The sequence below is a fragment of the Panthera tigris genome, chromosome F3 (genome assembly GCF_018350195.1).
Source record: "Panthera tigris isolate Pti1 chromosome F3, P.tigris_Pti1_mat1.1, whole genome shotgun sequence".
NCBI classification, from domain to species: domain Eukaryota; kingdom Metazoa; phylum Chordata; class Mammalia; order Carnivora; family Felidae; genus Panthera; species Panthera tigris.
Window position 1 is genome coordinate 27,926,856 of NC_056678.1, and position 54,767 is coordinate 27,981,622.

General features: G+C 52.1%; 1 protein-coding gene across 1 annotated transcript; it reads right to left on the reverse strand.

Annotated features, from left to right (window-relative positions):
* Positions 1-528: 528 nt before the first annotated feature.
* On the reverse strand, positions 529-42,247 carry LHX4 (LIM homeobox 4). Its single transcript, XM_007096191.3, has 6 exons — positions 42,172-42,247; positions 25,983-26,154; positions 8,281-8,483; positions 3,618-3,772; positions 3,102-3,273; positions 529-923 (listed from the first exon to the last, which is right to left on the reverse strand). The coding sequence occupies exons 1-6, from the start codon at positions 42,245-42,247 to the stop codon at positions 529-531; spliced, it is 1,173 nt and encodes a 390-aa protein (XP_007096253.1).
* Between the last annotated feature and the right edge of the window lie 12,520 nt (positions 42,248-54,767).

A 54,767-nucleotide genomic window follows, 5' to 3' on the forward strand; every position in this document is an offset into this window, starting at 1 on the left:
AAGTTTTCACTGACCTTTAATAAGTGACTTTTTATTTTCAAAATTAGAGTTCAATAGGGTGGTCCAGAAATCACTTTTATTATACTCAAGGGCCGTGATGCCTCTGCCTCAGGAATCTCAGTTCTGGTGAGAGCAGTGGTTCGGGAAACATCTCACGAGACACACCAGTCGGAGCAGAGTTCCCAAAGGCCAAGGTGGCCTGACAGTCACCGCGTGCTCCCAAGCACTGAGCAGCCAAAGCCTGTAAGCAGGGCAGGGGGCAGGGGAGGAAGCCACCAAGCAGCACCCTAGCGCTCTAGGCTGTGCGCCCCTGTGCCGTGTTCTGAGAGGAGGCAGTGTTCCCACCACTTCCCCAGGATAACAGTGCCCTAGCGTGGTCTCTCGACCGCCTAGGGATCAGCGGAGGACTTCCATTGAAAATAATGGAAATTCACATTGGTGCACTTTTGATCCTTAAAAGGCAAGTCTCTTTCGATCCTTGAAGATATTCTCTCAAGCCAGGACGGGTAGGGTGGGGAGGAGAGATGTTTAAAAAGGAGGATGATCCATTTCATCGAGCCAAGAGGCTGGGCTAGTTGGAAAGTCGGGGTAGCCTACACTGCTTCCTGTGGAGATGTCAGAGGTGGGTCCCCCAGCCATGGCTCTCAGCGTCTGGCTTACTCCCTGCCCTGCGTGCGCAATGACGCCCAAATTACTGTCCACCGTGTAATCCAGCCCATTGAGCAAAGGAGCGTGGGATGGCAGGGACGATATGGAGGATGGAGACTGGGGGATTCCATAGGGGCTCCCATCCCTCAAGTCCTGATAGGATTGTCCTGTCCCGTCCATGGAGAAGCTCCCATTCATTAACTGTCCGCCTGTAACGTCCCCCACGTTGCCATAAATCCTATTGGTGTGGCCAAGTTCTGAGAGAATTTGATCCTCTGTGGACAAAAGAACGGAGATTTATTGTCAGCCGCCAGGACTCCAGTGGTCCCTGTTCTTCACAACCTAGGAATACACATGACCAAGAAAGAAGCCCAAGGACGGCAGCTGCCTCGCTGCCGTGCATGAGTCAGACACCAACGTGTCACCCACAGACTGACCCGCATCAGGGGCGAAAATAAGAAACACCTGCAGAGACTAAATGCAGATCCCAGAAGACCGGACAAATGTTTGGGGAGTTTGTTGGTCCCATGTGGCTCATGTACTAAGATGGCTACAGTAAAGAATAGGAATGCCTGAGGTTTGTGGGTCATATGTTATCAACCTTACCAATGGAAACTACATGCTGACAGGATTTAATATGAAAGCTTTCAAGCTGAGAAAAGGGCTTGGTTTGGTTGGTTGGGAAAGAAGCAGGCCCATGTGGTAAGGATAGCTGAGGACCACTCTTAGGCATGTATACGAAAACCCATCTCTGTTCCACCTGGAAAAGAGGTTCAACAGCAAAGGACTTGGTTTCTCTCTCTATCGAATAAGCTCTTCACTGGGGACAAAGTGTTGACGTGAGGAAGGCAAATGGTCCTTCTTGTTTTTTGCTGAATTTCATTAAGGGTTTCTAATGGAATCTGTGCTACCTAGAAGAATTCACCTCTCCAACAGAGGTGAGCACTTTTAGTCTTAAGAAATGAAGAGTTCTATAATTACCCAGAGAGACCCCTGACGTGTCAACCTGGGGACCCAGCTGCACCCAACAGAAAAGAGCTACAAAGCAAGACTTAACAATCCTGCCTGCTCCAGACATTGATTTTGCAGCTCAGATGAGATTAAATGGCTTTCCTAACCCCACCAACAGGACTGGAGGGTGAGCATAGGCCCTTGAGCCCTTCCCAGGGCCCCGCAGGGCAGGCCTCTAGAGTGAGCCACAGTCCTCTCGGGGCATCGTGCCCTGGTGGACAGCTTGTTCTGTCCTCTGCCCCCCAGCCTCCTCTTCTGTTCCCACCCCGGGCCTGTGCACCAATTCCCATCAAGCCTCCCCAGACTGGACTTCAACACGCATTCCTTCTGAAGGCCTGCCCTAGGCCTGCCCCCTGCTCCAACCTGAAAAGGCGAAGGGGCGAGGAGAACTCATGCCCTTTAAAAGGAAGCAGAGAGACGAAGGCTCAGCTCCACTGGAAAACAGCCATTACTTGGCCTTTTGCCCATACCTGTCATCCGATACGGCAGGGCCCTCTGTGGGGGCCACAGGCTCGCTGTGGGGACAGTCATGTCTCCGACTATAAAACTGTGCTGAGCTTCCCCCAGACATATGCACGGTCAGCTGTGTTCACTGAACCCCACAACACCACTGTGAGGTGGGCAAGGATGCAGTTCATCCCCATTTACAGAGGGGGAAACTGAGGCTCAAGAAAAGTGAATCGGCTTGAGAGAGCCACAATTAGCAACCAGACTTCCGACCCCCAGCTCCCTACTCTTTCTATCCACCCACGACAGAAGACCTTCCACAGCTGAGGGCTCAGTACATGAGAACAGTTACGGCTTTTTGCAAACAACCTCTGGATCCGAAACATGCAGGAATTTGCAATTTTGCTGATGCACAAATCTGAATGTAGCGCATGCTGCGAAGCTTATGTGCAGGGGACAGGATGAAGTGAGCAGTGGGGGAAGGGATTTCAGAAGCGAGGCCTGCCCCCTTCTCACAGGCACTCACAGTATTGACTTCCCAGGGCGTGGGGCCTATAGAGCATGTCCTCCCCAACCACCACCAGGAAAGGAGAGAGGGGTCACTCTGGGGGATCCCAGGAGGGAGGCCCGTGCCCCTGCAGAGGAGGGAAATGCAGGGCTGAGACACAGCGGTCTGTGTACGGCTTCCCCCGGGCTGGTGAGAGGGAGCCCCAGTCAGCAGGAAAGGAGGGGAGGCCTTGGGGCCCACGGGCCTAGGGAACCCGGCTTCCACATTTCAGCAGCAGAGCTCTCTTGTTCCCTACTCCTTGTCCCACTGACGCGGCCTCCACCATCCCCACCACCGCCCCCCTCCTTTGCTGCGAGTCGCAGGGAAGAGCCTATGTGCTGGAGGCAGCCGTCAAGGCCTCAAGAAAGATCCCTCCTGAGCGTCAAGAATTACTGTTTCCCAGGGGCCTCTCCTAAGGCCTCGGCCTCGCCCCTCCAGCCCTGCTCACCTCGGAAGCTCAGCTCACTGTCACTAACCCCACAGTCCTCGGCAGAACTCTCCTTCTCCTGCTTGCTGCCTCCCCGGCTCCTCTTGACGCTCTTATAGAACTGCCCCCAGCGATGCCGCCCCGCGTCCTTCTTCAGTCGCTTCTCCTTAGCCCTTCTGTTCTGAAACCAAACCTGCCGCACAAGCAGAAGGGACACACTCGGGGGGTGTCCGCCACAAACCCAGAGCCCCCAGGGTCCCCAAGACAGGCAGCTGGAGCCAGGCCCTGAAGCCTCCGTGGAGTTCAGGGCCAGGAGGGTGATGTGTCCACAACTCCCTCTGCCTGGGCCTCAGGACTCTGTCCCTGTTTCCACAAGCTTCCCAGGGTCACGGCCCGAAGCCCAGCTCCCCGGGGCGTGCCCTGAGCCTCGCCCTTGTAGCGTGTAGAGGGCACAGGACACCGGGGCCCTGTCCCAGGCCCAGCAGGACTGCGCAGGCCTGGGGCCCCGAGAAAGCAGAGGAGGCCAGGGCGTCTCACCTGTACGACCCTCATGTCCAGGCCGGTCTCCGAGGACAGCTGCTCCCTCACATGCCGGGCAGGCTTGGGGGAGTTCTTGTAGGCGTTCTTTAACGTCTCCAGCTGCTTGGCTGTGATGGTGGTCCGGGGCCGCTTCGCTCCGGCCTCAGAGTCATCTGCGGTGAAGACCACTCCTTACAGGGCTCTGCCTGCCCGAAGCGGCTGGGGCTCGTCCCCCTTCCTCCTCTCCTCACGCAGCCCTGCCCGCCGTGGGCAGAGCCGCGGGCAGGATCGGTGAACGACAGAGTGGCACGGTCCCCACCCCCACGGAGCCCTCTCCTCACCACGGGCCCTCCCGACTCACAGGAACATGAGGACAACAGTCCCTCCCTCAGCTCCCCACCCTTCTCAGTCCCCAGCCAGCCCAGCACCCCCCTCCCCCGGGGTTCCCACCAGACCCAAGGTACACAATTCCATGCGCTTCCCTGTCCTGGCAAACACTCTGGTTGGACGTCCCTGTGGATCGGTAGCTGGGCTGTGAAGGCAAATGAGCCAGGGTGGGTGAAGTGTGTTCTGGGCCGCCCCAGACGCCCCTGCCCCTCCTGCCCGCAGGCCCCTTCTCGGTGGCCTCCCTGGGCTCAGCGGGGGTGACCCCTAAGCGGTGTTCATCAATTACGGGTCAGAACGCGTGAGCGGGTTGTAATGTCAACTGAGAACCTTTCGAGGAAGTAGGACGGATGGGATGAGACGGGACAGATGAGGGTAAGCATCGCTTCCGGGACTTGCTTAGTGCTCACTGTTTGAATAGGTGTGGTGAACTGAAAGGTAAAATGAGTTCCTTACTCTGGGTCACAGCCAAAATTTTTAGAAAACCACCGGTCTAAAGAGTGTTCAGGACAACATACTGGCGGATCAGCCTTCAGTGGATTCTGAGCAGAATACTGTTAGAGGCTAGTTTGTTCAGTCAGACACAGAGGCACCCAGGTGCAGTCAGCAGCACACAGCCAAGTGCAGACGGCTCGTCTCCTCTCCCGGCACTAGACTTACACCCATCCTCTCTGCATGGCATCCCCGAGTCAGCAAAGAGTAGGTCAGCCACCATGTCCCTGGCTCTCTGGGTTTTCTGTGCTTCCTCCCCTGTGTGTCCTATAAAATGTCTCTACTACATTCCCACCCTGTTTCTCTCTTCCTTCTTTCCCATTCAAGAAAACCCTCTCTTAGGAACAACAATAAGCCAATGTTTGCTAAGCACTTACTATGTGCCTGGTGTGATCTGAGAACTCTGTGTGCATACAGTGCTCACGACAGTTCTGAAAAGGTTTTCTTGCAGCCCAAAGACTTGGGCTCAACCTTGTTGAGTGAGTGATGTGGGCGAGTTACCTCCGCACTCTGAAGCCTGGGGCAATGCCATCTGCCCTAAGTTGGGCAGCATGTTGTACAGCCCGAGTCCACACTGCAGTCATGCACACAGCAGAGGGAGGACAAAGTCCCTTGTCCTCTCTTCTCCTTGGGCTGTTTTCTCCTCTAGCAGAGCTATTATCGTCCGCAACCCCCTGCCACCCCATCCCTCCCTTGGAGCCCTGGATCCAAAGAGAAAGGCTTTTAGAGCCATCGTGGGAGAAACTGAGGAAAGCCTCCAAAACTCTCTATATTTCAAACTCTGTTACAAGGAGTCAATCCCTTCTGCCCATATTTACAGAGATAACAGCATGCCAGCGTTTGATGCCAGTATGAAATAGTGCACTTTAAAAATACCTGTATAGGCTTTAGATATAAAATTTGAAATCATAAAACCATCAGAAAATTTTAATTCATCAAGAATTGCCTAATTTTTAAATAAGCTGGCCTCGTGATTTAGAAATTGTTGTCACCATGGCTAGATGGCAGTGCCACTGGGATACACCCGTCATCCTGGACTGGTGGCGCACTGGGATATACCCGTCATCCTGGGCTGGTGGCCCCTCTGTTCAGAACTGCTGTCTACGTCCATAGGACTTCCTTCTTGCGATTATGGGAACTATTATGCTGTTATTTTAACATTCACTGTTATTATAATTTAAAATCTTTTTTATATCCTATAACAATGTCATCCAAGTATTCATTAAGTAGTGGTGGCAGTGCTCATGCTGAAAAATGTACCCAAAAATCAATAACTTTGGTACGGAAGTTAAATGTGATAAAACGCTATGAGGAAGGCCAAGCGAGACCATGATATCCTAGGCTGTTAATTTAGGAGAGAGCATTCTGCAAGGTATTAGAGATAGTGCTGAGAAAATAAAAAGTAGCATTAAGGCAAAGATACACTTCACCGGTTATGGATTTATGTGCTTCCAGAATACATCCCCCCCTCCTACTTTTTACATTAATTCCTATGGGAAAATTAGTCTTAAAATATGTTAGTTTTGAATTATGCAGGGTCTCCTAGCACTTGTCCCCGGCATAAAATGCAACCTCATTATATTGAAAATGCAAATATCCAGGGAGATGTAACAAATGAACAAAATCATTCACACTAAGATACAAATAGCTGATATTAGGTCCTTTGTGTAGCACAAGGAAGGGAACTGTAAGCCTGAAAGAGGGTTTAGATTAGCAAGGAGGAATTAAAACATAAAAAAAAAAAAAAAAAAAAAAAGCCAAATGTCCCAAAGCAGATAAAGGTCCCCTGATGCACTAAGGATCACTCAGATTTCACAGGATGGGCTGGGCCCTGCCCACCAACAGCCAGAGGCAGGAGGAACACGTCAGGAATGCTGTGTAACCTTCCGCTACTTGAAAACCTACAGCAGATCTCACCTCCCTGCTTGTTTGTCTTCCTCGCTGGTCTCACCCTCCTTCAGCACCCTGTTCCACAATCCTCATCGTATTTAACCCTCAGGAAACAGCTCCATGTGGCAGGTGCTGTTCCCCGTCTCCTACTGACCCTACTGAGCTGAGAAGCCAAGGCTCAACCACGGCTGGCCAGGGACCCCCACGTTAGTGACTGAGCAGCAATGCCCACCAGCCTCTGATGCCAAATCCAGAGTCCCACAGAGGTCTGCTATGGCACAAATGATCCTTGATGAAAAGTGTGCACCCGACTGTCATTCTTGCCTCCCCAGCTAAGTCTCCCCCTCCTCTGGAACCATCCCCAGCAGCGGTGGATGCCAGGCCATGGATGCTCAGGGTCTGAACAAGGCCTCTGATGAGGAGAAGCAGCCGCCCGCCTGGAGGCAGCTCATGCAATTCTTAGTATCTCTGGGGAAGGGCATCAGAGGTCCAAAGGCAGCTGGGATCTCTGAGTCCATCTGCCTTGATGGTTTATCCCCGACAAGATGCCCTAATCTTCTATGACATCAGAATCGATTCCAAAGCTCTGGGAGAAGAGAGAGGACGCCCCCGACTCCGGCACCCCTGCGGTGCCTTCCTGCCCGCCTCCCACCAAAGCCGGCTGCCTCACCAAAAGGGCCTCTGTACCTCCACCTCACCTCCTCCTCACCACCACAAAACCCTCACTTGAAACCGTGGTTACTGGGCAGAAAAATCAGTTTCTCCATGTATGGATCAGATCTATATAACACACATGTGCCAGGAAAGATCTAGAAGGAGATGCATGAAATTTGTTGTTGCTTTGCTTTTTGTTTTTTGGGTTTTTGTTTTCATCAAGCCCAGAGCTGTCCAGAGCTGCTTTCTGCAGTCACACCCTGAGTTGATAAAGATTCTAGTCAAAGGCAAATGACCTTGATGTTTTGTGAATTTTGTGCATCTGAGATCCCCCAGGCTGCGTTTGGCCAAATGCCAGATATGGAGCCAGGGCGAAGGGCACACCACCTGGGGGCCCAGCTGTGAGTGAGGAGCCTGAGGTGGGGCTACAGGAGACGAGGCGTCAGGCTTGGCCTTTCTGAGGGTTCAGAGCTGTCTAGGCCCCAGAGCAGCCGCTGCCTCGGCTGACCATGTGAGGGCACGTTTTCCAGGTGTGGCGGCCACGTGCTGGGTGGGGCCTGACATCAGCCTCAGCCTTGCAGGGGTCTCTGCCGAAGACCCTGGACGATGGCCCTGAGGGGGCTGGGGGAAGGGGAGGTGGACGGGAAGTTATATGGCAGATTGGAGCCTCCCAAGGCGCAGACTCGCCGAGCGCTTGATCCTGCATCAGGGACTTTGGGAGACGCAAGGAAGGGGAAGACCCTGCCCTCGACAAGCCTGAGGTCTGACAGGGGAAACAAGACAGTTGACTGAAATAGAAGCTGACTTGGGCCAACACTAGTGCTCTCACTCAGTGAGGCCTTGGAGGCGTGGGAGTGCCGAGGAACACGTGAACCCCAATACCCAAGGCAGATGAGCAACCCCAGTGTCTGCTGGAGACAGCTCCCCCTCCCAGGCCCACCCCAGGCAAGGAGCCACCGACACGAAAAGCACGAGGCCCCTGGCTGTTCTTAAGCCCACCAAGCAGTGGAGGGGACAGCAAGCTCTCGTTGACCGGAACCTGATCGGTGAAGCCAGCGGGTGCGAAAGGGTGGGGGATGTGGAGAATGAACCGTCCTGCAGAGATCTGGGGATGCTTCTCCGAGGAGGCAGGGCGCCAGCGAGCAGGGCTCCAAGGGAGCAGGGCTCCTCCAAGGGATAGGACGCCAGGACCGGGGAGGAGCGGGCAGCGGGCGGCCCCGGGGCAGAGGTCGGGACCGGGCAGGGGTGGGGGGAAGCTCACCGTTCTGCTTGGCCGTCTCGTAGTCCTCCTTGCACACCAGCCGCCCGTCCTCCATGAGGTAGAACTCGTCCCCCGTGGCCAGCTGCCGGTTGCAGATGATGCAGGCGAAGCAGTGCAGGTGGTAGACGAAGTCCTGCGCCTTGCGCACCACCTGGGTCGGGGGGATGCCCTGCTGGCAGGCCGTGCATTTTGTGCCGAAGCGCCTGTCAAGGCAGCAGGAAGGGACTGGAGCTCAGTGTGTGTGTGGGGGGGGGGATGTCTGGCTGCCCCCCACTTCCTATCATATCAGCCCCTCTCCTGCCCACCGCTCTGCGGTGTCCATGGGCGTCAAAGCCTGGGCCACCTGGTGCTTACCATCCGGTCCCCTCTGTCTCTGGCTAGCCTCATTGCTCTGTACCCCGGGCTCTTTCCCCACAAAATGAAGAGGCCGAATCAGAGCCAGTCTCCCGTGCCTCTTCCGGGCTGACAAGCCAGGGGCTCCCGCATGCCCGGTTAATAGCCCTCTGGGTCCCCTCTGAGCAGGCTGTTTCACCCTCCACATCCTGGTCTTTGTATGGTGAGGCCTAGAGGACCAGCGCCACGGGGCCACTGTGTGTGTTCACGGGCTGGTGTGCAAAAAGCATCAGCTAGCACCTCTTTATGCTCCCGCAAGAGGAGCCAGGAGACAGCACGTGCCAGCGTCCGTGCTGGAGTTCTGGAGAAACTTGACTTTGGCAGCAGGAGCAGGGATCTCCCGAAGGCTTCTCTCTCCTGCCTCTCCCCTCTGTCTGGCACACACGCCAAAGCTCTCCACGCCAACCGCCATCCCCTACCCATGTACAGCCCCTGAAATGCGCCGGTCTGAGGTGGTCCCAGGAATCTGCATGTTCACACCCCTATGCCATTCAGGACAAGGAGTCTACAGACCTCTGTTTGCACAATGCTGCTGTGGCCCTCTCCCTGGTCTACACCTTTCTGGACCAGCACTGAGGCGAGAGGAAGGCGCCTACCGCCACCCTGGGCCAAGGGCGGGAGGGCGGGAGAAGCAGACACATTGAAAATATAGTCCAGTGGGGTCATTTAAGCCTCCTTCCCACGCTGCGCACAGACATGGAGCCTCGCCGGTGATTATGGAGGCCAGAGGGGAATCTGGGGCCAGTGCAGACATGGGTGATGAAGGGGGTGCTCCACTACAGGTGAGTCTTCCCTCCTTCAGGAGGGAGGCGGGAGGGGTTGGAGAGGCAGGGGCAGAGTTTAAAACAGCAATCAACCTAATTATTCATGACATTTCACACAGCAGAACTTTATCTTCTTCAGGATGAAAGACTTCGCCTAATGGATCTGGGGAAGGTTTGATTTTAATGGTCCTTTTAACTAATGCTTATAGGCAGCCTGATTTCCCCTGAAAGGACAGTACATATTTCATCCACATTAATACCAAATAAATTAATTATGGTCATGGCTATCATGATGAATCCCAGATTAATGCAGAATGATGGGTCTCTTATGCAGTAATGATACCTGCTGGGGGGCTGCAGGGGCCTGGAGCAGGCGTGGCCAGCTGCGGCTTCAGAAGCTCCCCTCCCGGGAACAGTGTCACAGAGAGAGAAGTGGGGGGTCTCTAAGTCTAGAAGTGTGGTCCAGGGGACTGCTTTTCTGAGATGAGGTCTGAGAAGGGTGTTGGGGTGTGAGGGGCTGGGGCATCTGGCTTGGAAAGACCCCAGACCCCTGAACTCCTGGAAAGTCTCTTGGTGTGGCGAGGAGGAGGAGGAGGTGGAGGGGGGGCTGCGGGTGGCACAGGAGCAGACCTCCAGAGCAGATGTTCTTAGCCCGAGGCTCAGGACGGGCTCTGCAAACCACCCCGGAGTCATTTGTGCATCATGAGGGGTTTCATCAGATTCTCAAAGGGGCACAGGATCCAGGAAAGGAGAGTTAACATTTGTTGAATGAATAAATCAGCAAATAGAGATCCATGCTTTTAGACGATGTACACGGAGATGCTAAATCTGAGGATGGAGAACAAAGTATACTGTCGCGTCTAGAAAGTTCTACACCTCCCGGAACACCTGTGAAACCAGCCTTCTTCAACAACTGCTGTCTAACCAGGTCATTTGTGTTAAAGGGCAGGTAGGCAGGCACCCGGTTGTATCCTGTGTGAGTATGTGCTTGTGTGCGTGTGAGTGTGCGTGTGTGTGTTGGAGGGACAAAGAGAAAGGAAGCCTGTGTGTATATGTGTTACTAGAGTGTGTTTTCAAAATGCCTGCAGTTTGTGTATCTTGTCCCGGCCAATTCACACTCCCTGGAAGCCCTGCCACATAAAACACTAAGAGTCCAGTGTCCAAATCCTTTGCTGCAGATGCTGAAGCCACAGCAGCTCCAGAGAGTTCTCCAGAAACCAAGTCTGATCTTGTTGAGGCGAGGAGCGGTAAGGGGAGGCTCCAGAACACAGTGAAGACCCCCAGTGGCAGTGCCCTGGGAGAGGACCACGTCTCTCTCACCACTAAGAAGCAGACCGCGGCTTTCAGTAACCAGAGCCCCAGAGACATGAAAGATAACGGGGGTATAAATTTAATCTACATACCGACAGTGATTCATGCATAAGGGTGGCAAGTGCACAAGAAAAATGAAAAATAAATGGACTTTCCCACCAGCTTTTTTTAGCAATTGAAGCAATTTTCCTGATTGTGGGATTTATACCGATGGTAAGTGGAAGTTGCTCCTTATTACCTTCCTCCCCTGGAGCACAGCTAGAAGGATCCTCGATGAGGGGACTATGGGCACCCCCTTAACCTGCAGGGCTCCCAGAGCACCAAGGGGCACCCCCGCCACCTGCTGGTCAGAGCCCGTGGCCCCAGAAAAAGGTGCTGCCTTATTGGAGAGGGAGGGTAGTGAGGACACTGTCCCCGAGCTCCCAGAGCTTAGACCAGCCGGGGTCACAGAGGAGACAGCCGTGCCTGGATAAGCTGGATGACTCCTTCCGTGACAGGCAATAACGAGACGGCCATAGTTTAAATCCCCTGGTCCAAAAGAAGGTAAAACTGTGAGCTTGGCTGCTGAGAGAGGCAATGTCTAACCAACCTGACCACATTTGAAGGACACTGGAGTGGGGGTGGAGCTGGATGCCAGCCAAGGAAGAGGCTTCCTTTTTTTTTTTTTTAAATGTTTTACTTATTTTTGAGAGAGAGAGAGAGAGAGAGAGACAGTGCGAGCCAGGGAGGGGCAGAGAGAGAGGGAGACACAGAATCCAAAGCAGGCTCCAGGCTCTGAGCTGTCAGCACAGAGCCTGATGTGGGGCTCGAACCCGTGAACCATGAGATCATGACCTGAGCTGAAGTCAGACGCTTAAGTGACTGAGCCACCCAGGTGCTCCAAGAAAAGGCTTCTGAGAGATTTCCCAGGCAGTACCCCCTTCCTCCTGTCCCCAAGCACCTCCTATGTGCAGGGCCCTGCCTTCTTGCTGCAACCTGCCGTGCCCTGCTCACCAGAAGGACCATCTCTCTGGCCAGGCCTCCAGGGACACCCGGTCTCCCCAGGGAAAGCAGCTAGAGGTGATCCAAATGACAAAGAAAATGCGAGGAAGGACTTACTAATGGCCCAAGTTCCTTTCCTACTCAGACCAACATCACTGGAAATTCTCTTATCCCTGTCCAGCTTGTAGTAGACAGGCAACAAAGACCCACTGAACGAGCAAAGGAATAAACACATGAACTCCTTAAAAAGTGTGTTTGGGGGCAACTGGGTGGCTCAGTAGGTTAAACGACTGACTCTTGGTTTCACCTCAGGCCACGATCTCAAGGTTCGTGAGTTCGAGCCCTGCATCAGGTTCCATGCTGGCAGTGTGGAGTCTGCTTGGGATTCTCTCTCTCTCTGCCCCTCCCCTGCTCGTATTCTCTCTCTCTCTCAAATAAATTAACTTAAACAAAAAAAGTAAAACAAAACAACAAAAACAAAAAAACAAAAGTGTGTCTGAACCATCGGGGAAGGACACAGAACACAAGAACTCCTGTCAAAAGCTTTTCCGAGAAAGGACTCAAACCCGGGTTGCAGTGAGGCCGCAGTGGACGAAAATACAACTTTGCATCCCGCTTTGTGCCATCACCATGCACATTCGACAGATGTCACCTGCGTGTCCAACGTAGAGGCAGGTATTACGATACCTGCTAACAGATGAGAAACTGAGGCTCAGATGGTGAAGTGCCGGCCGCGGCTCACAAAGGCAACGAGAGAGAGAACCGGGGCTTGAACTCGGGCTTCTGAGAGCTCTGCTGGCACATGGCAGGCATCACAGCAAACCTCCACTGGGAAGCCAGCCGTGCTGTCCCTACCCCAGAAGGGAACTTGGGGAGAGGAGTTCTGAGCTGCTCTGAGCCCCAGAGTATGCGGCCCCCAGACCTGCAATGCAGGGGCTGCTCTGGGACCCTTCACCCCGGGGGTGACCCCCAACACAGCGACTGACCTTGCCTGCACCTTCCACACTTCTGCCCCCGCTGAGGGTGGGCCTCAGGGGCCTAGGCCACTGGCTAAGGAAATGCACCAGATGTCAGCCAACAGGGGCCAAGCCCGTGTCCTCAGTCTCACCCTTGGGTCCAGTGCTCAGCCTGAACTCCCATCTGCCCATTCACCTGTCCACCCCTGCTGCTGTCGACAAGCCTGGGGTGGGGGGGCGGTGGACTATCCTGAGGGTGTCTGGATCCTGCAGAAAGTGGGCAACAGGCAGGCCCTGCACACCTTCTAGAAACTGGTGCATGTAAATCCTATACCACGAATGTTCTGGCACATCCTGATTTTAAGTTCTGTCCTATGATCCCAGGTTCCCTACGCTGGACACTGAAATGCTACTAACAAAAGCAGTTCCCAAGTACTAAGCCCCTACCGTGCACCCCTGTGTGTGCACACCTGTGCTTAATCCACAGACCGCTCCCTGCTACCTCCTCATGGCGGTCATCCCAGCACCTCCCCCTCACCTCCTCCCCCCTCCAGCCCCCCCCCCCCCCCGCCATGAATTTGGTCCTGTCCTTCCTGCCATAATGCTTGGTGACTTCGATATCCACGCAACAGTCCTTCCTGCCCCTGCTCCCTCAATTCTCTGACCTCTTCCTCTGAAGGTCATGGCCACTACCCTTCCTCAGCCACTCATCCCCTAGTCCACTCAGACCTTCTGTGGGCAGGAACCGCAGTGCCTCCAGCGGTGCTTTCCAGCCCTCACGCCGTCTTCTGGACCTTCTAGTTCCCTCCCCGAGGCACCAAGCCCCACAGCTCTGCTGACACAGGGTCCAGCTAGTGCTCCCGCTGTGCTGTGCACGGGTCCTCGCTCCCCTCCTGGCCCGGCTTCCTCCTCACCCAGCAAGGCCTCTGCTTACTAACCCCTCCCTTGCACACAGCCTCACCTCACCACCCCGCTCGCCACCCTCTGCCTTCTCCACCAGACAGGGAGTAGACACAGCACCTCACCGACTGCTCGGTTCAAATCTGTGACCCGTATCTCAACAGGGCCCGGGAGCCACAGGGAGATGTACTCCCTAGTGCATTCACTCTCCTGTGCTCCCAAACACCTCCTTTCTCCAGCTCCCCGCCCCCAACCCCTCAGCCAGGGGCTTCCCATTTCCCAGGGAAAAGGGGGACTCAGCTGTCCTGTCCGGCCACCCATTTGTCCTGCCTTCCCTCTGCTTCCTACCCCAGAACCACCTGTGCCCCTGTTCAAAGCCAGCTGCCCACTTAGGCACGGAGTCCCTTTCTTCCTGCCTAATATGATCATTCCTCCAGCAACTGTTCCTTTTGCCCCCACGTGATTAATTTCCCCTCTCAACTAGATCCTACCCAGCAGGCTATTATTTCTGCCACTTCAAAAACCCTCTCTTGACCCCGCATCTCCCTCCATCTACCACCCAACTTCTCTACTCCCTGTAGAGCAAAATTCCCCAAAAGAAGGGTCTACATGCAAGGTCTCTAATGTCCCTGTTCCCACTCTTCTGTCTTTTTTTTAGCTTATTTATCTATCTTGAGAGAGACAGACAGCGTAAGCAGGGGAGCGGGGAGAGTCCCAGACAGGCTCCAGCAGTGGAGACCCACTGGGGGCTCAAACCCATGAATCGCCAGACCATGACCTGAGCTGAAACCCAGAGCCAGAAGCTTAACCAACTAAACCACCCAGGCACCACCTCCCCTGCCCCACCACTCTTTTCTTGAATCCACTCTGATGGTTAGTTAATTTTACGTGTCAACTTGACTGGGCCATGGGGTGCCCAGATATTTGGTCAAACATTATTCTGAGTGTGTCTGTGAGGGTGTTTTGGGATGAGATTAACATATGAATCAGTAGGTTGAGTAAAGCAGATTGCCCTCCCCATTGTGGCTGGGCCTCATCCAATCAGCTGAAGGCTTGAATAGAACAGAAAGGCTGACTATCCCAAGAGAGAGAGGAAATTCCTCCTGCCTGACTTCCTTGAGAGGTCACATTGGCTTTTTCCTGCCTTTAAACTTGAACTAAAAAATCAGCTCTTCTTAGACCTCAACGCTGCTGGTTTCTGGACCAGAATTTACACACTATCAGCCCTCCTGGGCCTCCAGCTTGCTGACTGCAGCTCTCAGGGCTTCTCTGACTCCAAAATCACATGAGCCAATCCTTATAATAAATCTTTTTATATTACACACACACACACACACACACACACACACACAGCCTGCTGGTTCCATTCTCTGGAGAACCCTGACTGATACACACTCCAGTCAGGTGTCACCCACCAATCAACCCAAACTGCACTTGCCAAGGTCACCCATGACCCCAGCGTTGCTGGCCCAGTGATCAGGTCTTGTCTCCCCTGACTTTTCGATGGCATTGGCTCTCTCCCTCCTCCTTAGAACATTGTGCTCACTTGGCTACAGGACCAGCTCTCCTGGCTCTGTCCCTTCTCCCCCCCCAGCAGCCTCTCCTCCATCTACCCCACTCGCTGGGGACTTCACTTCCACCTCTCATCCAGACCTCTCGCCTAGCTCAGACTGGTATATCCCACTGTCTCCTCAGCCTCTCTGCTTGGATGTCTGAAACCAAACTCCTGATCCTCCCCAGAATCTGCACCGCCCCCGCCCCACCTGCGTCAGAGAATGGTGATTTCATTCTTCCAGTGACTAAGGCTGAAAGCCTTGCACACGTCCACCCGATATGTCAGCAAACCCTGTCGGTTCTACCCAAAATTCGGTCAAGAATTGGACCACTTCTGACCATCTGTACCTCTGCCTGCCCAGTTCAGGGCCCCATCACGCCTTGCCCACCACTAACGGCTCTCCTGGCTTCAGCCCTTCCCCCCACAATGGCCACAGTGATCCCATCTCACTCCCCTGCTCCACACCTTCCGGTGGCTCCCCCCTGGCTCAGGGTAAAAGCTGAAGCCCCTTTACTGGCCTCCGAGACCTTCCAAGACTACCTAGCCTCCTCTCCTACCACTCTGCCTGCTCACTCGCCCGGCCACACTGGCTCCACGGGCTTCCTCAGCTTGGGGTGCTCTTTCCCCAGTTACCTACATGGCTCACGTCTGCATTTCCTGCAGGTTACCCCGCAAACGTCACCTTCTCCAGGGGCATTCCTTGACCACCCCCATGCTCCATCCAGCACTTCCTTCCATATCTCCCCTGGATGCACCTCACCGTTCTTGTTTGTCTATCCGATCTCTCCATGCCCAGCAGGCACCGTATCTGATTTGTTCACCGCCAAGTCCAGTACCTCCAGCAGTACCGGACCAGGACACGTGTTCTGTGAATAGCTGGTGAATAAACAAGGAATGCCTATGCCTGTGGTACGCATTAATACTCGTCCCCCATTTGCGCATGAGGAAATAAGTTCAGAGAGGGTCGATGACGTGCGAGAGACCACACAGCCGGAAACAGTGGAGCTGGGATTTGAACCCGATGCTCTTCGTTACTCGGCCATCAGGAGGCAGCTGGGGGCTGTGAGCCCAGGCCCACGCCAGCGACTGCGTGTGGGGGCTGACGCAGCACAGTGCACTGTCCTGAGGAAACAAAATACTGCATAACTTAATTTTATGCTTTAATTGCTTGGTGGTGATTTACTGCGGGCTGTATATTTTTTTCCCGGCTGACACTTCCCTACATGTATTTCTTTTATCTATCACCACACTTGACAGGTAAGTTGCTGATATTTACTGTTACTGTATGTACCAATATTTCCAACATATATCACCACCACAGCCATGTCACAGGCGCATAAAGTTCTGCCCCAGAACGGCCAGCCTTCTCCAGACATAGACAGGGGCCATATTTGGAGAAGGCCTGACACCAGGTAATATCAGAGGCTTCAGGAGTAGAAACACAGCCCCCCACAACACACGCTCCCAGACCCATTGGAACTGCCCCCACAGCGCTCTGCCTTTTGCTGGGGAGGGTTCTTTATTTATTTTTTAGGTTTATTTATTTTGAGAGAGACAGTGGGGGAGGGCAGAGAGAGATGGAGAGAGAAAAAATCCCAAGCAGGTCCCATGCTGTCAGTGTGAAGTCAGATGCGGGGCTTGAACTCACAAACCTCGAGATCATGACCTGAGCCAAGGCTGGACACTTAACTGACAGAGACACCCAGGTGCTGTTGTTTTTTTTTTTTTTTTAAATATAATGCTTTTCTTCTTGATAAACATTCAATGTTATCCTGAGGTGGATGCTACTAGAAAAGCTTTAGAACCAGTGACCCAGTCCAACCCCCTCATTTATTTATTTTTTTTTTTAAATTTTTTTTTTCAACGTTTTTTATTTATTTTTGGGACAGAGAGAGACAGAGCATGAACGGGGGAGGGTCAGAGATAGAGGGAGACACAGAATCAGAAACAGGCTCCAGGCTCCGAGCCATCAGCCCAGAGCCTGACGCGGGGCTCGAACTCACGGACCGCGAGATCGTGACCTGGCTGAAGTCGGTCGCTCAACCGACTGCGCCACCCAGGCGCCCCCCAACCCCCTCATTTAACGCAGAACAAAACTGGGGCCCAGAGAGGGGTAGTAACTTGTCCAAGATCACACAGCTCAGTTAGTGGCAGAGAAGGGGCTAGGGAGCCCAACTCCCCCTTTCCCTCAGTCATGCTCCACCCTCCGCCCGTTCCCAGCTGGGGATAGATTTGCTTCCCAAGAGGTAATGGGACATCGGATCCGGATCCGACCCTCTTCTGCAAGGGTCCAGCCCACCTCCCTTAGTTTCGGCAAACACGCATCGAGCACATAGTACGCAGGCAATTTCATGTGAGCTACCTCATTTAAACTGCACAATGGCCCTCCCAGGTAGGTATTTCCATTCCCGGATGGGGACAGGCTGGGAGCTGTCTCCGGCTCAACTACACTCCCCCTCCTTCCCACTCCTACCTCCTGGCACCTACTCTGCTCACTCCAGGCTAATTCCTCTCTGCCCAGGTGTTCACTCAGCTGTCACCAAGTTGTCCTGTGCAGAGGAACCACCTGGGATGTCTGCTTACAACCGGAAGAGCCACCCCGACTCCTGACCCCGGGCCCAGCGTCCGCAGTTAGCAAGGCCCCCGAGCAGACCACTCAGAGAAGCCCCGTGTCACAGATGTCTCAGCACCCCTGTGGCATCTGCAGGTTGCTTGTTGATTCTTGAGTCCCCCAAGACCTAAGGACCCATTCTCAGTGGTGGTATGGCAGGGACATTCAGGGACGGAGGTCCCATCTGACTCCTCACGCCAGACTGACCTGCTGCGCTGACACGTCGCTCGGGCCACAGAGCCCAACTCTCATTCGCCTGTGGCTTGTCCTCAAGTGGGGCTCCCAGGGCCACAGAGTCAGAGCCACAAGCCAGACACTGGCTCTCGTGGGACCCTCCTGCGTGACCTGGGCCAGAGAACCAGCAGGAAATGAGGTGGAGCCGGATCACAGCGGCCAAGTGCTGGGCAGGGCATTTGGAGAGGCCTGGCAGGAAGAAGCTTCCAGCTGCACAGAGGGGAGCTGACAGGGGCTGAGAGGGGGCAGAGGCAGTGGGAATAGAAAGAGTTGGGAGCCCGTGACCGAATGCCTGGGGTGGAGATGAAGGAGAGGGCAGGTGGTTGAACCTTCAGCGAGGAGGAGACAGGGCCACCCCCCCCCCCCACTGGCTGGTGTGTTTTCCTGGGATGAAGAGGTGCCTCCACACGTCCCACCCCCGAGGAACCCAGACCCCTCTCTGCTTGGGGACCCGTTTCCACAGCTCAGATGCCATCTCACTCCCAGGTTGATTTGCAACCACTTGGCTCCAAACAGATTCCCCAAGGCCGAAAAGTCTCTGGGCTGCAGGCCCCACAGATGTCAGGAGGCCTTCGCCCCAGGCTGGGCAGGCGCAGCTGAACCGGGGCCTCTGGGGCGGGGAGACAATCCGCGGACTCATCACCGCCTGATATACGGCCTCGGGTCCCAGGGGGAGCTGCTCCGCTAAGTAATTGCTTCTGCCTTGATTACAGGCCTTCGCAAATGACTGTGGGCCTGGTCCCACCAGTGTGTTTGAATCTTACAAATGTCCACATGCACAGACACTATCTGGACCATCTGATCGTTACCTTAAAAGGTTTAATTTGCTTAGCGAGGGAATTAGACTATAAACTATTCAGAAATTATGGAAAGTCACACGTCAAAGAGACCCTCCCCCTGTGGGTTCCTTAAGCACATTTTGCTAGAATGTGTGTGTGTGTGTGTGTGTGTGTGTGTGTGAATGCATGCACATGTCCATGCGCGTGGAGGGCGGAGGCTAGCAGGTGTGTAGTTATCAGAAATAACACTGGCTCACAAGGACCTGGACCCAGACTGGACCAGCAATCAACCCCAGAACTGCAGTGGCCTCTTCCTGGGGCTACAAAGTAAAAGCTGGCTGGAGATGGCCACACAAGCACAGGCTGGTCTCCCCCGGCCCGAGCCGGGAACCCCACTCTGGGAAGAAAAGGCTGAAGGCTGCAGCCACACCCACAGAGCTCTGGACCACACAGGGAGGGATGGCGTCCCCTGGGGAGGGCTTGTGGTGGCTCTCACCTGCCCCCACACCACCAGGCAGACCGTTGTTCCAATCACCTGACCTGCCACTGGACACAGGCAGGTGGACACAAGTCCCACCCCGGAACCCCTGTCTTGTCTGCAGCCTTTTGTAGCCTCTGCCCCTACGAACCTCCTTCTTCCTTTCTCCTCCTTCCATATACATTCACCATCATGACTTCAATAAGAATACCCCCTAATAATGACGACTACAAAGCACTTCCTAAATCTTACTTCATCCTCAGGGTAATCCAGAAAAGTGGAGATGTGTGTTCCCATCCCTCTTTTGAGACGGGATGGTGAGGCTCAGAGATCAAATGCCCCCAGGTCACATAGAGTCCGCATTCAAACCCAAAGCGGGCCACTCTGTGAAGTCCACCTCGCAGAGAGGCTGAGCGGGACTTTGCCCATATTACCTGATTTCCTGCGGGCATCTGCCCTGCCTAGGGGCGGGGGCCCTGGTCACCAGAGTGATTGGGCCAAGGTCACTAGTGAAGACCAGGCTGGAGCCAGCAAAACCACCCTGCGTCCCGGCCAAACGCAGGGCATGCTGGAGCTGAAACAGGCTGTTCTGAACTGCAGGGATAAATCAGCATCTCCCGGGCTCCCAAGGACGCTGCTTACCTGCCCTTGGCCCGCAGCCTGCCTGGAGATTGGCTGGGGGAGGGGGCACTGTGAGGAACCAAAGCGCCTGGCCAAGCAGGGCAGTGGCCCACACAGCTCCCCACTGACAAGTCGTGAAGCGGCCTTCTATCCCACTGGGTCCCCACAAGTGACCATCTCTGCCCGCCAGGCAGGTGAAGGCCTCGGGGACAGAGAGACACCCCCAGAGACACAAGAAGTTTAGACAGGAACCCCCTGGAGTGGCAGTCACTCTCAGAATGCCTCCAACTCTTCCCCCAGGCTCCCTGCTGCGGGTATGAGCACAAAGCCCTGGTGGTCAGGGACACAAGCCTGGAATGTTCTCGAAAGTTGTGCTGCTCTCTCTTTGATTCCGTAGCCCTGTTTGTTTTCACACTGTGGTAATTGCTGGTTTGTTTCCCAAATCTTCACGTAAATCCCCACGGCATCTTCAGCCTGTGGTTTATTCCCAGCACAATGCAGTGTGCCCTCTGAGCTCTGCCAGGTTACCCTCATCTCCGCAGGACGTTAAATGTCACCTCAACAGGAAGGTCTCAAAGCTGAGGGCTGGGGGCGGGGAGGAGGGAGACCAGGAGAAGCCAGCCCAGGCCTAGCCCCGAGGGAGGGCTCTGACAGCCTGGCCCTCCAGGGCTGCAGGTCAAGTGGCCACACGTCGGGGCCAGAAACCCAGAGACACTGGTAAAGCAGCCAGCATCCTGCTAGACATGGTTTCCGTGCTATTTCCTTCCCATTTCACGACTCTGCGCTCCACAATGAGCGCCTTCTAACAGTAAGGCAGTGAGGTTCAGAAAGGCCCGGTCACTTGTTTACTGACAAACAGCTAGCACGAGACAGGACAGGAATCCAACCGAGCACCGTCTGGGTTCACTAAACCCCTCTGTTCATAAAATAACTCCTTTTTGTGAAATGCTCCTGTGTGCCAGGTCTTCTAAAGCATGCACCATTAACATTCCCATTTTTTCCTGAAGAGGACAGTGGAGTTCAGAGATGTTAAGGAACCTGCCCAAGGGCACCCAGTTCCTGGAGCAGAGAACCTGTGCTATTCACTGCACTTCAGAGTAAGAGAGCTGCCAAGCCCCTCCCAGGACCCAGTCAGTGATGAGGAGGGGACCCAGAAGCTCTACTCCCAGACTCCTGCCCTCCCCAGGCCCTAGTCTCTTTGCAAGGAGATGGGGACCCGGGATGTACGGGACACGCAGTCCAGAGAGGACTTGCTTAGCAAATACAACAGAAAGAGCCGTTGGCTCCTCAGCTTGTGATTCATTTGTAATAGCCTCAGAACCACTGCGTTTAGTCAACTCCGTGCCTCTCCTCTCGGTCTCAGACTTTTATTTCCTGTGGAGAAAGGCAGCCAAGGACCCAGGAGGCAAAAACAACAAGCAACAGCAAAGATCAGCCAATGTTACCGAGCAAGACAGAATTCAACAGCTCCAAGAGAAAAATGCAACAACCACAGAGTACAACCTTCCAACAATACTTCTTTCTTGGTCTGTGCACACATCAACATCGCCCTCTGCTGTCAGCCACCAGTATTATCACATCTCGTGGGCTGAAGGCTGATGGAAGGCTGACCTCACCCCACTTCTGAGGTATCACATGCCTGCGGCAGGGTACTCTTCACATGACAGTCTCCATTCGAAAACCTTCACGCAGGATAAAGGATACCCCTTGGAGTTACGCGAAGCAGTGGCCCTTCCCCTTGTTATGGGCAAAGAGATTTAAAATATTGATCCTGAAAATTAGAACCACAATGCTGATCAGTGAGGTCAGCGCCCCTCTGAGCAGGGCTATGGGGCAGGTATCTGAAAAGGACAGTGATTTTTCTTTCCTTTTTCTTTTTCTTCGAGGAGCATAGAGCAGAGAGTCTCCCTGGCTCCCACCAGGCCTCTTCCAAATCCCGCAGCTGAGAGCATCCTGAGGTCTGACAAGTGAATTCAAGCTCATGGCGCGGACCTTCCCTCTCACCAGGCTGCCGGAAGTGACTCTGGCGGCCTCCTGCGGGACAGGAAGGGGCTTGGGGCTCCGGGAACTGCTCTGCCCCTCCCGCCCTGCCTCGTATTCTCTCTCTGCTCACAGGTACCCTGTGCGCCATCTGAAAGCAGGTGCCTGGTGATGTTTAATGAACCATAATGAGGAGGGGACCACGGGCTCTGCAGCCAGGTTACAGCCTGAGCCCCAAGTGGGCAGTGGATCCCAAGACTCCGGCAGTGGGGTGGGAGAGGGGTGAAGCCAGTCTGACCCTGGAGGACTGACTCCCTCAGTGTCCTCGCCCCGCACTGTGACCTGCTATACCAAATTGCACCTGCGGCTGTGTCTTCCTGCACCGAACAGCCACAGTCCCCGAGAGCCGTGTGGGGCCTGACTGCCCGTGAATCCAAGTGTCTTCCCTGGGCGGCTTCAGAGTGGCCCAATCTTCAATCTCCATTATCAGCGGGGAGAATCACCTCAGCTTTTAACTTCTCTCCACACAGGGGGCCTGGGTGGCTCAGTTGGTTAAGCATCTGACTCTTGATTTCAGCCCAGGTCATGATCTCACAGTTGGTAGGATTGAGCCCTGTGTGGGGCTCTGCGCTGACAGCATGGAGCCTGCTTGGGATTCTGTCTCTCTCCCTCTCTCTCTCTACATCTCCCCCACTCACGTGTGCTCTCTTTCTCAAAATAAATAAATAAAACTTAAAAAAAAATTTTAATGTTTATTTATTTTTGAGAAAGAGAGAGACATCGTGTCAGCAGGGGAGGGGCAGAGCGAGAGGGAGACACAGAATCCAAAGCAGGCTCCAGACTCCAAGCTGTCAGCACAGAGCCCGACGCGGGGCCTGAACTCACCAACTGCGAGATCACGACCTGAGCCGAAGTTGGATGCTTAACCGACTGAGCCACCCAGGCACCCCAAATAAATAAAACTTAAAAACAAAAATAAATTTCTCTCCACGCAGCACTTCATCTCAGAATTAATGACCTGGATTCAGCACTGAATCTGTGGCCTGTTCCCCTACTTCACAAGAGGATCCAGCCCTGAGGGTGGGTCATTTTATGAAGCAGGGCAGTCCTATGGAGCCAGGAAAGTAACTACGACTGAATCATGGGCCTGTGCATTTCCCAGGCAGCCTGGGCCTCCAGGATTCACAGGACGTCATGTGAGGGACAGAAGAAACTGGTCACCAAGCATGCCGTAAATTCACTATGTGATCAAACCCAGTGATGGTCCGTAGACAAGGCCAGGTGCATATGCCGGGGACAGAAAAATAATACCTAATAAGTCTTTCCTCATGCCAACAAGAAAGATCAAACAGGCGCGGGAGGAGTGAGCAAAAACAAGGCAACTCAGGGTGCCCATCCGCTGAAGAGCTGGACTCACGGCCATGGAAGAATGGGGGAGACCTTCAGAGGATAGACATCATCCCTGGAGGATACAATAGCCAGGGTCAAGGCCTGCCTGGGAAAGGGGGCACCCTGCTGGGGGGCATTGGGAACCCAAGAAAGCAGTGAGGTAGGACTAGAAGAGAGGCAGGGTGAAAGGCTCTGATAGCACAATGCATCTGGAATGTTCTGTAGGCAGAGGGGGCCTTGCTGAAGGAGCTGGGGGCCGGGGTCAGTGGTGAGGTTGGATACCGGTGTGGTGGGGGGACATGTGGCCTCAAGGAAGTGGGAGGTGAGTTATGAGGTTACTGCTGAACAGTGCCCTGGAAGGATCCAAATGAGGGTCATGGCATGGGGAGGCCACAGAGGCAAGAGGTCAGTGCCCTGGCCTGAGCAAGTAACTGTCATTGTTATTTCTGGTCTTGGGCTTATGACTCATAGGCCTATGCTACTCCTCCCCTAGCCTGCACCCCAGGTCCCTTCTGAAGGGACCATCTTTCCTTATCACTACTTCTCCCAAGCCCGAACCTACACCTGAGCTGCGACCTCTTCCCTTTCCCAAACACTCAGAGCCAGCCAGTCAAGGTCAAGTTCCATACCCCAGACAGGCCCTCAAAGGAGCTTCTCTGGTGACAGAGTCCTGTGATGTGATCCTAATGGGTTTGCCTGCACCCCAGCCAGTGGTCTAGCTCGGGGACATCTCAGCACCTACCCTGTCCCCAGCTGGGCAAGAAGGCCATGCCCCTGGGGCGCCTGGGTGGCTCAGTCAGTTAAGCGTTGGACTTCGGCTCAGGTCATGAACTCGCAGTTTGTGAGTTCGAGCTCCGCGTCAGGCTCTGTGCTGACAGCTTGGAGCCTGCTTCGGATTCTGTGTCTCCCTCTCTCTCTGCCCCTCCTCCCCTCACACTGTCATTCTCTCTCAAAGTTAAATAAACATTTAAAAAAAAAAAAGGCCATGCCCGGGGAGCTCACTGAGGCTTCCCAAAGGTACATGGACAACCAGGAAGATGGTGCACAGAACTTGGAAGCAGGGACAGCTGACCCGACCCCAAGGCCAGGCCCCGCCTACTGTGTCCTCTTGCCTCTCCTTGCTCACACATTCACCTTCACAGGTGCACACAGGCACACAACGTTCACGCACACGAACACACACGTGATGAGATTCACTCCGTGCGGGGCCTGCAAGAGCCGTGGGGCTTGGCCGGGATGTCACTGAGAAATGAATAATGAATGACTCTGGTTGCCCGCGGGGAAGGATGTAGGAGGAGGGAGCAGAACTGTGTAAATGCCAGAATGAAGGAAGCAAGGCAAGGTTCAGAGGTGAGAGAGCAAAAGGAAGACTGGGAGGACAGAGAGCACGGAAAAGACCTAGAGGGAGAACCAGAGGCCCGGCCCTGAGTCGGAGCCATCAGGAATCTGTTGGATGTGCCTGCGCGCCTACTGCCCCTGCCCTCAGGCAGCATATAGGCACTGACATGAACACACAGGCACGTGTGAGTGCACATGCTCACACGCACACCAAGGGAGAGAGCGGTGCATTTTTGACCCAAGTGTGATGGCGACAATGAGTGTTGCCTTCTGAGCACAAGCCTTGGAGGAAGCCCCAGTAGAAACCAAGATCACCTTTAATGTGCTTTTCAACTCGTATTGGGCTAATGAAATTTGAGAATCCTCAGAAATTCAAATCACCTGTTCTCTGAAGTTCAACCTTGGCAGGATTTGGGAGAAACATGTCCTGGATCCAGGAGTGGCATTTGTCCTCATGTCCCCTCCCTTTGTGCAGAATACATGACCTCTGAAGGAGGCATGCCGCCCCTCTGAGGCTTGCTCATTTGTGCCAAGTGTTTCCAGGCTTTGATGAGCCTCCCCAGAAGCCCCGCCCCCCTCAGCGCACCCCCGTGGGCCACCCACCCTGGGCTCCGCGTCACCGATGGACACCTCCCTTCTCTTGTTGCTGGTCTTGCTGTCACCAGCTGGTCCAGGTGAGCTGAGGCACCAGCCTGAGTGCCCCGGGCAACGGGTTCCGGGAGAGAAGCCCCAGACGAAATGCCACAGAAGATAAATTCTAGAAGGTCTCCTCTCCATGACCAGCAGGATTTTTTCTGATGGATCCAACCCCAGAAGGAATTGAGGACAGTCTTAAAAGCTAACACTCAGGTGTCAGGTACTGTCCTACGGACTTTACACATATTGATCCATTCAAAGCTAATAACAGTGAGGTAGGAACTATGATCAGCAGCCACATTTTATAGATAAGTAACCAGAGGCAGAGAGAAGTTAGGTAAGTTGCCCAAGAGCACACAGCTAATAAGGGATTCAAACCCAGTCAAGGGTCTGGGCTCTTAACCGTCACATCAAACTGCCTCTTCATCATGTTTTCATTGAAAGCGATGACACTAACAGAGCCTGGCTTGACCCCGACCAGGAGCAACTCTTCCAAGCCTCTGGGGCCCCCAAGCAGCCACGAAGACTCCTCTAGATTCGAGGTGCAAAACTCAAAGCAGCCACCCTGAAAGTGGCAGGAATGATAGAGCCACGTGGCCCAAGAAACCAACACCAAGAAGGAGCATTCCCTTCAGGATTCGCCGGAATCCTTTGTCGGCCCCCCTTGCAGAAGTTTGGCTCCAGCCCTCTGCCAGCTCTCTCCCCCACCCCCAGCGGGGAGAGGCAGATACAGACCAGGGCATGGGAGGGAGGCTGCACCCTGGGTTCTGGCTTACTTGAAGAAGTCTTCCTTGCAGTAGACGCTCCCGGCCCTGGAGAAGCACCTGTCCGCCAGCTGCATCTGGCAGTCTGCACACTTGAGGCAAGAGCTGTGCCAGTGTCTGTCCAGGACCTTCAGGATGAACTTGTCCAGGATATGCTGGTTGCAGCCGGCACACTGAGGGATCTCTGTGGGGAGAGGAGAGAAAGGCAGAGTGAGCCTTCCACACAGCACGGCTAACCCGACCACCCTGTGTGGATGCCTTCCTGTTCTTCACGATTCATGTCCCACTGGAGGGAAAGGACAGAACCCAAACCCTTAGGGCTGCCACATATAATTGTGCAGGCTGTGCACTGCACAAAGGTCATTGGTCAACGAGGCACATGGGAACTGAAATCCAATGCACCCAGTGTTTCTTATTAGGAGGGGAGATCCTCCCGGGGCCAGAATAATGTTTCTTTTGCAGCTATGTATCCCAGCCGCCTAGCACAGTGCCTGGTACACACGAGTAGCTCCACAGATATGTATCACTACATAAATATTGGATCAAATCCTCTCTAAGAAGCTCACCTCGAAACAGTTCACCTGCTTCTCCCGTGCACTCCAAAATATCAACAAACCAAATCTCTCCGGAATCCTACATTCTTGATTCATATCATCTTTGTCGGTGTGATATAATTTAAAAGTATTAATGTAAGGGAACTGGCCTCAAAGCACAGGGGACAAAGTTTGAACACATCTATGTAGAAAGAAAGCTCTCTCAAGTTCTAAATCATTTGTGTCTCAAACCTGTAGACAGGCTATGGGGACACTCACTAAATGACATCACCGTGTCGACACACAAATGTCAGTGTTGGGCACGGTAACCCCCCAAGCCCAGTCTGTTCCCCTTTCTGGCCTCAGCAGCTACCAACATTTGCCTGAAAGTCAGACCCACTAGATGCCTTGCCCTTTGACTCCATTCTCACACCAAAATGCCCCACGGAAACTACAGGAACCACAATGAGACAGAGATGCATGGGTCTGGACATTTGCTACCTGTCCCAGGGCGTATGGCATTTTTTTCTATCTCTGAAGTTTTCCTCTTTGACAAAGAAAATGTTCAACCAACCAGCTACCAAGTTACTTACCAAACAGTTCTGATGTCCCCAGCAAGGTACTAAGCACACAGGACAGCAACAGGAATCTCCAGCAAATAAGGGGGGATGGGTAGGACACAGGGTGGGACCATGGATTCTGGAGCCAGCCTGCCTGAGTTTGAACCCTGGCTCTGCTTTTTTAACCTTCCACAAATTACTTGGCCTCTCTCTCTGCCCGGTTCTCTCATCTGTAACAAGGAGGGCCTGGGGGTGATGATGACAGCAGTCCCTGGGAGGATTGTTATGAAGAGTAAGTGAATCAATACTGTAGGACAGGGCCAGTATCCAGTAGGTGCTCAATAAAGGTTTGCTGTTACTAGGAGATAATTGCAGTAAGTGTGTGTTGTGTGTGGTGCTGCTGTGGCTGAAGGGAAGGAAAGTTAGGGACCCACGTTCATGCGCTTGATCTCATTGATCGAGAATCGCTGCACAGATGTCCCCACGCCCCTGTGGAGGCTCAGATTGTGTCCGCAAGACAGGTAGTGCTCCTCCCACTACAACGACACCCCTGCCTCTCTCCGGGACCATCAGGACTGGCCTCCCTGGAGCAGCAGGAAGAAGTCCAGGAGCAGGGGGCCTTAGCAGTGGAGACGTCTGGATAAGCAGAGAGGAGACTGAGGAGCGAGGGGTGCACGACCAGGGGCTCCGGCCGTGTGACAAGGCCAGCCTGCGAGGGGTGGGGGAGGGGGGACGACTCGTGCAAAGGCGCTCACGCAGCGCGCGGGCGCGGTTTCTCCTGCTCCCGCGTCGGCATTCGGAGCCGCCACAGCCGCCAAGCCAGGGGCTGGCGGAAGGCGGTGTGTGTGGAGGAGCACTGCTCTGGCACCATTTTGCACGCGAGGGGAGAGAAGACCGAGGCCCTCTCGCACGGAAGTGGCTCGCAGATCGGCAGGAACCCGTGCCCACCAGCCCGTCCCAGGTCCCAGACCGTGTGCAAACCGTCTGCCCGCTGAGCACCGCCGCCCGGGGCCATCGGGGACGCGGGGACACGGCCCGCTAGGGACATCTTTGTGTGAGCGAACGGCTGAGTCCGAGGGCCGGGTACCCCGCCGGTGCCCGCGATTGAACCCTAGGAGAACCCGGACGGAGAACCGTCCTCTGGGCGCGGGGAGTGCGCCCGCCGGCTCCCTCCCGCACCCCGCCCGGCTCCGGGGCCAGAGGGCGTCGATTCCCACCTAATTGTTGTCTGGCCTTGCCTCCAGGAAAGATACGGCTGTATTTCTCCTGCCGGCCGCAAATGCAGGGGGATGAGGGCGAGGATGTGTGCTCATAAAATTTATTTCGAGCTAGGTATCTACCGGGAGCCTTAATATGATGAGTATTCAAGAGAGAATACATTAAGGCTAATGTATGCAGGGAAGGGCGGGCAGGGGAGTTTTAGAGGCTTGGAAACGGAGACAACATCACGTTTAGGAACAACACTAAAAGCAGACAGACAAGCCATCTCAGCCTCCGGCTTGCATGGATGCTCCCTGCTGAGTCCATCTGTGCTGCCCACACTGGGGGTTCTCAGGGGCCTTCGGGCCAAACTGGGGTCCTCGAGTTTGGCAAAAATGTGAGGGCCAAACCAAGGTGATTTTTAAGTTAAAAAACAAAACAAAAACAAAAACAAAAAAAACGTCTCACACTGTATTCCAATGTAGATTTTGAGAGGGGAGTGGCATTTTTAAAAACAAAAGTAACCTAGAAATGATTTAAGAGATCCCTAATATACCAGTAATGGTAAAACCAGACATCAAGAGCCTGTCGTGAACTCTGCCAGGTCTTGGGTGTATATTACGTCAATAATCTGTACAAATTGGTGAGGAAGGTGTTGTTATCCCCATTTTACAGATGACAAAACTAAGCCTCAGAGAGGTGAAGCAAAGTGCCCCAAGTCCCACAATGGGGTAACGGGGATTTGAACCAGGAGCCTATGCTTAAGGTTGGCTAAACCCAACCTGAGAGCGGGAGGGATCTGGACATGCCTCACCTGGCTGGCTCTACCCTGTCATTTTATGGAGGGGAAATGGAGGCAGAGAGGTAGTCTCAAAGCTGCTCTGTGTCCAGTGACAAGGGAGTAGATGAGCCGCTGGCCTCTGTTGCTTCTTAACAATTGGGCAGATGGAAATGTTTGAGACATAGATTTAGATCCTTTGGACAGAGGATGCATGTGTTGTTTGGGACGGACACCGAATGCCCCGAGGGTGGGAAGTAGGAGCCCCTGTCCTGCTGATCCCCTCCACCCAGCTGCAAGGTGCCAGCTTGTTGATGGCATCTGTCAAGTTCAGATTCATCCCTGCCTGTGAGGGGGTGGAGACTTGTGAACTCAGATCCCACACTTCAGGTGACAGCACTCCATGTAATTATTTTGATTAGTGTGAAATGTAAGCTATCTAGAAATTTTTCTAGGAGCAACAACAAGAGCCTTTTTTAAAACCTACAATAAATTATTATTTTTAAATTCAGAGAGCCTGAACAGGACAGAGATTATGTAGGTCTCGTACCAGAAATTAAGTTGTAACCAAAATTTCCAAGGAGCCAGAAGATTTCCAAATCCCCAGTAAATTCGACGTACTTTTTATGCAGTGTTTGATATCACAAAATTCCACCTTCAAAACTGGTATTTAAGCAGGCCCTTGGAGTCACTAAGACAAAATTTAATCTATAAACTCAGTTCCTGATTATGAAGAGTCATCTCATTTTAAATGAAAATTTTTATCTTATCCACACGCAAGTGTTCTTTGGTGATGCTCTCTGCTGGGACTCTGCGGAGAGGAAGCTTGGTCACGCAAAGACAACAAAGCCCATGGAACAGCCAAGGAATCCGGGGAGATACTGGATCACACAGTACAATACACTCCCCATCGGCGAGGCCCAGAATCTTCTGTCAGTCCTACAGAGTGACATGGCCCAAAGCACAGACCTAAACACAGGTAGAGCAGCTGTATAGACAAGAAGGCTTGCCTTGACACACTTGCTCGCCATGCAGACACCTGCACCCACACTCACATAAACACATATGCACAGTCAGATATACACACATATTCGCACCTACTTAACAGTATACACACAGACACACATGACACAAACACACATATGCGTCCTAACACACATAGAGAAACACACACAACCAGAAATGAACAAAGATACACCCTGAGACATACACAAAGGCACTCACACATACCACATTCACATAGACGCACAGACATACACATCGTTGCATATACTTAGACACACACTTTTAACACACACACTCGCGGGTACACAAGCACACATACCCCACAGTACTTACACAGAGTCACACATACACATAAACCTGCACACACACGCTTCCTCACACACAGGCTGAGGCATCGCCGTCCTGGAAAAAAGCCAATTCTTCTGAAGTCGAGCTCTGTCTATGGAAAGGAAGCCATCTCTGAATAAGGGAGCTGTCCAACCTCGAGGCCGTGAGGAAAGCGGGCATTGAGTGATACAGGAAGCTAGGGCGAAGTAGAAACGTTTTGTTCAACTATTCTTTTAGAAAACTCTTGGGAGAATTTGAAAGTTTTCAGTTCTGCTTGGAGTTTAGATCTTCAAATCTTTGGGTCTGCCAAACTGTTTATAATAAATCCCAGATCACAGTCTGCTAGACCTGGGTTCAGATCGGAGTCTACCATATATATGATCTTGGACAAATTGTTTACAGTCTTTGAGCCCCAGTTTCCTGACCTGGAAAACAGAGATGATAACACAGTCTCTCAGGGTTGCTGTGTGATCACATCAGAGAATGAGTATAAAACACCTGGCCCCATAATACCATTGTCCAAGCTCAATGGCAGCTCCCTTTTCCATTCTCCCATGGCCAGTTGCCAACAAGATGAATTTATATACTTAAAGTACATTAAAATTATTTCATGTTTCATTATTTCTCAATATAATCTCCCCCTCCATCAATACCCTCCCCACACACAAAACACTCAAAACTCTCCTCCATCCCCTTAGTTCTAAAGCATCTGGAAGATGTATACCCCTTTCTAATCAACATAATCTCGGAGTATAAATAGCAGATAATGCAACATTACAAGGTTAAGTCTATTTGGCATAAAGAAATCTGGCAGACTCTTTTCTCCATAAAATGAGGGCAAATTTGCCAGACCTTGGTGCCCTCCCCATATGTCAATGGTGAGAACAGGGAGGCTAGGACCCCCCAACCAGCTGAGCTCACTCCACTTCTGCTGTAATGTATGCAGGTAAGAGTGGATTGAGTCCAAATTAACAACTGAGGATTTGAGTATTTTTCTTGGAGATACCTAAATGCCCAATGGAAAAGTGACTATTTCTTATTTGATAAGAAATGGCTAAAAACCTTTTCTTTGCCCATAACCTTAATCTACTTCTTCATGAAAGGAGCTTATAAAACCCGTAACATGATGCCCAGCCCTCAAATCACCTAAAGTCCTGTGGCATGGGCATGACGGGCTTATTTTCCAGAGTGGCCCATCCGAAGATGGATTCCATTTGAAATCCCCAAATTCCTCCATTAGTGAAGTTTTAGAAAACTGGGAAGTAGGGGAGGTCAGTCGAAAGGTCTGATGTGGTCTGTGGTGGACCAAATTGCCCCCCTACAACTCCCCCTCTCCATGACATATAAAAAGTACTGTGCATTTTTATTCCCCACTCACGTTTCTTCATTTCCAAGAAACTGCTCTCAAGGAACCAGGGGCCACCCTGAAACATTTTGGAGATGGTTTGCGTGTGTTTGTTTGATCGATTTTAATTCTTTGAAAAATGGTGTTTTCTACCTCTCATCATGAAAGAACAACAACATTTTTTCCACCAAAGAGACTAAGGCTAGAAAACCACACTTGACAATAACTTCTAAAATGTATTGAAGAAAGTGCATCTTTCCGGGAAAATGAATTGGAATTTCAGATAGTTCTATCGGAACCATAATGCTGATGAATATCTTAATATTTTAAAACTAAGTTATTGTGTGCTATTAGGAATAATGTTCATTTAACCATGCCCTCAGATCATGCCCCCAGATCAGATTAATATTTCTTAAAATTTGGACTTTGATGTTTCACCTTGGAGTCCCACGAGACTTTTTGACTGCCCTTTGGACAGAGTCCCTCTTTTTGTTTCACAATCTGACTTAACACCCTCATGCTCATGCCAAGGTGTCCCCGGCTTCTTTCAGGATAGGGGGCCAGCGTCTGTGGGAGACGCTTCTGGGGCTCCCGGTCCGCAGATCCCGGGACACTCCCAGTAGGCTCGGCCCCTCTTGGGACACCCAGGAGCACTCCAGCCAGTGAGGGCAGCACCATGTGCCAGTTGGGAACATCCTGGTCTTTAAGACTGCCCCAGCTCTGAACTTTGTCAAGTACTTGCAAATCTGCTTGCGCATTTACTCTTCCCAGAAACCCAGCAAAGTGAGCATCTACACTTGAAAGAGCTTCCCTAAAGGGACACAGTTGGGGACACAAACTGTGGGGACACAAACTGGAGCTAGAGGCTTCTTTTCGTCTGGGACAGGTTCTGGAGCTGACTGAAGACCAAGGCTTCTAACACAAAAGCCAGTGGCTTTCGCTCCAAACCCTTTTGCTCCAAACTCCAGAAGGGAGTGGTTTTGAGCTCATCTTAAATAACATTTGGCCGATATATGTTTCCAAAAATACATGATTTTGTTTATATTTGTTAAGTTTCTTTACTGACTTAAAACTGAAAAAAAGAAGCCAAATAGGACTTAAAGAAAACACACATACAAGTGAAATACTGTGCAAAAATATTGTTTTTCTTAGAATTCTCCATTCCTTCCCCACATATAAAGGGGAGAAAACAACAGTCAATGAATGGTAAACATTGCTGCCCATTATCAAAGGTTCCCAGAGTAAGAAGGAAGATGGTTTTAAAAAGGCAGGTTAGGGAAAGTCCGCTCTGTGGGGGCTTATTGATTTAGTCTGGGAGTGACTAATTCTAAAGTGTATCGACATATGACCACAGGACATACCAGGCATGGGACCATGCCTGCCAAAACTCAAGGCCAGCTTCTGGAATCTCCAACTCTAAGAATTCTAACAGTGGTAGAGTTAAAATTAAATTAATTAAAAGTTCTAGTACTGGATACACATTTCAAAAATAAAGCTTTTCAATTCAAAGTTGCCACCACCACCACTGACAGGAAAATCCTGTTTTCTGGTCCCAACTCCCCTTTTAAATCACCTGACAATTGTGGTGGAAGGAACCGAGGACTAATTCATCTATGCAGTCCACGAACAGGAGGTCCAGGATGCAGTTTTATATGACAAATCATGACTCTGTGTGTCTGGGCTCCCCCCCCCCCCCCCCGGTGTCCTGGCTCTTTATTTCCCATCCTCCTATTAAGGACAATTTGTTTTTACTGAACAATTTATAGCTTCCTTTTTTTTTTTTCATATTTTCCCCTATTCTGAACCCATGCATGTTAAAGAGACCATAACATAAATTTCCCAAATATTTTATACATTTCTTCATAACTTAGTAAGAATTATCTCATAAACAACACAACTGAAGCATAAAATTCCAATATTAATTCTTCAAAACTTAAGAAGCAAAGGTGCATTGGACATTGTAGTATTTTGTGATGGCAGTGAACTTAGAGCCACAACAATCCTGAGAAAACCTTAATAAAAAAAAAACCCTGGTATTGCATTTAAGGTAAATCATATTCTGTATTATAATTATATTTGCTTATATACTTAAAAAATACATCAACCTTCAAATGGGTCATCTCATTTCTAGTTTTTCCGTGTGTGTGTGTGTGTGTGTGTGTGTGTGTGGACAAATGACGAACAACTAGAAAAAAGTCAGAAAAGCTTTCTCATATCAGAAATGATCACACCTAATGTTTTTTCCCTCCGCTCCTCTTTCAAAATCCTTCCCCCACCCAGATCCTATTTGTTTCCTTTGGTGGTTTGGGGTCCCTTTGACTACCTCTTTTGTTCTTTTTCTGCTCAGGCAGCTCAGAAAACAGTAACCTCTTCAATATATAAACATCAGATTCAAGAAATATCCTGGAGACAATCTCGATGTTACCATTTTAAGGCTGAATGTGGATCACATTTTAATAGAAGGAGTCCTGTAGTAAATAAAATACATAATGTAGATATGTATCTGCAGGTGTGGGATTATGTTCTAAATTAGATATTGACACAGAAATAACATTCTTCAGTAGGATATTGGATATTCTCAGTAATTGCAAATAAAACAGAAAAAGCCCATTAAACCATGACTGGCAGTCTACGGAAACGCTGTAGGCACATCTCTATTTCCACTCTATCTTCACATTTAGTCATTGCTAAATCTCCACAATGTATTTTTCTGATGTCTCATTCCGGAGCGGTATTCCATATGTTTGGCAATCTCTCCCTCATAACAAGAAACTTTCAATTAATTTGGCTGCAAGTTTTGTCTCTGTTAAGCCATTCCCAGAACCAATCCCTTAACCCTCTAACATTATAATTAAAGTAAATTATACTTTAAAGGCATTTGGGGGTGAGATACCACAGTAAAACATCTGTGGCTAGCCCCAGACTGTCGGAGGGAGGGCAGAGGGGAGGGTGGGGAAATCTGAGAAAAGATATCCACCAAAATAACAACAGGATTTAGATTTGCCTCCCAAGATGATTTTCCAATCCGCCGTTCATACAGTTCACCCGAAGTACATTTTCCGAGGGAGAATCAATTCTAATTTTGCCAATTAAACCCAACCTGTCCACCTACTTCCAACAGTAGTGCCTCACAATGGTTGATGTGTGCTCCATTTTGATCAGGGCTCCTATAGAGCTTAGGACCTGAAAAAAGGTAAAATCTCATCTCACAGCAGACTCTGTTTCAGGTGACTTTTCCCTACCACAAACAACAATAGCCCAGCTGCAAGGAGGCTTTGGCTCTGGACCCAGAAACTACCCTGCCTCCAAACACTACGAAAAAGAAGGTAAGGGATCCCACCACCCTGCAGCCGGTCAGAGCGTCAACCCCCAATAAACCCCCTGTGCTGTGAATTCATGCGCGTACCAGAGACCTCACAAAAGAAGGAAGGAAGAACTGAGGAAGGGAAGAAAGGAAGAAGAGAAAGAGAATGAGAATGAAGGCAGACATGTAAGCCACGATGGGATTTTACTAAAAGCAGTAGACCCTGTTTGTTTGCTCACATCTGTGCCGTGGGCCTTGTTAACACTCATTCTAAGAGGGAAAAAAAGGCAGAAAATCATTACAAAAGTAAACTTGAACCCTTCCCCCTCCCGCCCCCACCATCTCCAACCCCAGTATCTGGTTCTACCACCGCAAACTGCTGGTCCAGTCCGTTTCCAACCTTGCTTCCCAAAGTAGGTGGTATTATTCCTTTCACCCTGTCAACAGCTAAACTGGCTCTGAGTTTCTATGCATTCCGAAGCTTCTCGGCTCTAATCCTGATAAATTTCCCTAAATGAAAGCAATGATACAAGGACCCTCCATCGAAGGCCACCAACCCTCCCCAACCGCAACTCTTCAATTTGGAGGAGACTAGTTTCCCAGCCAGAGAAATCCACCAAATATCCATCCTTGCTGACCAAAACAAGAGGCTCAAAGCAGTCTTTTTTAACAACCGGAGGGAAAGGTTAGTCCCTGTTAACTAATTTTCCATCCCTGGAGAATTGCAGGTGCAACCCTCCTCCCCTTCCTCCAGAGCTGCCTCCTCAGCAAGGGTGTCTCTCTGGGTTCTGTCTGCTAATGCGGTGCTAAGTACTCACTAATTGACTGTAGCACACAGTGAACGGGCATGAAATCCGAGGCAAATGGGAAGCTAGGACAATGGGAATATTAGGACTTGAGGCTGTCTACACCTGGTCAGCAGGGGTCAGCAGGTCAGTGTTCAGAACCTAAGACGCCCCCCGTGGGCCGTGTTTTGTCTACTCACTGGAAAGAAATTGTTTTGCCGGCTCCCTGCCTCCCTCGACCCCCACCTCACCTCCAGGAGGACTCGATTTTTAAAAAACGGACCGTGGTATTTTCAGGGCTGTAGGCGGTCTCCAAGCCGGCTTGAGGACTAGCGTTGGTCTAATCCCCAGAGCACTCAGACAACATTCTTGCCTTAACCCCCCGCTTTGTTTCTGGCGTGTCTAGAGGAAGGTACACCTAGCATTTGGTCTTCCTTCAACTTCCTGTAGTTCCCGGTTTTATCCCGTCCCGGCTTGGCTAATAATTCCTCTCCTTCCTGATTAGTTTCACCCTTCAGATCCCTTTAAAGGATATTCACTCTGCCGTCTAAAAAAACAAACAAAAAAAAGTCCCGTCCTGGATGAAGCCAACCTCTGAGGGCCCCAGACTGAAGCCGGCGCTGGGCTCCCGCCCGCCGCGGCTTCCGCCGAAAGGCAGGTGCAGCCCGCGGCCGGCGCCCTTGCGCCTTTCCCGACACACTGTGGCACCAACTACACCTCCAGGTCGAATTTAATTTACTTCATCAGCTGCCCAGGTAGAGGCCTCATCTCCCTTGAGCCCGCCACGTTTCGAGGGCTCGTCGAGGTCCGCTAAGTGCTGGGAACAGGGCCCGGAGCCGAGGCTCGAAGGCGGGCACGGCGCTCTGGGTGCCCGGACCTCGCGGACCCGCTGGCTGCCTCCAGGATCCGTGCTGGAGGAGCCGCTCCCCAAATAGGAAAAAAAAAAAAAAAAAAAAAAAAAAAAAAAAAAAAAAAAAAAAAAAAAAAAATCCTTTCCAAGGATTAAAGTCCTGGAAAGGCTTGAGCCGCTGGAGTTGGAGTTTAGTTTTGTCTTCCCAAATGCTTGCTGAGAAATGAGTATGGGGAGAAAGAAGTTTCGGGCGTCCCTCGGCTGGGCACGCAGTCGACGCTCCCGCCTACCGCGCCTTTCCCCGCGGGCAGTCCTGCCACCGCTCCAAAGGGGAGCGGGAACCGGGTCGCGGGCTTGGCCAGTCCCGGCTCGCTCCGGCCAGCTCAGGATAGTCAACCGAGAAACGGACCCGGCAAGGTGGGATAGTGAAAGGGCCAAGGCGCGGGAACGCCGAATGAGGCGCGCAGTGGAGACAGAGGTCGTCCGCCCCTTGCCCCCTTCGCAGCCACGGCCTCTGTCTCGGGCTGCGGGACGTGGCGCGCGCAAAGCTGGCTCCCCCAGAAAGGCCGTCCTGTCCGCACTGGCTTCCACTAGCAAGCCCTCCAACATCCAGGGCAAGCGTCGGGTGAGCGCACAGCACCCGCAGGTGCGCGGCAAACGCCTGTTGAAGGAATGTATCGCCAGTTTCCTGGGCCACCCAGGCTTGCGCCTACCCGCGGGGCGGAGGAGCTCTGCCCTGGTCGCGCCGGGGTCACGCAGGTCGCGCTCCCAGACCCGAGGACGCCGCTCCCGCCCAGCCCCGCCTGGCGCTGGTTTTCCACGAGCCCGCACTGCGGCCAAGCGAGGAAACAACTCGAGTTAGGTCCTGCTGCCTCTTCTGAGTCCCGACTTCCCATCTTCCCCGGACACTGGGGACCGCTCATTGCAGACCTTCGCCCCTCACCCGCCCTGGCTGCCCGCTCCTTGTCCGGGTGAAATCGTTAATTCCGATCCCTGAGCGCACTGGGGTCGCGCGCTGCCAAGGAGGGCTCCCCTCCGCCTTCACTGTCCTCTCTGATCCAGACGGTGGAACGCGGGAGGCCAGAGCCCAATCGCCCCTCGGGTGTCCTCGGCCACCCGCCTCCGAAAACGAGGCGCCGCCGTGGTCACCCGGCTTTCTCCAAATTCCCTTCTGGGCGGTGCGAAGCTCTGGCCCGAGGCTGGGGTGGGATCCCCGGGGTTAGGGAATCTGAATCCCCAACCCGTAAAGGCCTGAATCTGCCGGCGGGGACAGCCACCCGTCTGACCTTTAAAAGTTGGCTCGCGCCTGACAATATTTTTCTGACGCGGGGAAGGAGATTTGTGGTGCCCGGGGCTGCTGTCTGAATTTCTGTATCGGAATCTGAATCAATCAATATCTCTCTGTCTCTCCATATATGTAATACATGGAGATATATATCATATAATAAATTTTTTTCTTCTTTTTCTTTCCGGCACCACCAGGGAAGGCAGGACTGGAAAGAAGCTCGAATCGCTGCTCCAGAGTTTGAAAGAACTCCTGGCCCCGGGGAAAGGAGTCCATTCCTTCCCTTAAGAAATGGACTGCAAAGAAGAGAGGTTCGGGGGCGGGGATTCTGACTCGATCGGTGCTGCAAGATTTCCCCCCACGCGCCCTGGAAGGGAAGAAAGGGTGGTGGGGCGTCCTAGAGAAGTTCTTCACCCAGATCCTACCAAATACAAAAGCAAATACCCTTTTCCCACAGCTTCGGGATTCGCAAGAGCTGCAAGAAGTAGATATTTTAGGAGACAAGGGTGGGATGGGGGATGTCCCAGACATGTTACCCATCTATCACTCCGCGCCTGGACCGGGAGGATTTCCCCTTCCTCCCGCCCGGGTGGGCCAGCTCTCCAGTCAGCAATCCGGGGGCCGTCGGGGGCCGTTGTCCTTTCGCTCGGTGCCCTGGGAGACTGTGTGGGAAACAGGCCCAAACCGAAGGCAAGGGGTGGATAAAACGCCACCTCCCTGTATGTCCCTTACTGTTCCGCGGCGTCTTGGCGTGCAAGAGGGGCCAGCAGGGCCCGGATGCGTGTGGAAACCGATGATTTCAGGGAGCAGACAGGTTCGGAGGAAGATCGGGAGGCGATCACCGCATCCAATGCTGCCCACCCCCCCACCCACGCCCTGGGTCGGGAGCTGTGAGAATTCAGACCTTGGTGTTCTACAGCCCGGAGGGAGGGGGAAGACCTTGGCATTAGCAGTTTGTGCCCAGAATTCCTGAGAGACCCGCGACCCTAATTGTGGGTCAAGTAGCTGGGATCCGCTAGCTTAGAACAGGGTCCCTTTCTGAACCTATCCACCTGGCTGGGGGAGGGGGGGAACACCCAAATTTTTCAAAAGGGCCCTCCGGACACTGCTGGATGTGACCTGGGCCGTGCTGGACGTGACCTCGAGGGTGCAGCCTCCTACTAACAGCCCAGCTGCCACCCAGAGTAAGGAGAGGGGGGGTTGAGTTCCTTAGAAAACACTGACCCCAGAGGCAGAAGCCGGGATGCACGGCAACTCGGGGAAGATTTAAGGTGGTGGGGCTCCACTTCTCTACCCCAGGTCACTCTGGGATCACTCCCTGACTCCTCTCGCTCCATTCTTCCCGAGCTTTCTTGCCCCACGCTGATGCCCCTCAATCAGATGAAGATCCTCAAGCACCTCTCGAAAAGTCTGAGCCTGGCGTGGGCCCCATTGGGCTGCCCGTCGCTGTCGAATTGGCGATGCTCTTACCAGCCCTGTAACCCCAGCTCAGGGAAGCAGGAGGGGGTCAACCACACTAACAAGTCCGCCCAGGACGGAGGGTGGGGGGGGGTCGGGCAAAGAGCAAGCAAGGAGGCCAAGAGAGAATTTCTTACACTACTTGGTAATGTTTTCCATAAGGGAGTGTAACTCAGCCAAGCCCAAAAGAATATTCCAACTACAGGTGAAGCAAACTGGATTCAAATCCCTAAAACGCCCCTATGAGGCCAGGGCACCAGAAGGACCCAGGTTGGGGGATCCCCACATGTGTGCTCTGAAGTGCTCCATCTATGGTGGCTCAGAGTGAAGAAATGAATATGTGTCTGTGTATGTCCGGCTGGGGGTGGGGGGACAACTCAAACCTTCCAGTTGTGGGGTTGGAACAACCCTTGCGGGAGAGCCTTTCTGTTCTCTCCTCTCCCCCACGGTTTAAACACTCACAGACCTGGGATGACCCTTCTCCCCTGAGGCCCAAGGACATGCCCCCAACCCCCACCCCACCCGGAGTTCTTAGGCCAGTGGGCCTCCTGCCCCATAAAAGAGAATGGCGGTGTCTGTGTGTGTGAGGGGACCACGCCCCACCTATGCCCAGTTCCCAGCACCAACAGCTTAATGGCCAGAAGCCGCATCTGCTGGAAGCGGGTATGTTCCATGCACATCCCCAAAGGAAAAAAGAAAAAAAAGCTGGACTCCTAAATCTTCCTGGATTGGGCCCCTCATTTTTGACCATTGCCCCCTGCAACCCAGACCACAGAACCAGGACAAGACAAAAGGAAGGGCAGACCAACCTCTCCTGGTTGGGCATTGCCTCTGCTGGGTGCAGGGGACCAGAGTCCCATTCTGCCTCACAGAGTTTTCTATGGTTGGAACCCCAACTCGAGCCCTGGTGAACTGTAGCTCTGAAAGCAAGCTCTAGGCATTTTAGGAAATTGAGTTTTTGAGGTGGAAATCAAAGTTGTCTCTGAGTAAGTGAGACAATCTAAGAGTGTGCGCGGAGCATCCTGGAAAAAGGCTGTCAGAGCAGTCTCCCCCCACCCTTCCTTCTTCGCGGTCCTGACAGTCCACCTAAGGACCACAACTATTAAAGCACAGACTTACCAGGTAACAAGGACATGAGTCACACACACGCCTTCTGCCCACTCACACACTCCCCTCATTCACGCAGAGCTACAGTCGGCTTAAGGACTTGGAGCTCCTTTGCCAGCTTCTGTGTTTCTGTTTGTGCAGGGGCTGAGAACCCACTCCTTGCCCGTGGTGGGGTGGGGGCAGCAAGGGCAGCAGCGAACCCCCAATGTCTTCTACAGATACATCTAGGTCAGCAGTAAACTTCCCAAGACGCGGTGCCGACGTGGAACTGTTTGCCAACAGTTGACAGGAAAAGACAATGGATAACTGCAGGATATAGCCAAAAAACAACCTAAATCGGTTTGGGCGAAGCTATCCCCTTCTAGTTCCTTCTCAAAAACTTCCCAGGGAAGCCTAGGACGTACGCTCGCCACCCTGCCCTTTGAGGCATGGTCCAAGCAGAATCCCTGCGGTGGAGAGCTAGGGCGCAGGAGGGCGCAGCCGTGCGCCCTAGTTCGTAGGTAGACACCATTATTTTATTTACTTAAAATAAACCTCGAGAACGTAGCTACCGCTCCACTAAAGAAATCGCGGGCGGAAGCAAAGCCCCTTGGCAAACGGAGTGAAGGAACCTTTCCCTCTCCACGGTGCCCAGGGGTGTTACGCAGAGCCCTCCAACCTGCAGAGCAGGACTCGCTAGGAGCCCGCCGTGCGCGCGCGATACCCCGGGAACTGCTCCGACCTCTGCACATATTCTCCGTCGAAGATTCCGTTTGGGAGTGAGGGACATAGATAGCTTCCCTCCGGGAAAATGCGTGAGCCCGCAAACCCAAACACACACAGAGAGACCTGGGGATAAACACGCCCCGAGCTCCCTCGGTCTTGCTAGTTTCGGGCGCGGTAAAGAAAGTGGGTGGGCGAGCAAAGCGCCCAAACACCTAGTCTCTCCGCTTCCGAGTCTAAGCCATCCTGAGATTGTGTCCTCGTGTGCTCAAAGGCTGTGCGCAAAGACGAGTTCACAACTTCGTCCCGGTGCTTCTCCCTCCCCTGCATTCCTCGGCTAGCTGGAACATGGCGAGTCGACTTCACTGGGAGCAGGCAATCCCCGGCGGCGCAGGCTGCAGGCGCCGCCGGCAGCAGCGGCTGAGGACGCACCAGGCGCGCACGCCCAGCGCGCGGGGACAGAGCGTGTGGCCTGGGCTTCTGCGCCGCCAGCCCCGGGGGCGGGGGACGCGCTCTCCAACTTCCCGCCAGCTGGGGTGAAGTTGTACAGGCGGTACTTCGAGCTTTGACCGTCACCCCGGGAAGGAGGATGATTTACAGAGACCACCCCAGCCCTCAGGCCTGGCCTTCAGCTCCTTCCCATGGAGTCCCCAAACAGCACTCTCCCAGCGCTCCTAGAAAAGCAATGGGCTGGAGATGCGAGATTCGGTACCCACGGCTGGCCTCGAGCACTATCGGGGGGCTTTCACTTTCGGCCCCAAAAGCCAAGAGCCAGGCCCTTTAAACGCACTCTGGCCAGTGCCCCTGCCCTGTGACCGCCTCTGCACCGGGGCCGGCGGCCCCTCGCCCCGCCCGGCCCCTCCAGTCCAGGCTACACGCAGCGTCCGACCCGCCCCGTACCGGCCAAGCCTGCTGGCTGTCTTGTTATCAAATTAAATCCGCGAGAAAGGGGGGTGTCTTACGTTGCATCGGCACACCAAGCATCTCCGGGAGCCCCTTGACAGCCCCCTCCGCGGGGACAGCTGCGCTCTGCATCATCTTGGAGCGAGAGCCAGGGAGTCGCAGTCTACGGAGATCTCTCTCGCTTAAGCTGGATTCAGAAATTTGAAAATAATAATACAAAACCCAACCAGGCCGCCGAAGTCACGGTGGAAGCCAGACCCTCCGCCTCTCCGGGAGGATTCCACAGGCTGGCTGGCCCCCTCCCCCCGCCAGTCCTCAGTCTGTTTCAAATCCCTTTGATCTCGCTCTCCGGGGTAGGTGCACATCCCGGGTTGAGGAGACGCTGTTGCTGCAGCTCTGGCTTTTTTCCCCTCCTCCTTCCCCCGCCCGCTGCTCTCCCCCTCCCCCTCCACCCTTCGCGTGCCGGCCGCCCGGGAGGCCGCGGTCACCCAGGCATTTTGATTCATTCACACTGCAGGAACGGCCGTGACGTCGCTTTCCGCAGGGAGGCCCGCCCTTCAGCCAATCCCCACACCCGGCAATGGGCCGCGGACCCGGGCCGGAGTGGGGGTCCCGGCGCCCCGAGTGTAGAGGGCAGGGCAGGGGGCGGGGCCGCATAGAACGGGGCGGGGCCTCGCGGGCCCTTCCCCCCTCCCCCCCCCCCCCCCCACGTCCGCGCCTGGCCGTGCGGGCTCGCTCCCTGGGTATAAATACTGCGGCGGGTTCGGCCGCGGCAGCAGGTGGTCCTGGACGGCTGCGCCCAGGGCTTGTGGGTTTCCGCGGGTCTGGCGGGGAACCGGACCCGGCCTGAGGCTTGTGTCCCCACTGCCCCTCCATTCGGACTAAAGGATGGGGAAAGGCGGGGCAGACCCTCCGAAGGCCCGGGCCGCACGCAGTCTTCCGCTCGCGCGCTATCGGTCCGGGGTTTCTCTCCGCCCGGGACTCTATCCTCCTCCTCCTTCTCTTCTCCTCTGGCCAATTCCTTTCCCGCCGGCACTTCCCAGCCCTTGCTCTCTCTCCCCCGCGTCTGGCTGAGGTTGGGCCAGGGACAGCCCGTACTTGGCCAGGAAGGCTCGAGTCACGCAGCGGGCAGCGGCGGGCGGGGGAAGGCGGCCGGGGGCTGTGCGCGGAGGTGGCCGGGCGCGGACCCCCGGTGCGCGCCCCCGCTCACCGCGGCCTGCCGCGGGGAGTCCGCTGTCCTTCTCGGCCCCGTCGGGTCCCCGCACCTTTCTGGCTGCCTGGCTTCGGGCGCCGCTCTGGCCACGCCGGCTCAGCTGGGTCCTGTTCTCGGTCCCCAGAGACCCCTCTGTCTCGCCGGCTGCAACCGCGGGCGATTTGAACAATTCTCGACCTCGTGCGTGCAGGGCGGCGACGCGCACACGGACACCCGGGCTAACCAGCGAGGGAGCATGTTTGGCTTGTCGTTTTTACAAGGCACACATGCACACTTAAAATTCTCAACGCACGTTCCTGGTGGAAGTAAAACAGAAGGCCCACCACTGGGGCAGGTGACCGCTGAGGTTCTCTGGTGCTTCACCACATGCTCGACGCCACTTGGCTGCATGCGTGGGAAGCCCACCTCCCTTGCCACGGGACCCCGAGGCCCTACGGATCCCACCCTCGCGACACCCCCATCCTGAATTTCGTTCCAGAGGTGTAGACAGATGTGCCCTCTCAGCCTAGTCAAGTCCGGCTAGGGTGGGAAAGGGGACCGGGTGCCCTCTCCAAACCTTCAGAGCGTCCACTGCTTTTTCTCCTGGCGTTGTCCCTAAACAAGGGACCCCAGGGTTGGTGAGGGACGAACAAGAAGGTGGGGGAGGAGGGCATGGCCATCTGCGCTTAGAATTTGTCTTCAGTGAAGTCACAGTGACTTTCATGTGTCCTGGTACTGGGTTGGCATCATCTCTTGCCCTGTTGACCTGCGAGGTGACTCCTCTTGCACACTGGAGTCAATGTGCAAGAAAAAAAGCAAAAAACCGGTGACATTTTAAGTGCTTATGAAAAAAAATTTTTTTTTACCAACATGTAACTAGTAAACACGAGAAAATGCCAGTCCCGTTAGCCATCAAAGACATGCAAATCAAAATATCATAGTACATTCTTCAGTTTTGTGTGTTAAACGACCAGCTGGGGTGGGAGGAATCCTAGAATTTGGGTGCTGGTGAAAGTGCTTCGAAGCTGGTATTCTCACAAATACTGCTGGGTGCTAATAAACTCTTAAATCCGTTAGGAAAGCAATTCGTCAGTAGCATCAACCCCCCTAGTTTTTTTCACACGCTGTTGCTCATAGAATTCCACTTGTGAGTGTTTACTCCATGGAAATAATCTAAAATGTGAAGCGGAAGCTTTCATACGTGAATATGCTTATTACAACATTATGGTTTGGAGGAAAAAAAAAAAAACCTCTGCTATCCAACAAAAGAAAAAATGGTTTAGTGAAGTAGATTAAATTTGCTTGGTAATATGTTATACAATTATTGAAACTAATTATGAAATCTAGCAACATGGGAATGCTTGTGACATACTAAATGTTTAAAAAGAATGATGCACTATTAGAAGTCTTCCAAAATGTTAGAGATAAAAGTGGTGATAATACACATCGTTGGCTAGAGGGTGGGGAAATTAGAAAACAGTTTTCTGGTGGGGGTGCACTGAGGAACAATGTCTTCTGAGGGCACTTTGGCAATATATTTTATAGCCTAAAAATGTGATGGATTTGACCCAATCCATATAGAAATTTAGCCACAGAAAGTAATCAAGAATGTTTGTAAAGAGTTAATTACAAGGATGTTTATAATATTTTGAAAAGAGAATAAGCTATATATCCAACAATAGGGGATTATTAAATAGAGTAAATAAAATGGAATGTTATACTGTTGTTGGAAAATACAACAGAAAATATTTAACAATGTAGAAAAGTGAGATTTATTAGAAAAAAAGTAAATATGAAGCAATATGAAGTTCAGGGGATTTTTTTTAGCAGCATAGATAGAAAGTCTATGTTAAAATATAAAAGTGCTTATCTGTACAGTGGATATTTGTATTTTTTTAGTTTTTCTAAGTTTCCTCAATTATTTTATAAAGCATAAAAAGCTAAGAAAATTATTTTCTAAAGCATTGAGAAAACACTGGAAGGAAATATGTCAAAATGTTGTTCAATAATATGGTGGGAGAAAAGTATGTTATAGTGGGAGAAAAGTGTGTTAGGGAGATGTATTATGGAAGTTTTTTCTTTTTTCTCTTTTCCAGATTTTCTGTAAAGTGTTTATATTTTTTCAGTAATATTAGTAAAGGATAAAATATTTATATTATATTTATGTTAAATATTTATATTATATTTAATATATCATATATTTAATAGAATATTTATATATAATTTAATAACATATAAATATATATGTGTTTTACATATGATATGTATAATTATAATTATTATCATAAAATAAATTACATTTATATTATATTTATACTGATTGTGTTATATTTAAAATATTTATATAAATTTATATTTATAGAGACAGCATATGCGGTACTTTTATAATTAAAAATTACATTTTAAACGTGCAAATAAAATAAAATAAAATGAAATGAAATAAAATGCTTTCTGCAGCTCTGCTGCCCTGGTGTGAGCCTGCCCAGGTCCTGCCCTCTTTTCATTGCATGTCACTAGCCTGTCACTGGGTGAGGGACAGCATGACCGTGGTGGGGACTCTCCTGGCCCAGTGCTGATTCAGCAGATGCCATTCTCACCTTTATCCAGCGGCAGAAGAGCCCTGGGAGGTCCAGCTGGTTCTCAGTTCTTCAACTTGTGGGCAGCCGCTCCCCTGCACCCGAAAGCCTCCCCGCTCATACAAACAAGGCAGCTCAGCCAATATATGCCCTTTCCACCTTCGAGATTTTTCTAGAAGTACGAGCTGGGTCCCATTTTCAACATCTTCCATTAACACCATACATCTGACAAGGCATTTCACTTCCTTCCTGGGGCCTCAGCTTTCCCGTCTGTAAATGATGAAACCCCAATGAAAAGCTTTCCTTGAACAGAATTTTTAGTGCCTACTGCTGCTGATAGCAATAACAACAATATAATAGCACACAGTGGTAATAATAACAACTAACATTTATTGACAGTTTGAAACTGTGCCAGGCGCTCAGGTAAGTGCTTCTACCTGCATAATTCCATCTATTCCTCATTCCAATTCAATAAATGGTATTGTTATACCTATTTGGAGGATGAAAAAGCTGAGGCTAACAGGGGCTAAGGTCGTCTCTCCCCCCCAGAGAACGCGGGGAGTCACTGAATCCCACAGGAAGACTTCCTGGAGGATCTGTGTGGACCTAAACTCTGAGCTGACTCAGCAGGGGTGTTCTCAGTGAAGGCCCCCCAGGGCTAGCTGGTGATCCCCCAGGAGCAATAGTCCTTACAGCAGACCTCAGACCTGTGGCTTTAGGCTACAACTCAGTTGAAGGGTGGGCACCAGAGGATGGGCCATCGGTGACGTGGCTTTGCCCAGGTCTAAGTTCTGTCAGGGCAGTCAGTCAATAAGAGTGTCCAGGAACCAACCCCAACACGTCAGCGGATCCGGTTCTGAGGGAACGGTCTTCAGAAACCCAATTTAGGAAAATGATTATAGCTTGCATTTGTCTAGCACTTTACAATTTACAAACTTCCTCTACATATTTTATCTCATTTGATCTTCATAATCATGCTGGGTTCGGGTATGATTATCAGGAAACGGAGAGGTTAAGTGGTTTGCCTAAGGTCACACTGCTAATAAGTTGCAGAGCCAACTGGAGATGGAATCCAGCCTTTGACTCCGGCTCTGGCGCTCTTTCCACTCTGCACACAGACTCCTGTGTCTTCTAACCCTTCCATTTTAGGAGCTTCCCGGAGTAGGCGACTTCACCCTCTGAGGCCAGGACTTCTGACCTCAGCCCCTTTCTCTGCTCACCACCCCGGCTCCCCATCACCCCATCGCCAGTCACCTCCTCCTTGTCCTCCAGCCTCTCAAACCCTCTTTCATCATTTGCATTTTGAAACTGTTTCCTTAATTATTCCCCTGCTATTGGAAACCTGCTCTCCCCCTTCTCCGTGGCATCCTTTGATTTATCTCTGTCTGGATAACAGCTCCCCGATTCTCCTTGGGGAATTCAATTTTCATTCATTTTTCTGCTGGGCTAGATTGATATAGACCCTCTGCCCTGGTCCATATTACTCATCCCAACAGAGAGAACCAGGGAGACCAACCCTCAGCCCAGCCCCTGGGGAGCCACTGTCTTGTTCAGGGAGCCACAAGGAGTTCTCCAATAAGAGGACAGGGGCCTTTGCTCTTCCCCATCTGTCCACCCAGTCCTTCCAGTCATTTGTCAAGGGCCCCTTTCGTGAGCCCACCACTTTGTCATTTGTCTCCCTCTCTTCCCAGAACCTTCCAGGGATCTCCCCCCACCCCCAGGATGCTGATCAAAAGGCAGTTGCTCCTCAATTTAAACCTGCCCTGTGTCCTTGACACAGGCCTTGAAGGGACATGGAAAAGAGATGGTCCTGTACTTGGGCATCCAGCTCTCAAGATAAGATTCTGAGGCAGTACGTGGCAGAGAAACAGAGTAAGAAAAGAGCACTGGGATCCTTAGAGGAAGAAGGAAGGTGACAATAGCGAACACTTAAACCACCAGCACTGCTCTAAGTGCTCTATATGTGTTAACTCATTTAATCCTCACAAACCCTTTGAGGTGGGTACTACTATTATCCCCATTTTATAGATGAGGAAACTGGGGCATAAAGAGGTCAAGTGATGTACCCAATAGTAGGCACAGATAGGAGGCAGTGGAATCAGGATATGGTCACAGGTGGTCTGGCTCTATGTTTGCCAGCACCACCAGCAACATCATATAACTCTTGTTGGGAAGTCCCTGGGCATAGCCAGTGGTGAATCCACACAGAGCCCATTCCCTGGCAAGGCCAAGTCATCTGGGATCCATCTGTGCAGCCATCATACCCCATGGCCTGTGTGCATGAGAAGCTGGGGAATGAATCAGGAAATTTGGTCTCGTTCTAATTTCAGGGTTTATTCTCTTTATTTCCCATCAAAAACCTAGAGTATCTCAGATCGTTCCTTAATTCCTGCATTCATTGAGCATCTGCTGTATACCAGCTCCTCGCTTGACCCTGGAAGACAAGGATCTGCAGTGCCAAATGCAGACAGTCCATAGCTTACTTTGCTCCAGAATTCCGGGCATTCCTGTGAGACAGTGTCAGCAAAATTCCCCAGGTGCGTGTGCCTTCCTTATGCTGGAAGGGAGTTGGAGATGGGTGGGCAAACCTTTGGGCTCTGGCTCCCAGTGTCTGCATTGAAATTCCAACTTGGATACAGCCTAAGTGGGGCAACTTTTGGCACGTTCCTTCCCACAGGCTCCGTGGGGTAACGACGGTACACTCCTCACAGATGGTCACCTGAAGCGTTTCCCTAGAAAGGTGGGCTGGCATCATTATTGTATCCCTTCTGTAATATTTTGCCTATTTTCCTTTTTTTCCCCCTTGTTTTATATTTATGGGAGAAACCAGTGGGCAAGAAACTTACTTGAGTATTTTCAAGCAAAGACTAGAACTTGGGAGCTCTTCCTTCCTAAAAATGTTAGCTGGGGAAGAGAGAGACCCGTGGTGGGTGGCGGTGGGGCCATTCTTTGCCCCCCTCTTTGGGAGTGGAGGAGACCTGCGCCCACAGTATGGTCACAAGCTGAGTTCCAGGTGCCAAAGCTGCCCCTTGGGTGAAATTTAAGCTACCTTATGAAAATCTTCCCGTCTAGTTATTTCCTAGACGAGTTATTTAAACGTGCCATTTTCCTCATTTGTAAAATGGGGATAAAACCTGCCTACATTGTAGGATCTTGTTGGATTAGAGAGAATGCATATAAACCCCAGAGCCCAGTGCTCAACACACAGAAATGGTTAATAATGGTGGCCCCCAGTATTAATCAGGTGGCTCTGCTCCTTCTGATGGCTTCTACACTAGATCTTTTCAGAAGCCAGTCTGCCTGTGCAACCTGCAATTATGCTCTTTGTTTTTTTGTTTGCTTTTGAAGTTGACTTAATATGTAGGTTTGTTTTAAAAACCTGGACTCCAGAGGCTGCACAAGTGACATCTTTTCTCCCTATTCTCTCTCTTCAGTCCCCAGGGCTCAGAGGCATCCTGAACCCAAGAATGATCCTAGCAACTGACATTATCATGGTGCTTTACAGATTGTTAAGGGCCGTCACATATCTTTCTCACCCAAGCCTCATAAGATAGGTGGGGCCCATGACATCAGGGCCGCCTTCCAGATGAGGACACTGAAGCATAGAAAGGGATAGCTGTCTGCACTACTGTATTAGGGCTTTTAGGCCCCCAGGATCTGTTTCTCAGCTTCTAAAGAGGAGGCTGTGAATGGGGAGGGGGGGAAGGAGGGGAAGTCCAGCCTGGCTCCATTTGAAAATAGCTGCAGGTGTCAAGGCTAATCTATAAAATAACCCCGTCATCATCTTGGCAAAAGACTTTTACTGGACGAGCTTAACTCAGCGATTTCCTCTCAGGAACTGACTTACAACCAAAAAATGTAGATGTGTTAGATGTGGGCAGAGGTGACAGGAGACAGACCCGGGAGGTTCGTGGGAAGAAATGGTGAGGCAAGGCCAGACTCCTGACCCTGGAACTAGGCAGACTTCATTGTCGATGGCTGCTGGAGTGCTGTTCGCCCTGAGCCTTGGTTTACTGATTTGTATAATGGGAGAGTAAGAGTAGTAAAAGACCTGCCTGGTAATATTGTCACAGGAGGGCTGTAGCTGTTAGTACAGGGCCTGGCATATAGAGGGTCCCCACTGATGACAGCTGCCTTTAGTCTGAAAGGACGTGCAGCTTCACCTTTTATATCTCTCACTGCCTGGCCTTCTCCCCTGCTCATAGCCCTGGCTTACCGGAAAGGGGCTCGCCCTCGGTCACCTATCTGCTTAAAAACACAGGTCCACAGGGAAGGGACCGGGACACTGTAGCTACGGCCACTTTTGATGGTCAAGGAAGAAGCACTAAGAGCTTTGGGGGACAAAGGATTTCTTCAAGACCTCACCTGAGGAAGCATTCTGTGGAAAACATAAATCCTGGATCTACTCGACATCCGAGTTGTATGGCTATGAGAAGTAAAATTCTCTAAACCTCTGTTTTCCTGTGTTAATTGGGGATGATGATACTCAGATCATTCTCCTGAGAAGGGGTTGTTGGGAGATTGTATGAGATCCAATATGAAAAAAGTTCCTAAGGCAAAATGCTCCATGAATGCTCATTCTATTTCCCTGTTCTTGCACACGCCGGTCCTCAGATTTACTACGCACATAAATCACTGGGCGTTTTGTTGAAACACAGATTCTGATTCAGCAGGTCTGGGACCTGAGATTCTGCATTTCTAACGAGTTGCCAGACGATGCTGATGCTGCTGGCCCTGGGGGCCGCACTGTGTGGGAATGCTCTAGGTTTCCACCTTCCAGTGCGATGGCGGCTAGTCACGTATGGCTGCTGAGCCCCGAAATGTGGCTGGCCAGAAATGAGATGTGCTTTAAAGGTAAATTACATATTGGAGTGTGAAGACTTAATACAAAGAAAAGAATGTAAAACATCTCATTAATATTTTTTAAATTTTTATTACATGTTGAAATGATACTATTTTGGAGACAGTGGGTTAAATAAAATCTATTATTAATTTCACTGCTTTCTTTTATTGGCATGGCGACCAGAAAATGTAAACTTACACAAGTGGCTGGCATCCTATTTCTGTTGGACAGCGCCAATAGAAGTCTAGGGTATTTAGGTTTCGGTGCGCTGCACGCACGCGCATGCACGTACGCATGTGTGTGTGTGCGCGCGCGCGCGCGCGCAGCAGTTGGTCTTCCTCCTAGCACCTAGCGCGGTTTCTGGTACTGAGTAAGGGACTGCTAAGCATTTGCTGGGTGAATACGCAGGGAGGATGCCCACAAATGTAGCCCCACGAGAGCTGGGCCCTACTCACTGATGAAGGGACCTCAGCTGCACGAGAGAGCAGGCAGGGGCTGAGCAGGTGGCTGTGCCTGAAGAATGACCATCTCCCCCTTGCAGTTGACCCTGACCTGCCACCCATCCATTCTCCATCATCCTCAGCCCCACCCTCTGCTCTTTTCAAGGCTCTGATGGCAAAGAAAAAAAAGGAATTCTGGTCCTCCCTCAGCAGAGCTTGCCAGATAAAGAGGATAGTCATGGGATTGCTTGGAATCCAAGGACCACTCTGCCACACAGGCTTCCTGCCTTCCCTGAAAGCCACCTCAGCTAACCTGAGGGTCCCCTTCCCTTTCTTCTGTTCCCCTCCCCCAGGGTGCTCTTTGTGGTCTTTGCCCATCCCTGCTTGGAGGTGGGGGTGGGAAAGCCCATGACCACAGGCACAGACCAGGCATGAACTTGCACAGACCTCCCTGAGCCCCGTCACAGCCCGAGGGGCTCTCAGAGAAAGGGATGGAAAACGGCTTCTGAAGAGGCTCCCCCACCTCCAGCCTGACATTGGCAGGGGAGACAAAAGGACAACTCAGAGTCCAGATTCCCACATCTTCCTTGCTCTCAATGACCAGCGTCAGGTTTCAGGACACTACAGGCTGTGAGCTGGGAGTATGGGGTGTCTGGAGGGAAAACCAGCCCCAGGAAAGGCTCTAGTGAGCCAGCAGTGACCTTAGGATGCTCAGGAGCTGGGGTCTGCCCCAACTGCAGGGTGCTGAGCTGATTTCTGCCCCCTCCCCCGGATCCTGAGTGTGGGTACACGTGGTCCACACCACCCTGCTTCAATATCTCCCATACCCCCGTCCAGGCTATTTCCCCTCCAAGCCTCTGACGCTACGCAGGACAAAGAGAATTCTCGAAGCATATGAACTTACCAGAGGTCAGGGGAAGAATCTGCCTTCATGGTGAGGACTTGGAGGCTGGGAGTAGCTGTTGTCGCTGAACGTGGGCAGCTCTAGAGGCAAGTCAGAGAGTGTCTGGGAGGGGAGCAGCAGCCCCGTCGGGGGGCGGGAGCTGGGGAAGGGGCTTGGTAGGTGGGGCAGGGGCTGTTCCCAAGGAGGAGGCCGAGTGGATGGATTTGGACAGAGCCCGGAGGAGGCCCCTCTCCTCTTTTCTCTGCAAGAACGTGCTCTGCTCCCCCCAGGAAGCTGGGGAAATAAGGGTCTGTCTGGGGGAGGGTAGCAGAGGGGCTGGAGACCGCCTCAGAGAAAATTAAATTGCACTTGAGGGCAAATTCTATTAGGGAATAGAGCCTGTCTCTCAACAGCCTGCGTCCATTTAGGTGATTAGCTCAGCCCAGCACCTCCACCCCAGAGCCTGGTGAGCTCTGTCCCTCTGCCGGGGGAGCCAGGCTTGTGGCCTCTGGGGATCCAGCTGCCCCTGATCCCCTCTCCTGCCCCCCAGCTAACCGTGGGAGGACCCTTCTCTCACCACTGAAAGCCCCCAAGCTCTTTGAAAGTGGCCAGGAGGGAATGAGCACCCTGGTGTTCGCCTAGAACATCCTGGAACATACACCGAAGCAAGGACAGGCAACACCAGAGAGAACAGAGACGGCTCTTCCCCTGAGGAGTGAGAGACCACTGGGCACTGGGAGGGTCAGCTGGCTGGAAAGCAGGGAGGATCTGGGTAGGTGGAGAAGGGAGAAGAGAGAAGGTGGCCGGGTGACTGAACAGGCAAGAATAAAAGCCCTCGCTTTTATTGGGCAAGAGGCAGGGTTGAATCAGCAGAATTTGGAAGTAGGTACAGAGAAATACAAGTGGCTGACATTTGAGGAACGTCAAATGTAATAATAAATTAATATAATGGAATGGTAACTGGTATAATAAATTCATCTGTAAAGTGGGCATGATAGTAATAACATGTACCTTATGGGGCTGTTTTGCACATCCTAAGAGTTCAACAAATGTTGGGGCTTATTATTAGCTATTGGTTCTGTGTCCATACACTTTATGCTATATCTAGGCTTTGGAAGGAGGGACTAGATCTGAGGTGCTGAGAAGACCTGCTTACCAGTCCCCCATTTCCTCGCACCAGCAGTACTCAGATCTCTGATTCACAGGCCAGTCTCAACAGGCTGGACACTCCCCAGCCTGGCCACCTGCTGGCCACCTGCCCAGGAAGATGGTCCCTCCCTCTCCTTCATATTGACCAGTACAAGGGCCTGTTGGATTTCCCTCAGTTTCTGGCTATACAATTATTTCATTTGCTTAACAAAACTTTATTAAGCACCTGAAATGTATTCTTTTTTTAAAGATTTTTTTTAATGTTTATGTATTTTTGAGAGAGAGAGAGCGCGAGAGGGAGCAGAGAATCTGAAGCAGGCTCCATGCTGTCAGTGCAAAGCCCTACGAGGGGCTCAAACCCACAAACCACGAGCTCATGATGTAGGCTGAAGTCGGACTGAGTCACCTAGTATCCTGAAGAGAGTAGTGCACGGCTTCCAGAACAAGGAGAAACGTAAGTACATCCAACTTAAAAAGAGTTCTGAAAACACATAATGGTGCATAAAGCATTGTCTCTGACCTGTGGTATGTATCGTTCTAATGTATGTGAGCCTCCTCTTTCGGGCTCTTCTAAGGCCCACCCAAGTGTCCTGGGACACAGAATTCCAGCCCAAGTGAGCTTAACCTCTAAACCAAGGATTAAACCGTGTATTTATATTGTTGGGGTGGTTGTACCAGACCAAATAGCAAGGGATTTGTGTTCTGTGGGGGAGGGCAGTAGAGAGGGTGTTCAGAAAGGGAAGGCCCTGAGGGAGGGAAAGAAAGTATGTGGCGTGCGGGGGGAGAGGGATGTTCCTAGTCTTGAGGCTGTGGGCAGGTTCATCGTATGGTTGGTTGTGGCCTAAAGAGAGAAGCCCAGGCGCCTTCTGCTGTACCCTCCAGCCTGTCAGTGGGGCTGCTTCTGCTCGGTGATGGGCTCCGGTGGGCCTCTACCCCAAACTCTGTCGTCTGCCCAATTGTCAGGGCAAGGGTTTAGTATCTGAGGGCACTTGGTGAGTACTGGGAACCAGCTGGTGTTGCAGACAGCCTGGAGGCTGCTTCTCTCCCAGGATCTGGCCTTCCAGGCCTCAGACACCCCAAATGGCGTTGACAAGGCCCCTGATCCCTAAGAATACCCTCTACCCATTCATCCCCTTTACTAACAAGGGCCTGGGGCAGGCCCTCCTTGGGATTCTAGCAGTCTTCATGACAAGAACATCCCTGATAACACAATCCCGTCCTAGACCGGACTTGGGTACCCCCACCTTGTTCCAGGGACACAGTTACAGGGACCCTCTCGGGTGACTCCGAGAAGGCACTCAAGGGCAGTGATTCTTGTTAGCTTCACTCTCCAAAGGCAATCTTATTACAAGAGGCCTCAGCACTGGAGGTCTTGGGCAAGTTATTTAACCACGGGAAAACAGAGCCCAGAGTGCTGGGCTCTTAAGAGGCGCTTCGTAGATGGTAATAAATGTTGTTACAAAGCCCTCCGCCCCTGTGTTTACACCTCTCTGCTGACAGTAAAGAAAGTGTCTTACTCACCATTATGTTTCAAGCTCCAAGTACAGGACCCAGCATATTACAGCATCTTTG

Excerpts from the sequence above, each read along its gene's own strand:
- LHX4 (XM_007096191.3), bottom strand. The coding sequence starts at position 42,247 with ATGATGCAGAGCGCAGCTGTCCCCGCGGAGGGGGCTGTCAAGGGGCTC. Across the intron at positions 8,484-25,982 it reads TGCAAGGAAGACTTCTTCAA|GCGCTTCGGCACAAAATGCA; the intron begins GTAAGCCAGAAC and ends CTGCCTTGACAG. Across the intron at positions 3,773-8,280 it reads CGAGACGGCCAAGCAGAACG|ATGACTCTGAGGCCGGAGCG; the intron begins GTGAGCTTCCCC and ends TCTTCACCGCAG.